This window comes from Oncorhynchus clarkii, chromosome 17, assembly GCF_045791955.1.
Source record: "Oncorhynchus clarkii lewisi isolate Uvic-CL-2024 chromosome 17, UVic_Ocla_1.0, whole genome shotgun sequence".
Classification (NCBI taxonomy): Eukaryota; Metazoa; Chordata; class Actinopteri; order Salmoniformes; family Salmonidae; genus Oncorhynchus; species Oncorhynchus clarkii.
This window is the reverse complement of record NC_092163.1, coordinates 24,875,229-24,947,317: the sequence shown is the minus strand read 5'-3', so window position 1 is coordinate 24,947,317 and position 72,089 is coordinate 24,875,229. Positions and strand designations below refer to the sequence as shown.

The 72,089-nt window shown below is 43.2% G+C and overlaps 1 protein-coding gene across 1 annotated transcript; it reads right to left on the bottom strand.

Annotated features, from left to right (window-relative positions):
* Positions 1 to 15,534: 15,534 nt before the first annotated feature.
* Positions 15,535 to 29,786, bottom strand: LOC139369373 (5-hydroxytryptamine receptor 3A-like). The gene is made up of 10 exons (XM_071108655.1): positions 29,690 to 29,786; positions 24,328 to 24,488; positions 24,195 to 24,239; positions 23,990 to 24,099; positions 20,913 to 21,082; positions 19,098 to 19,255; positions 18,771 to 18,981; positions 17,794 to 17,955; positions 17,467 to 17,555; positions 15,535 to 15,756 (listed from the first exon to the last, which is right to left on the bottom strand). The coding sequence occupies exons 1-10, from the start codon at positions 29,784 to 29,786 to the stop codon at positions 15,535 to 15,537; spliced, it is 1,425 nt and encodes a 474-aa protein (XP_070964756.1).
* Positions 29,787 to 72,089: the final 42,303 nt, after the last annotated feature.

The window sequence follows — 72,089 nt, the reverse complement described above, 5'->3', positions numbered from 1 at the left end:
TAATGAAAAGGATGGACCCAACAATGGCTGCGACCAAATCCTGCAGGACTGTCTTCGGTCTAATCCGCCCTACTCAGTCTAGAGCCATAGCCAATGACAAGTGGGCAGATAAACAGAATGCGTCATACTAATCTGTACAGACAGTGTCAAACAAAGGTCATGTCGCATGTGTCTCTCTATTTGCCAAATAAAGCGGACCTAATGGGAACCCAGGCCAATAGTCTTGCATCATTTTTAACTCAAGAACTCCCTTCAGCCACGCTGAGGACAGAACGAGCTAAAGAGTTAGCCGACATGTCCAACAGGTAGAATCGGGTAAAAGGAGACAGTGACGACCATGACACTGCTGCACAAATATCCTCTACCCCATTTCCTCTGAAAAGAGCCGTGGACTCTTAAGCCTTGAGGAATTGGTCGCCCTGCCGCCTCATAAGCCGTCTGAATGCGTTCGCAAAGCCAATGAGACAGGCGCTGTTTCAAAAGTGTTCTACCAAGTGTACTAGCGCCGTGAGCTGCACATAACATGCCAAGGCACGCACCAGGCACAAGCGATGAAGTCTCCCCTCTCTCTGCTCTGCATGGGAGGAGGGGGGGAAGAAAGCCCATAGCTCAACAGTCTGTGACCTGTATGAGCTCTTAACCTTCAGCATAAACGCCTGGTTAGGACGTGACACCGCTCTGCTAATACTGGGCTGCTAATACTACTGCAGCAGCCCATAGTCGCCATTGATGGCAAAGCAGTTGGGTCTCGTCGAAAGGTGGCACAAATCACTGACACGCTTGGCTGTAGTCAAGGCAAGCAACAGTGCCGTCTTCAGAGACAACATCTTGAGGGGGATTTGATTCAATAGCTCGAACGGCGTCCACATATTCTAAATCAGAACCGTCTAGAGTAGTGATGCTGGACGGATGGGCGGGTGTGGGCAGCGATCGGTTGAAGAGAATGCATTTAGTTCTACTTGCATTTAAAGAGCAGTTGGAGGCCACGGAAGGAGAGTTGCATGTCATTGAAGCTCGTCTGGAGGTCAGTTAAGTGTCCAAAGAAGGGCCAGAAGTATACAGAATGGTGTCGTCTGCACAGAGGTGGATCAGAGTCACCGGCAGCAAGAGGGACATCATTGATGTATACAGAAAAGAGTCAGCCCGAGAATTGAACCCTGTGGCACCCCTATAGACTGCCAGAGGTCCGTACAACAGGCCCTCCGATTTGACACACTGAACTCTGTCTGAGAAGTAGTTGGAGAACCAGGTGTGGCAGTCATTTGAGAAACCAAGGCTGTTGTCTGCCGATAAGAATGCAGTGACTGACAGAGTCAAAAGCCTTGGCCAGGTTGATGAATACGGCTGCACAGTATCTTTTATCGATGGCGGTTATGATATCGTTTAGGACCTTGAGCGTGGCTGAGGTGCACCTATGTCCAGCTCAGAAACCAGATTGCATAGCAGAGAAGGTACGGTGGGATTCAAAATGGTCGGTGATCTGTTTGTTGACTTGGCTTTCGAAGACCTTAGAAAGGCAGGGTAGGATAGATATAGGTCTGTAACAGTTTGGGTCTAGAGTGTCTTGGGACCGCGGCAGCTTTCCAATCTTTGGGGATCTCAGAGACTAGTAAAGCTAGTAAAGTAAAGAAAAACAAGGAAACCTACATTTAATTTTATATCTTAATTTAGAATAAATCAATTACTTTTAAATGATCTATTGTATCATAATGCATGACTAGTGGAGTTAATTTGCTTACACTCAATTGTTTTCTTATAGGGACTCAAGACAGTTACGGGTAATAAGTTGTGCTTCATATGGACATTACGTAGTATCAAATGCCTCCAGAGACAGGTGATGATGCGTCTTTGGGCAGTAACAAGCATGGGACAGGAATATTTTGGGCATCTTGGCTAATGGATGATTATTGTTGGAATTGTTATAATGTACCTGTCACGATCGTCGTAATGAGCGGATTAAGGTGCAGCGTGATTGAAGTTCCACATCTTTATTACGGTGAAACTTTAAACAAAAACCAATAACGAAACGTGAAAGTAGTGGTGCACATGCAAAATATTATCCCCAATTAGAGGCAATGATTACCAGCTGCCTCGAATTGGGAACACAATACAAAACACCAACAGAAATATTGAACTAGAACACCCCCTAGTCACGCACTGACCTACTACACCATCGGCTCCGGTGCGGGTCGTAGCCCCCAAAGTAACCCCTCATATGCATTTAAATGTTGGCATATCATATGAAATGAGTCTTTCTAAGTACCCACTTTGGACATTGGTTCCTGGTTATATGAATGGTGTAAGCATTTGGCTAGAGAGGGTTTTTGAACAAAACCATGTAATTAGCATTGTAAAACCACAATGAGGACATAGCAAGTTTTCATTAGTCATTGGCTACATCGTACAAAAAACATCAGAGTAATCTTAAATAGGCACATAATTAAAACACAACATAACATACATAAGCAATTCATCATTAAGTCCTTTAGAAAATGTCTGGAGGGTGAAAATCCAAAAACATTCTCTTTTACTTAGAGTATTATTATCACCTCCCCTGTCTGATATCTTAACTTTCTCTATGCCATGTGCGGGTTCCTTTTTCCTTCATCCTGTTATATATTCTTCAAAGTAGCCACCCTTTGCCTTGATGACAGCTTTGCACACTCTTGGCATTCTATCAACCAGCTTCACCTGGAATGCTTTTCCAACAGTCTTGAAGGAGTTCCCACATATGCTGAGCACTTGTTGGCTGCTTTTCCCTCACTCTGCGATCCAACTCATCCCAAACCATCTCAATTGGGTTGAGGTTGGGCGATTGTGGAGGCCAGGTCATCTGATGCAGCACTCCATCCCTCTCCTTGGTCAAATGATAATGTACAGATGTTATTTTATACATTGATTATGATGTTATTTTATACATTGATTATGTATTTATTTTCTTTTGTTTCCGTAAAGCCCGTCTAGGGACGGGTGTTGACAATTGGTGTGAGCTACAAACACTACATAGTGCAATGCATCAAACTAACCCTGTGAGATACAGCTCAAGAGGAATGACTGACACAGATTAGCTCTGTGCAGATTGAGAAAGTATCATGGCTCAGGAGAAGACCGACAGTTCGAAGTAACAAAAGTTTATTACAAAAACAGGGGGCAGGCAGAGGTCAGTAATCCAGAGCAGAGTCCGAAAGTTACAGAACGGCAGGCAGTCTCAGGGTCAGGCAGAGGTCAGTAATCCAGGGCATTGTCACAACGCTGGTATGCTTGACGAGACAAGACACAGGTATAAATACACTGGGGATAATGGGGAAGATGGGCGAGCGACAATTGGCCTGATCGGACAGCTCAGAGATTCTGCTCTTTTCTGTCCTTAAAAACAAATGGATTGGTGGAAGAGGCAAGGAAGGAGGGTGTGGTCAAGCAAGGCATCTCCCGAGTCTAAGGTTTTATAACTGTCATAGATTAGTTACACTATTTTCCTTTCCCGACATGAATGTATTGTGTTTAAAACCAACTTTATTAAAGTTACAGCTCATATCTGTATGGGGGGAGGGGGTTAAGGAATGCATCTACACACACACACACTCGTTTGTATTTTGTAATTATATTTATTTTTGTTTTTTGTTTTGATACTTATGGAAAATAAACTGAAATTCAAGTCAGTTTTGGATGATTGTTTATTTTTTAGGTCAGTTTCAACATTATGGACATAGGTGTGTCTGTGGTCCATTTGGCCTGTCCCACAGCTTCCTTCAATGATGGACTATGAGTTGCTCTGTTGATGAACTTCTGGCCAATGATTGACTGTCCATTGATGTGAGTTCAGATATGCTATGAACGTAGTGATTCCTGTTGTATTTGGTCTGTAAGCCATTTTAATGCCATGTTTTGGATTATCTGTAGCCGATGAATCTGCTGTGGTGAAGCTGTTAACCAGGCTGGTAGGGCGTATTCAAAGAGATTGGATGTAGCTGATGTAGACTTTCAATACTGTGAGGTGCGGCTCCGTATTTTCTTCCACACAGCGTTTAAGTGGTTTTGTCCCTATCTCTCTATGTTCGTTATATGGGTTGTCCAGTTCATATTCTTCTGGAAGGTGACTCCAAGGAATTGTTCTTTATCTACTTTTATTGTTTCACCGTAAAGTTTGATCTATGGGTTTCTTGTTTTTTTTGCTGGTGCTTCTTGTAATGAGGACACTGAGTATTTTGTGGGTTCAGTTTTACATGCCACATGTTAGACCATGTCTTGATCATTTCAACAGACTTCTGGAGTTTTTTTGCAGCAAGTTGAGGACATTTGGAGCTGGACCAGTAGCCAAGGTCATCATCAAACTGTGAGCCTTGGCCTATGGTGTGTGGGGGATAATACATGTCTGATAAGGATAGTAGAAAAAGTAGTGGGCTTAGAACTGCCCCATGTGGGACACCTGCTTCAAGGGTAAATGGTGGGGAATTTGCTGTGGAGAAAGCTAGTGATAATATTTCTGATGGAGAGTGGTAGACTGAGATTGGAGTCTGCAAGACGGTAGCACAACATTGTGCCACATCTTATCAAATGGTTTTTCTATATCAAAGAAAACCGCCAGGGTAAGTTATTTTTTCTTGAAGTTCCGAAGGATGTCCTCTGACAGTCTTAGAATGTTATTGGTGGTTGATCTTGTTTTCCTGAAGCCAGCTTGGTGGATTCCAAGGAGGCCCATTTCCTCAGTGTGGCTGCTCAGTCTTTGGGTGACTGCTCTCTCACAGCTTCCCGACATGACTGAAGAGGCTGATTTGGTCTATAACTTGTGACGTTGTATGGGTCTTTACCAGGTTTGTGAATCCTTGTGACAACTGCAGATTGCCAAGGTAGGGGAAAATAGCTGTCCATGAGTGGTGAAGAGGTTAGAAAGGAGGTGCAGGTATTCATCCGGTGCTTGTTTGATGAGTGTGCTGCCAAGGTAGTCTTCCCAAGGTGCTTTGTTTTTCATTTTTTTTCAGATGAGTCTTAATTTCTTCAATAATAACAGAGCGGGTGAAGGGGGATGGTCTACCGGTGTCAGATTTGGAGTATATACTGTTCTGTATTTCTCTGTCGACACTATTTTCCATTTGTCAAAGAGGGGATCATTGGGACAAGAGTGAACATTTTGTAGGTGGTTTCTAAATAATATTGTCTTCGATGAGGTGGTCTTGAGACTTTAGCACAGGTATAATATTATTGGTTTTGTCTCTGTATCAAGCTGGTGATAAAAGGCAGTCCACTGTTTGTGGAGGATGAGTTGATATCTGATATGATTCTGTAACCACTGTTTTCAAGTTTGTTGCTCTTGTTCTAATAAAACCTCTCCGAACCTTCCTCTTCTGCTTGATGAGACTGAGGATTTGTTCTGGTGGTCTGATGGTGGTAAGTGAAATAGGATGCTCCCGACCCTCTAGGCGAGCTGGTCCAAATCCTTGGGGTTCTGTGTCGTTACTGCAATATTTGTCTTGTCTGATGCATTTTCTGTATTTTTCCCAGTTTGCTTTCTTGTAGTTTTATATTTGTTTTTCAGGTGCTTGTTGAAGTTGGAGAGAAAAGGAGGCAAGGACAGGAAGGTGGTCACTTCCCACGTCATGACTGACGGAGAAGCTAAGGAGTTTGGCAGCCAAGTCCGGGGAGCAAATTACAAGATCAAGGATGTCTGCTGTGGAGGTGGAAGAATGGATGTGTGGGCTCATCGGTGTTGAGGATATCCCTTACTCTTCCCGAGTATTTTGTATTTTTACAGATAAAATCTCCCATTATGATGGTATGGCCATTGTTGTCTGCAAGGGCAGTGATCCATTTTTCAGAGGGTGTTGTTGTGGGTGGACAGTAAATAGGGGCTATCAGCATAGCTGTATGTGCGTTTAAAAGTATTTTTACTTCAGTGTATTTATTATTGTTAAGTTCTTTGGTGAGGTTAAAAACAGCTTCAAAGTACTCAATTTCATCCTTTAAAAAACCTCTTCAGTCTACCCCCTCCTTTTTCGAACATTCTGTTAAAAATCGCGCAACATTTCAGCGTCCTGCTACTCATGCCAGGAATATAGTATATGCATATGATTAGTATGTGTGGATAGAAAACACTCTGAAGTTTCTAAAACTGGTTAAATAATGTCTGTGACTATAACAGAACGTGAACAGCAAGCGAAATCCCCAGAAAAACCTGGTCACAAAAACCACAAAAGTATTAATCCGCCAGTCTCTGAGTTGTTTATGGCAAGCAAAAATATATAGCAGGGAGCTTGCAGTTCCTACAACTTCCACACGATGTAGCCAAAAACGTCATTTTCATTGACAAAAATCCTTTGTGTAATGACAAATAGATCCTTCATTCCGTCCAGCATACAGCAATCGATTTTGGAAGAGAGAAAAAGGACATCGTTTTCTTGAGTAGCTGCTATTGAATACAGATCGCCCAGTGATCAATTTGATCGCTTATTAACGTTTACAAATACCTAAAGTTGGGTTACAAAAGTAGGTTGAAGTGTTTTGTCAAAGAATATAGGCGACTTATATAATTTTTAAAAATGACGTTGCGTGTTGGAAGAGAGCTTTTTTCCTGAACCAGACAGGCTATACAAATGGATATTTTGGGCATACATGGACGGATTTAATCGGGAAAAAGACCCAATTGTGATGTTTATGGAACATATAGGAGTGCCAACAAAGAATATCATCAAAGGTAATGAATGTTTTATATTTTATTTCTGCGTTTTGTGTAGCGCCGGCTACGCTAATTATTTTGTTTACGTCCCCTTCAGGTATATTGGGGTGTTGCATGCTATCAGATAATAGCTTCTCATGCTTTCGCCGAAAAGCATTTTAAAAATCTGACTTGTTGGCTAGATTCACAACGAGTGTAGCTTTAATTCAATACCCTGCATGTGTGTTTTAATGAACGTTTGAGTTTTAACGAGTACATTTAGCATTTAGCGTAGCGCATTTGCATTTCCAGGTGTCTAGATGACACGTCTGCGTCTCAAGTAGGATCAAGAGGTTAAGAGCAGTGCCACACCCCCTCTGCATCCCTCTGGTCGATCCTTTCTTAGAATGTTAAAGCCAGGAATGCGGAATCTTGAATTAGTACTTAGAAATGTTTCATTGATAGAGGCAATGCTAGTTTGCTTTTCTAGATGAAGTTGCATTTATATCAATGATGACTAATTATGTATACATTTCAATCAGGACTGACTAATCAGAATACTATTATGTTACTGTATGTATGAATTTTCTTTTTAATCCTAGTACTGAATATAATGTGTGTAAATATAATCAAGAATTAGAACAATGACTGTCTGTTCCTTGGTAGAAATGAATGAACTGTATCGCCAGACTGGCTAGAATGCTTATCTACACTAGCTGACCTTGGCTCTAGACGAGGTGGGAAGGCTTGAACTATAGAGCCTTTCTACCAGTGTCAAGAAGAAACGGAACATTTAGAAAACGCTGACGTCATTTTCAGTTTATAACCTGTGGTAAAATGTGTAAGGAGCAGTACTCTCGTGAATAAAATCTGCTGTTTGACTTTAAGACTGGGCTCTGTCCATTTTAATAAAATAAGGGTCATACAAATACTTATGAATTGACAGAGTATTTAATTTTAATTGGGTGTTAAAACAGAGGAATTTAATTCCTGCAACAATTGGTCCTTCGAACCGGGATCTAAATATCCGTCCCTGCCATCTGCAGGTCGTACGCTGAATAAATTGTGCACGAGCGGGTCTGGTCCCATTATTTAAGACCTGGCCTCTGAATTGAGGGAAAGACTAGGCCGATGTACACCCCAGACCGACAGGGATGGTGACTAGATCCAACGAACAGTGCTTTTCCCAGTCGGCAGCAAGGTCAGTAGCCTTTATTCTCGAATTTGGGAGGGATTATTTGGGAAATGTTTGATTGAATGTTCTAAAGGAGTTTGGATTTAATCAAAGATAGGTGCTTGAATATTCTGAACAAATACAATGGGTTTCTACTTTGTGTTTTAACCAAAATCGATAGGAAGGAAACAGGTCTGAAATTGACCTGTGGTAAGGTGCACTACCATAAATAAATTAGAGCTTAATAAATCCTGGTTTTGCAAGCCGGAAGGTTATTAAGGAGAGATATAGTACGTATTGTTTGATAGGACGCTTGTTCTGTACAAATAGGATAGCCATTAATTCAAAAAACATACCTAAAGAAAGTTTTAACCTGAGTAGTCTATCTGTATATGGGAAGTAGTCTGACTATGAAGAAGTAGCATATATATTTAAACAGGTGAGGATAAATTAGGCTTGGTGAGAAGGCAGGGTAATTCTAGGCGAACAGAATAATTGAACCTGTACAATGCTGAAATAAATTAATATCTAAGGGGAGGAGAGGGAAACTTAGTCTAGAGTAGTGAGATATGAGATATTAATGTTGAAAGTCCCAAGGAGAATATCCTACGGGTGAAATGTAATGTCCGATCAAAAGTAATCTATAGATGAGGTTTCCAGGAAAGAGAAATACATACTGATTATCATTAAAGAAACACACATACAGTGCCTTGCGAAAGCATTTGGCCCCCTTGAACTTTGCGACCTTTTGCCACATTTCAGGCTTCAAACATAAAGATATAAAACTGTATTTTTTTGTGAAGAATCAACAACAAGTGGGACACAATCATGAAGTGGAACGACATTTATTGGATATTTCAAACTTTTTTAACAAATCAAAAACTGAAAAATTGGGCGTGCAAAATTATTCAGCCCCCTTAAGTTAATACTTTCTAGCGCCACCTTTTGCTGCGATTACAGCTGTAAGTTGCTTGGGGTATGTCTCTATCAGTTTTGCACATCGAGAGACTGACATTTTCTCCCGTTCCTCCTTGCAAAACAGCTCAAGCTCAGTGAGGTTGGATGGAGAGCATTTGTGAACAGCAGTTTTCAGTTCTTTCCACAGATTCTCGATTGGATTCAGGTCTGGACTTTGACTTGGCCATTCTAACACCTGGATATGTTTATTTTTGAACCATACCATTGTAGATTTTGCTTTATGTTTTGGATCATTGTCTTGTTGGAAGACAAATCTCCGTCCCAGTCTCAGGTCTTTTGCAGACTCCAACAGGTTTTCTTCCAGAATGGTCCTGTATTTGGCTCCATCCATCTTCCCATCAATTTTAACCATCTTCCCTGTCCCTGCTGAAGAAAAGCAGGCCCAAACCATGATGCTGCCACCACCATGTTTGACAGTGGGGATGGTGTGTTCAGGGTGTTGCTTTTATGCCAAACATAACGTTTTGCATTGTTGCCAAAAAGTTCAATTTTGGTTTCATCTGACCAGAGCACCTTCCATGTTTGGTGTGTCTCCCAGGTGGCTTGTGGCAAACTTTAAACAACACTTTTTATGGATATCTTTAAGAAATGGCTTTCTTCTTGCCACTCTTCCATAAAGGCCAGATTTGTGCAATATACGACTGATTGTTGTCCTATGGACAGAATCTCCCACCTCAGCTGTAGATCTCTGCAGTTCATCCAGAGTGATCATGGGCCTCTTGGCTGCATCTCTGATCAGTCTTCTCCTTGTATGAGCTGAAAGTTTAGAGGGACGGCCAGGTCTTGGTAGATTTGCAGTGGTCTGATACTCCTTCCATTTCAATATTATCGCTTGCACAGTGCTCCTTGGGATGTTTAAAGCTTGGGAAATCTTTTTGTATCCAAATCCGGCTTTAAACTTCTTTACAACAGTATCTCGGACCTGCCTGGTGTGTTCCTTGTTCTTCATGATGCTCTCTGCGCTTTTAACGGATCTCTGAGACTATCACAGTGCAGGTGCATTTATACGGAGACTGGATTACACACAGGTGGATTGTATTTATCATCATTAGTCATTTAGGTCAACATTTGATCATTCAGAGATCCTCACTGAACTTCTGGAGAGAGTTTGCTGCACTGAAAGTAAAGGGGCTGAATAATTTTGCACGCCCTATTTTTCAGTTTTTGATTTGTTAAAAAAGTTTGAAATATCCAATAAATGTCGTTCCACTTCATGATTGTGTCCCACTTGTTGATTCTTCACAAAAAAATAGTTTTATATCTTTATGTTTGAAGCCTGAAATGTGGCAAAAGGTTGCAAAGTTCAAGAGGGCCGAATACTTTCGCAAGGCACTGTAGTCAGACAGAAAAGCAACTAAAGTAACTAAGTAACGGTAAATAGCAGATTCATAGAAATACACTCACATAGAAGGTAAAATAAAATATAGAAAGGCATAGATAAGTGATTAAATACCATAGCTACTAGTAACGGTAAGGATTAAGGATGGGTAGAAATTCCTCAGAGGTGCCGGAACTAACGGGAGACGAGCGTTATATGAAACGGAGACAAGAGAAACATTGATTTCGGTCTAAAATGGAGAAAGAAATATGATTTTGATGGCCGTCTAAATGTAGAAAAGCTGGAATCACTTATAAAACAGATACATAAGGAATGTGGAAAAAATGTGAAAAAGCAGAATAAACAGGGGTTATACACAGCCAGAGTTTGGCTTTCAGAAGCAAATAAGAGTTGGATGTAGATAGTAGTAAGTCTAAAAAGAGCCAAGATACGTTGCCCTCCGCTCCCGCAGATGAAAAAGTTAACCAATTGGGTGGAGTTGAGGGTAACAAACTATATCCTTCTCGAATATACCAAGAATACAGAGGTAATCCAGTCGATGAAATAGTGGTTGAGAGAATACGGCTGCAGGAGCTACCTGCGAAATCACCACCCATATGTGAATCCTGCTGAAGCCGAGGGAGGTATAATAGAGGTAGAAAAAGGAATAAAGTCGAGAAGTGGATAAGGTGAGTCAAAAGAAAAATATAAAATGTTTTAATTGTAAGAAATTGGACATTTCGCCCGGGAGTGTAACACTCCCTGCAAACGTCACCACCTGCTACCAATCGCTTATGACCGAAAATAACTTCTGGACATCAGAACAGCGATTACTCCCCCGGAACTGGCAGAAGCTTTTCCTTTAACGAGTCCGACGAGAAGGATATTGTTAATGTAATTTCAATATGTTTTCATTAATTGAATTTGTAAGATTCTTATATGCATAAAATATCAATTAGATAATAGTATTTATTCTCGGAGCGCGCTGCCATGAAACCACAAAGTTTATATACAAAATATGACATCATAGGGGGAAGGACATTTTAAAACCTATCGACAAGGACAGAACAGTTCAAAAGTTTATTCCCACCCCCTCGCTCGCTCACTTCAGACACACAGTTAAATCAAGATTAAACTTCTGAAGTCTTCATCTATCACTATTCAGCAGACAGCTCCAGATAATGGAAAACCTAGGAAAACACCCCAGAGCTAAGTTGAGTCGGTTCAACCATAGGTTAACGATCCTTTCTGCTTACTTAAAACCCACAATCCAGCCCTCCCCAACCTAGCTGGAAAGGTATTTATTTTATTTAATTACCCCCCGTTTCATGCTCCACAATCCCTTCCTTATGAATTTATATTATTAATCAGATATAATAAAATAAGAAAGTGTTTAATTAGTTATAGTTCTATTTAAAATGTAGATATTGTTTAGTCATTATTCATAACAGATATACTGCTCTCCCAGGAACAGGCCCAAATCCCCGTCATTTGCGTGAAGAAAAGACTAAGCAAAAGAAGACGCAGATCGGGCTGCCTTCTGAGAATCCATAGGCGAGCGAGTAAACTCCCACGTCCTTCCGTTCTACTTGCTAACATGTAATCATTGGAAAATAAAATTGATGACCTACGATTATCCTACCAACGGGATATTAATATCTTATGTTTCACAGAGTTGTGGCTGAATGACGACATGGATAATATAGAGCTGGCGGGATTTTCCATGCACCGGCAGAATAGAGATGCTACGTCTGGTAAGACAATGGGTGGGGGTGTGTGTCTTGTCAATAACAGCTGGTGCGCGATGTCTAATATTAAAGAAGTCTTGAGGTATTGCTCGCCTGAGGTAGAGAACCTAATGATAAGCTGTAGACCACACTATCTACCAAGAGAGTTCTCATCTATATTATTCGTATCCGTCTATTTACCACCACAAACCGATGCTGGCACTAACACCACACTCAACCAACTCTGTAAGGCCATAAGCAAAACAGAAAATGGTCATCCAGTGTGACGACCTTCCCACTCTGTCTGCCGTATTCTCTCTTTGTTGTTCCCTTATTAGGATGCTGGTGGGCGGAGTTGGGAGGGTCGTCAGCTACATGGGAAACACCTGGGCCCAGGTGTTTCCCAGGATAAATACACCACTTCCCCATTCATGGAGGAGACTCTCTCCATGTAGACACTTTGATAGTTTTTTTTGTGTTTCTTGGTGGTTTTTGGCTGTTTGCGTTAGCACCTTTTCAAAACCCTGCATTATCACATTCATGCATGCAAAACACTCACAATACTGATTACTGATTACACACACCAGTGTATATTTTCCTTAGTTGCTTTAGTTAATAAATATATATTTTGTTACTCCTTATCTCCACATTGTCTCCCTTTTGTTACGGGCTTTGAGCCGGTTCGTGACAAGTGGGGGCTCGTCCGGAATATTTGAACTATTGGGTTGGGAGACCGTGGAGGTACGTGTTTGGTTTGCATATTTTTTGTTTGTTTGATAGGTCCAGTATTGGTTGCCTTTGTTGCTTGGGTTGTGTGCTGCGTTGGAGAGAGTATAATGGTTAGTTTTCTGTTGGGCCATCAGTCTGAGGTGAGTAATCGGCTGTGTACCTCGGTGGGAGATTTGGGTAGGGTAGTGGAACTTGCTACCTGGCGCTATAGCCTTTTTCCCCTGATAGGCTTAGCGACATGTTTCATTTTTTGGAATATGTTGGGCATGGTTAATGTTTGTTATTTTTGTGTGGTGTCTGTGGACTGAGCAGTTGTCTCGGGGGCACATCCGTGGCTTGGTGGAATTTGCCAGCATGCTGGGGAGTTTTTCCTTGCCAGTGGGCTACAGTGCGTCAATTCCCACCGCAAATCCGCACGAAGACTAGGGTTGAGTTATTGTAGGTTTTGGGGAAGCTCCGTATCTCATCTCTCTTCTGTGGTGCTCAGGGTGATTGTCAATTCTGGGGTTGTGGTCTGGTGTGCTCAGCAGAGGGGAAGAGCGAGATTTTTTTTTTGTAACTATGGCGTCTTATGTAGATGAATTCATTCGCTTTCCATCGGAGTAATTGTTAGATTTAGGTACTAAAGAACAGCTGTTGAAGATCGCTGAACACTACAAGGTTGAGATTAGTGATAAACGTCTAAAGAATTCTATTAGGTTGATATTGAAGGCCAATCTGATGGAGAGTGGTATTCTTGAAGTTACTACTGGGCCAGCCTCTGCTGAGAATTTGTCGTCTCCCCATAACGTTACAATGGCCATTCCATCGGTTAGTCCTAGTAGCCTTCTTTTTGAACAGCAGAAAGAACTGCTTCTGTTACAGCTGGAGCATGATCGTGAGAAGAGAGAGCATGATCGGCAAAATGATCGTGAGAAGTTAGAGCATGATCGTGAGAAGCTAGAGCATGATTGTGTAAAGTATGAAAAGGAATTGGCATTTAAACAAGATATGGAGCGTGCTAAAATCAAGTTGCAACAAGAACGTATAGAGTTGGTTAGAAACAATGGGAAAGTAATTCTGCTTTGAAACTTGTAAAACTCACTTTTGAGAAAACCATGTTTCAATGTTTTGGTACTACTATAGGAGAGCCCTTTGTCGACACCCATTCAGCATTGTTCACACCATCTTAAGCCTTAGCCCCACCCATCTCTTTAAGGGTTGATCCAACCATTCTACACTAACTTGCCAGCTACTTCCAGACAACAGCTCACTGAACATTACTTGCCCTATCACGCTATCTGTGGTTTTCGCGTTCAGAGCGCACACTGGAAACTCTGGCCAAATAAGTAGGGTTGTTCCAAAAACTCTGACCTTACAACTACAGTTAAGCACCCAAGCTAACTTCTAACATTGGCTAGCTACTTCCAGACACAATGAGAGAACAACCCCACTCTGACCATTTTACTCGCCCTAGCAGAGCTGGTTAGGCTTTTTTTTCATGTTATCTAGAGTGTTGGTGACTAACTGTGCTGCTGGCAACAATTGAATTATGCTTTGTTGCCGACGTTTATTGACACCGGACATATTCAATGGGTGTTGAAAAAAATGCATCAGTTTTTCTGCACACTAAGATTAGTCTTTTGATAAGAAATGTAGCTAGATAGCTAGTTAGGTAAACAATGAATCCCAACGCATGATGTAACGTAAGTTATCGAGCCAGCTAGCTAGCTAACAAAACACTAACTTTTTTTAAATTAGAGTGGAGTCTTTTTGTTAAGACATTTAGCTAGCTAGCTAAACAATGGACAATAATCACAACTTATGTTACTACCCTGCATGAATCTGTAGGTAGCTAACCAACCAGGTTATATGGCTAGTCAAGCAAATGTGTCTGAGATGCAAAGAATAAGATCATACACATAATGTTAGCTAGCTAACAGTACACTTGAAATGAAACCACTTTGTCAAATTTAGAAATGTGTAATATCTGAAAATCTTACCAGTATACATTGTGGTTGGACGTGTCTCCTGTCTGATACCATGCATGGTTGCCTTAGTTTGACAATGTAATCCAGACGGGTGTTTTCTCCATCTCCTTAGCTATCATACTCGAATTCCACTGATTTCAGAACGCGGTCCTCCAGAAAGTGGAGAGCATACACATAAACGTTAGGTAGCGAACCAGCGGGCTAACGTTAGCTAGCTAGCAGTACACTTTAACTTGACATTAGGTTTATGCAGTTTTACTTCTTTTTTTTTAAGTGTTCGAGTGTTATAAGTGTTATTCTATTACTGTCAATGATTGTGACACCACTATGTAGCTATAACTAACCGGGCTAAAAAGTTACTTTTCTTCTAATGTAATGCTTCCACGGGCACCAAACTACTCACCGGTTTCACTGAGAAATCGCAGGCGTCTCCAACCCTTTTTTCCTACGAATAAATACTACAATATTCTCTACTTTAAAGAGTTGGCAAAACAGTCTGACAAATCTCTAATTTATGTGGCAGTAGTGAGGCTGCAGTGGTTACAAAGAAAATCCACGTCATTGATTGAACTCGAGCTGTCCAAGTGGTGTTGGGACAGTGATGCGACATTTCAGAGCATATTGCCACCTACAGCTTGGAGAAGCAACTGGCAAGGCTCTCTCTTCCTTTCTCCATCTCACTGCACACATTCACACACTGGAAGGTCTTTCAGTTCTTTTTTTATTTGGTGTAAAGCATAGTCTACAATAAAATTATTTAGTTTCATTTAACATGACATATGAAATGAAAAGCACACAGTTGGATAACATAAGTACTCTCCATAGTGTTCGAATATGCTAAATATTAAAAAAATGTATTTTATGCACATGCCTTTCAAAACGCCCATCGACAGTGGCACTGCACGTGAGAAATGGGACGTAAACATAAAGTATACAAGCATGCTCTGATGTCTAGATATGGATATGCAATTTGTAATTTAATTCTAGGTCTAATTTAACCACTCCTTACACATAAGGCTAATGAAGAGCATGACAGAGATGAGGTAGATGGTGAAGAAGGCGGCGTTGAGGCGCCGTGCCACTCTGGTCCAATAGCCAGGTTTCCCCTCCCTCCTGCCACTGGCGAACAACGCTAATGTCCGCTCAACCGCCCGTAGGTCCCCCAGAATCAACAGCAGCAGGCGAGACTCTCCTTGCTCGCTACAGATGACCTGGAGATTATCAACATGAGATTATTATTAGTACTGTGAGATCATTAACATGAGAGAAAAAGGAACTCTACACGTGTAAAAAAAAAAAAATGTTGCCGAAGTATACTGAACAAAAATATAAACGCAACATGTAAAGTGTTGGCCTCGTTTCATAATCTGAAATAAAAGATCCAGAAATGTTCCATTATGCACAAAGATTGTATTTCTCTAAAATGTTGTGCACAAATTAATTTTACATCCCTGTTAGTGAACATTTCTCCTTTGCCAAGATAATCCATCCACCTGACAGGTGTGGCATATCAAGAAGCTGATGAAACAGCATGATTATTACACCACTGCACCTTGTGCTGGGGACAATAAAAGGCCACTCTAAAATTTCCAATTTTGTCACACAACACAATGCCACAGATGTCTAAAGTTTTGAGGGAACGTGCAAGAATGTCCACAAGACCTGTTGCCAGAGAATTTAATGTTAATTTCTCTACCATAAGCCGCCTCAACATCATTTTAGAGAATATGGCAGTACGTCCAACCGGCCTCATAACCGCAGACCACGTGCAACCACGCCAGCCGAGGACCTCAACCTGCAGGATCGTCTGAGACCAGCCACCAAGACAGCTGATGAAACTGTGGGTTCGCACAATAAAGAATTTCTGCACAAACTGTCAGAAACCGTCTCAGGGAAGCTTGTCGTACTCACCAGGGTCTTGACCTGATTGCAGTTCAGCGTCGTAACTGACATCAGTGGGCACATGTTCACCTTCAATGGCCACTGGCAAGCTGGAGAAGTGTGCTCTTCACGGATTAATCCCGGTTTCAACTGTACCAGGCAGATAGCAGAGTGTATGTTGTGTGGGCGAGTGGTTTGCTGATGTCAACGATGTAAACAGAGTGGGCCATGGTGCCAGTGGGTTATGGTATGGGCAACGAACACAAATGCATTTTATCGATGGCAATTTGAATGCACAGAGATACCGTGACGAGATCCTGAGGCCCATAGTCATGCCATTCATTGACCGCCATCACCTCATGTTTCAGCATGATAATACACTGCCCCATGTCACAATAATCTATCTATACACAATTCCTACACTGCCCCATGTCCCAGTTCTTCCATGGCCTGCAAACTCACCAGATATGTCACCCATTGAACATGTTTGGGATGCTCTGGATCGACGTGTACTACAACTTGTTCCATGTCCCGCCAATATCCAGCAACTTGGCACAACATTCCATAGGCCACAATCAACAGCCTGATCAACTATATGCGAAGGAGATGTGTCGCACTGCATGAAGAAAATGGTGGTCACACCAGATACTGACTGGTTTTCTGATCCACGCCCCTACTTTTTTTTTTTTTTTTTTAAGGTATCTGGGACCAACAGATTCATGTCTATTCCCAGTCATGTGAAATCCATAGATTAGGGCCTAATGAATTTATTTCAATGAACTGTAACAGACAAAATCTTTGAAATTGTTGCATATTGCATTTGCATTTTTGTTCAGTGTAGTTGGGAATCTGTAAGTGCTTGGCTACAGCAAAATATGTTGCACCCTGTTGATACTCAGGACCAATATTAAAGAACGTTGCTTTCGATGTTTGCATCCCAAATGGCACCCTCTTCCCTATAGGCCCTGGTCAAAAGCAATGCACCACATCCCTATAGGCTGCCATTTGAGAAGCAACCAAAATAAAGTAGGCAATCTAACCTCTTCTGCAACAGGCAATGGTTCACATGGAGCTTTTCTTCCAGACACATCACAGATACAGGCACAGCAACCACGCCTCCTCTCCTCCTCTGAAACCGATCAGCAGCTCTGTCACTGACATTATCATCTGTGTCCCAAATGGCACCCTATACTACTAGGCTTTTGTCAAAAGTAGTGCAATATATGGGGATATATAGGGTGTCATTTGGTGACACAGTCATGATGATTTTACTCATGATTTTACTCATCACCTGTTCTATTTCCCCCTCTATATGAAACTACCCTGCACACAAACAGTACAAAGTGTGGCACTTGTCAGTGGCGTACCTGAGTCGGGGGTGTGGTCTGGTTTGTTGTCACAGTCATATGCTGGGGCGCGGTCTATACCTGTCTCTTGGTGTACGGAATCTCTCTCCATCAGGTGAGTCACTAAGATGGTCTCCAACAGGCTTAGCAACATGAAGGCAAAGATCACTATACAGTAGGTCGCTGTGAGGGAGAACACACACACAAACAGACAATGGAAGATCACTACACAAGCCACATTCTGGGAGGTAACACATCCGTTGGACACCAATACTCTTTGTATGTATGTGTGCGCGACTGTGCATACTGTATATACATACAGTGGGGAGAACAAGTATTTGATACACTGCCGATTTTGCAGGTTTTCCTACTTACAAAGCATATAGAGGTCTGTCATTTCTTATCATAGGTACACTTCAACCGTGAGAGACGGAATCTAAAACAAAAATCCAGAAAATCACATTGTATGACTTTTAAGTAATTAATTTGCATTTTATTGCATGACGTAAGTATTTGATCACCTACCAACCAGTAAGAATTCCAGCTCTCACAGACCTGTTCTCCACTCATTACCTGTATAAAAGACACCTGTCCACACACTCAATCAAACAGACTCCAACGGCCAAGACCAGAGAGCTGTGTAAGGACATCATGGATAAAATTGTAGACCTGCACACGGCTGGGATGGGCTACAGGACAATAGGCAAGCAGCTTGGTGAGAAACCAACATCTGTTGGCGCAATTATTAGAAAATGGAAGAAGTTCAATCACCGTCGGTCTGGGGCTCCATGCAAGATCTCACCTCGTGGGGCATCAATGATCATGAAGGTGAGGGATCAGCCCAGAACTACACGGCAGGACCTGGTCAATGACCTGAAGAGAGCTGGGACCACCATTAGTAACACACTACGCCGTCATGGATTAAACCTGCCAAATCGGCAGTGTATCAAATACTTCTCCCCACTGTGTATATATAGATGTTTGTGTGCCTGTGTGACCTATGAGAGGGGTCCTGTTTGACATGGAGGGCAGTATGTCATTGAGGATGAGCAGCAAAACAGAGATGGCGAGCAGCACGGTGACCTTAAAGCCTAGTTTCTCCCCCCGCTGGTCTGAGATCAGGAAGGAGGCCAGGTCCAGACACAGAAAGAACAGGATGGGAAGCAGGAAATTGATGACGTGGAGGAGGGGCCTCCTCGCCATGGTGATCTAAGAAAAAGAGATGAGCCAGGAAGAAGGATAGGACAGTGAGGTCAAATGTGGCATAGTAATGTCGGGCCTGGTCATAGATCCAGCTATATATGGAGTGTGTGTGTGAGACGTACAGTGTATGAGATCTGGTCCCACTCGCGATCTAAGATTAGTTTGCCCCTGGAGACAGTCATGTCCAGGAACTCCCACTCTCCCTGCGTTTGCATGACTTCACGAGAAGCCTGGGTGACCCGGGACGAGTTAGAGAAAGGAATGAGCTGTATATCTGTCACTGAGGGAAGGAGAGGAGTGAGAGGAAGATGGGAACAGACAAAGGGAAGAGAAGAGCCACTCAAATGTGTGTTGTGCATGCACACAGGGGTGTGTGTATACATATGATGGTTTGATGAGAGCAGATGTACTAGTTGCACTCCAATTGCATTAAACCTCAGTTTGTTTAGGATATACACCCCGCCTTCTGCCTATCCCCTAAAGCACCCCTACACCTTACACACACGCATCACACTCACTAGGGTTGAGGACAGGCATCCAATCTCAGTATGGAGCGCAGTTCACAATGCATGTGCACAATGCATTGACCCCCCCCCCCCTTTTTGTTTTTACAGTGCTGCTACTCGCTGTTTATTATCTATGCATAGTCACTTTACCCCTACCTACATGTACAAATTACCTCAACTAACCTCAAGCCCCGCACATTGACTTGGTACCAGTACCCCCTGTATACAACCTTGTTATTGTTATTTTTTACTTAAGTTTATTAAGTAAATATTTTCATCACTCTTTCTTGAACTGCATTGTTGGTTAAGTCCTTGTAAGTAAGCACTTCACTTGAAGGTCTACACCTGTGACAAATAAAATGTGATTTGATTTTATGTAGACCTATTATCTCATGGTAACTTTCTTTGACAGGTAGGCCTGCACTTGCGATAGCATAGCCTAGGCTACAGTAATATAAAGACGATGTGTGTCTAATTTACCCATCCCAATCTGGCTTTCGGGGTTTACCTTATTTGTATTTTTTCAAATATTTAAGTTTTAAAACAGCCTGTCACTGCAATATCAACTCCATTCAAATTGCATCCAAAATAGATAATCCTGTTCTAGATTGATATACAGTATAGCCCTTATATATATATATATATATATATATGGTGTCCTAGCCTACCTTTCAGGTAATACATTCAATGCAGTATTTTCCTTATTTCGCTAATTAATGATGGGTTATGTATAATCTTCTAACTAAATAGCCTCTGTCTATTGCGCAATACGCACGCACCACACAAGTTGATGTGTCAACATTTAAGACCACGGTCAACATTGGCTGACAAAACCAAAGACTTTCAACATACACACGTTAACACAACATTAATAAAGAGATTAAAAGATAATGTCCACATGTTGTATATATATATATATGGTGTCCTAGCCTACCTTTCAGGTAATACATTCAATGCAGTATTTTCCTTATTTCGCTAATTAATGATGGGTTATGTATAATCTTCTAACTAAATAGCCTCTGTCTATTGCGCAATACGCACGCACCTGTACTCCACTAGCCTCTTTTCTTAAATGCTCCTTAGCTCTTGAAGTCCCATGCAGGAAAAGCGAGACTAGATTAGTTTATTATTTTAACATTTCTTATACCAATATTCGAAGAGGGATGCAAGCTCTTGTTTACTGAAAGTTAAATACGGGTAGTTTGATAGAAGAGCAAGGGCTCAAAATGTTTTTAATGTATGGCTCAGGTAGCATCAGGCTTGAATGACTGATCAAAGCTCGAATCAAATCCGCACAGGCCTATTTATATGCTTTTGAATGTCACTTCCGGTTTTGGCGGGAAAGACTTGGTTACCCGGGAGAAAAGGGATTTATTCTCGGGATGGAACATTTTGTAAAATACCAGGATAAAATTCAAACCTAACACTCACCGATGTGTATGGCAGAGCTGAATGTGATGTTACATCTCTGTGTGTCAAAGGGGAACTTGTGGACGTCCATCTTACAGGTGCTGACCACCTTCATTTCGTCCTCTATTAAGACGATCCCATCATGGGACACATACAGGTATGGGCTGTGAGGGCCATCATCCTTCTCTATCCTGAGACAACAAACACACACACGTACAGTACCAGTCAAAAGTATGGACACACCTACTCATTAAAACATTTTCCTACATTGTAGAATAATAGTGAAGACATCCCAACTATGAAATAACACACATGAAATCATGTAGTAACCACAATTGTTAACCTGTTTTGGAGACTGTTTTTTGTTCAGAATTTCAGATGACTGACGTGCCCAAAGTAAACTGCCTGTTACTCAGGCCCAGAAGCTAGGATATGCATATACTGGGTTGCATTGGATAGACAACACTCGGAAGTTTCTAAAACTGTTAAAATAATGAACTTATGGCAAGCAAAAATCCATCTGAGAATTATTATTTTTTAGGTCACAGGCCATTTCAGTGCTAGCCTACAGGAAATACAAATAGATAGGACCCAGATTGCAGTTCCTATGGCTCCCACTAGATGTCAAGTCTTTAGAAAGGGTTTCAGGCTTGCTTTTTGAAAAATTAGCAAGTAGTTGGAAGAACTACAAGGTGTCTCATTAGAAAAGTAGCCTTGTTAGGTGCGCACTCTTTGTTATTTATCTTCCCTATTGAATATACTATTCTGTCTGAAATATGACAGCAGCAAGCCTATCATCTCAGCCAGGAGGCTATATTATTGAACATACAAACTACTGTAATAAAGATGCCAATGTAGGCTAAAACAATTTTCAAACATTTGCCAAAAAGCACTGTTCTAAGAGCGCACCTGATGTGAGCGGTTCATATGACAGATGAAAATCTCAGTTAGAAACTTAGAGGGTAAATCTAAAGATGCAACAAACAGAATGGGTTGATTACAGGATTGTGCTTTTAGCTTGTGGACAATGAAGGAAAATTGATATTAAAACCAATAGAACAGGGAGAAAAGCTGCTTTCAATGGCAAAGGAGGTCAAAAAGTATTTACTAAATACATTCCTCTATGTTTCTGGTAGGATTTTGGCGTGGCTACTTTGAAACGTCCAGTTTTCCCAGAGTTAAGTGTTTTAAACAAGCAAACTGCCAGATAATATATTTCACTCATCAAAGAACCAAAACCTTCAATTAATTCATTTTAAACTTTTGTCATAGATGCAAAATAGGCTCAAAGCCCGTACTGTGGCCTCAATACACTTGGCACATACAAACATATGATATGGGATTATCCAGAGGTTTATGAGTTCTGGAGGAAAGTGTTGTATATTCTCTCTGACATGAGTGATCAAACTGTACCCCTTGAACCAATTAGATTGTTGCTTAATGATGATACCGGTATGCAGCTGAATAGGAAACAGTGTAGATTTTGGCTGGGTTGACTGCTGCCAAAGAACTTGTTGTTCAGCGCTGGTTGCCACCACATGAACTTCATATAAGGAAATGGCTAGCATACTTTCAGGACGTAATTATGTTGGAGTTATGCACTGTCCATATGAATAAAGTCATTCCTAGCACTCTGGAAACATGGAAAGTAGCAGCCTCAGAAATCTCTAAACTGTTGAATGTGATGTAAAATGCTTACTTGATGGTGTTGTATTGGCAAATTATTTTGCCTTGTGTGTTTACTTTGAATTCGAAAAACTTTTTTGTGGGGGTGGACAGGGTGGGGACGCCATGGGTACAGTTGAAGTTTACATATACCTAAGCCAAATACGTTTAATCCTAGTAAAAATTCCCTGTTTTAGGGCAGTTAGGATCACCACTTTATTTTAAGAATGTGAAATGTCAGAATAATAGTGGAGTGATTTCTTTCTTCGTTCACATTCCCAGTGGGTCAGAAGTTTACATGCACTCAATTAGTATTTGGCAGCATTGCCTTTAAATTGTTTAACTTGGACAAAACGTTTCGGGTAGCCTTCCACAAGCTTCCCACAATAAGTTGGGTGAATTTTGGCCCATTCCTCCTGATAGAGCTGGTGTAACCGAGTCAGGTTTGTAGTCCTCCTTGCTCGCACACGCTTTTTCAGTTCTGCCCACAAATGTTCTATAGGATTGAGGTCAGTGCTTTGTGATGGCCACTCCAGTACCTTGACTTTGTTGTCCTTAAGCCATTTTGCCACAACTTTGGAAGTATGCTTGGGGTCATTGTCCATTTGAAAGACCCATTTGCAACCAAGCATTAACTTCCTGACTGATGTCTTGAGATGTTGCTTCAACATATTCACAAAATGTTCCTACCACATGATGCCATCTATTTTGTGAAGTGCACCAGTCCCTCCCACAACATGATGCTGCCACCCCTGTGCTTCGCGGTTGGGATGGTGTTCTTCGGCTTGCAAGCCTCCCCCTTTTTCCTCCAAACATAACGATGGTAATTATGGTCAAACAGTTATATTTTTGTTTCATCAGACCAGAGGACATTTCTCCAAAGGTACGATCTTTGTCCCCATGTGCAGTTGGTTTTCCCATGATTACAAAGTAGGCCTTGAAATACATCCACACCTCCAATTGACTCAAATGATGACATCATTTTCTGGAATTTTCCAAGCTGTTTAAAGACACAGTCAACTTAGTGTATGTAAACTTCTGACACACTGGAATTGAGATACAGTGAAATAATCTGTCTGTAAACAATTGTTGGAAAAATTACTTGTCATGCTCAAAGTAGTTGTCCTAACCGACTTGCCAAAACTTGTTTGTTAACAAGAAATGTGTGGGTGGTTGAAACACTTAGGTTGGAGTCATTAAAACTCGTTTATGTAAACTTCCGACTTCAACTGTATGTTTGGAATGGGTGGGAGGATGTTTATTAGAAAAAAAGGTGCAATTAAATTTTTATGATTGTAGTGCCCTTATGGACCAATAAAAACCTTTTTTTTTAAACTGCCTCCAGCTGAAATGGGTGGTGGGTAATGTGTTGATAGCCTACTGTATTGACCACTTTAATGGAGAGTATGCGTGTGAGTGCTTTTGTTACTCACATCTCATAGATTAAGAGGTCTGGTATCCACAACATCTCTTTGGGAACGGAGACCCTGGATATTCCACAGAACTGACTAGGATCCCACCAGATCCGCTCATTATTCCAGGTCTGGAGGGAGGAGAGGACATGAGAAGCAGTTGCATGGATCAGTAGGAAAATGAGTGGAACATAATAGTGGGGGGGGGGGGGGGGGAAGAACTCACCAGTTGTATCCAGATGAAGGGAACAAAGGTCTGGGACTTCTCAATCTAGAAACACACACACACCATGTGAATATCACCAGATAACACGCACATTCGTACCTCCCCCTCCACACACACAAACACACACACTGACCACGGCGAGGATAGCGTACAGGTAGACATCCAGGTGCACCATGGTTGGGTGTGTGTGGTCGAGCACGGGCCGCGTGGAGGTGAACACATCATTTCCTCTGGTCAGGTTCAGGTGGTCCAGAACATCCTGATAACTACACACCCTCTCAGGTGACACCGTACCTAGAGGGACAGACACATACTTCATTACACACTCTCAGGTGAGACTGTACCTATAGGAGCAGAGACACACTTACATGTTCAGGTATTAAGATTGAACATAAGTACAACCGCCCGAGAACATGCTCATGATCAAGGTTTGATTGAACGCTAACAATTAATTGATGATAATAATTTCCTTTACTTTCTTTACTCTTTTTCTAATAGCCACCTGTCTGTCAGATTTGTTGGTTAATACATGATTCCATAGTTTTGATATCTTCACTGTGGGACACTGAAGTCCATGGAGAACAAGAGCACCTCCTCCCAGCTGCCCACTGCACTGAGGCTAAGTAACACGGTCACCACCGATAAATCCATGATTATCGAAAACTTCAACAAGCATTTCTCAACAGCTGGCCATGCCTTCCGCCTGGCTACTCCAACCTCAGCCATCAGCTCTGCCCGCCCCCCCCCCCCCCCCCCCCCCCCCCCCCTGCAGCTACTCGCCCAAGCCTCTCCAGGTTCTCCTTTACCCAAATCCAGATAGCAGATGTTCTGAAAGAGCTGCAAAACCTGGACCCGTACAAATCAGCTGGGCTTGACAATCTGGACCCTCTATTTCTGAAACTATCCGCCGCCATTGTCGCAACCCCTATTACCAGCCTGTTCAACCTCTCTTTCATATCGTCTGAGATCCCCAAGGATTGGAAAGCTGCCGCAGTCATTCAAAGGGGGAGACACCCTGGACCCAAACTGTTACAGACCTATATCCATCCTGCCCATCTAAGGTCTTCGAAAGCCAAGTCAACAAACAGGTCACTGACCATCTCGAATCCCACTGTACCTTCTCCGCTGTGCAATCTGGTTTCCGAGCCAGTCACGAATGCACCTCAGCCACGCTCAAGGTACTAAACGATATCATAACCGCCATCGATAAAAGACAGTACTGTGCAGCCGTCTTCATCGACCTTGCCAAGGCTTTCGACTCTGTCAATCACCATATTCTTATCGGCAGACTCAGTAGCCTCGGTTTTTCGGATGACTGCCTTGCCTGGTTCACCAATTACTTTGCAGACAGAGTTCAGTGTGTCAAATCGGAGGGCATGCTGTCCGGTCATCTGGCAGTCTCTATGGGGGTACCACAGGGTTCAATCCTCGGGCCGACTCTTTTCTCTGTATATATCAATGATGTTGCTCTTGCTGCGGGCAATTCCCTGATCCACCTCTACGCAGACGACACCATTCTATATACTTCCGGCCCGTCCTTGGACACTGTGCTATCTAACCTCCAAACGAGCTTCAATGCCATACAACACTCCTTCCGTGGCCTCCAACTGCTCTTAAACGCTAGTAAAACCAAATGCATGCTTTTCAACCGTTCGCTGCCTGCACCCGCACGCCTGACCAGCATCACCACCCTGGATGGTTCCGACCTTGAATATGTGGACATCTATAAGTACCTAGGTGTCTGGCTAGACTGCAAACTCTCCTTCCAGACTCATATCAAACATCTCCAATCGAAAATCAAATCAAGAATCGGCTTTCTATTTCGCAACAAAGCCTCCTTCACTCACGCCTCCAAACTTACCCTAGTAAAACTGACTATCCTACCGATCCTCGACTTCGGCGATGTCATCTACAAAATTGCTTCCAACACTCTACTCAGCAAACTGGATGCAGTTTATCACAGTGCCATCCGTTTTGTCACTAAAGCACCTTATACCACCCACCACTGCAACTTGTATGCTCTAGTCGGCTAGCCCTCGCTACATATTCGTCGCCAGACCCACTGGCTCCAGGTCATCTACAAGTCCATGCTAGGTAAAGCTCTGCCTTATCTCAGTTCACTGGTCACGATGGCAACACCCATCCGTAGCACGCGCTCCAGCAGGTGTATCTCACTGATCATCCCTAAAGCCAACACCTCATTCGGCCGCCTTTCGTTCCAGTTCTCTGCTGCCTGTGACTGGAACGAATTACAAAAATCGCTGAAGTTGGAGACTTTTATCTCCCTCACCAACTTCAAACATCTGCTATCTGAGCAGTTAACCGATCGCTGCAGCTGTACATAGTCTATCGGTAAATAGCCCACCCATTTTAAACTACCTCATCCCCATACTGTTTTTATTTATTTACTTTTCTGCTCTTTTGCACACCAATATCTCTACCTGTACATGACCATCTGATCATTTATCACTCGTGTTATTAACCTGCAAAATTGTAATTATTCGCCTACCTCCTCATGCCTTTTGCACACAATGTATATAGACTCCCCTTTTTTTCTACTGTGTTATTGACTTGTTAATTGTTTACTTACTCCATGTGTAACTTTGTTGTCTGTTCACACTGCTATGCTTTATCTTGGCCAGGTCACAGTTGCAAATGAGAACTTGTTCTCAACTAGCCTACCTGGTTAAATAAAGGTGAAATAAAAAAATAAATAAAAAATTATTCTACAATGTAGAAAATAGTAAACATAAAGAAAAGCCTTTGAATGAGTAGGTGTGTCCAAACTCTTGACTAGTACTCTATGTGACTTGCTCTACCATAATCAGTCACTTTGACCCAAAAATACATGTTCATACAGTGCTGGAAAGAGAATATTAGCTTTCTAATGAGACCAACATGATCTCTCTACTCCAAATGAGTTATGTTCCATTACATGCTAAGTGTCACCGACCATGTCTTTGCGAAAAACGCAGTCAAGGTTTGCAGTTACTTTCAAGACATTTTGCTTAATACAATGCATGAAATCCATTGACAGGAGTGTCCAGATAGTTCTTCTTTCTCTCACGCTCACCCAGTGTCTGTCTGCATCGTTGTCGTGCACACATTTGTACACATACAAACAGAATGGATTGGCTAAATTCACTTGTTTTATCATGTGCACGTGCGTCCACACATGTATACGCATATACACATGTATGACAGAGAAACAGTCTCACACTGCACATGTTCATGCCATGATGTGTGCACGTGTCACAAACGCGTGCACATATTATGGTTGTGGCCCTTAGTTTTCAAACTATGTTTGGATAAATGTCACAAAGTGTACAGGCTACGCTCAAACCATTTTTTTTCCATCATACAGTATGTAGATGTGCCCAAGCAACCCTCTCACACACCCAGGACCTGCATTTTTGTGACAGTCACACTGAGTAAACGATGTCTGAAAAGAGCTAAAACCGAGGAGGGGGTGAGAGCAAGATGTGGTCTCTCTAAGCAGCAACTAAAATGAGAAATGTTAAAGAAAATATGACCTCACACACATCACCAGAGAGTAAGGACTGATAGTCTCTTTGGATCCGATTCATGTGGGCTTTGGTTAGAGCAGCGGTCCCCAAACTTTTTTGCACCACGGACCGGTCTCATTTAAACAATGTTTTCCCCGGACTGGCCATCAGGGAGGGAGGGAGGGAGGGGAGGGGGGGGGGGAGGGGGGTCACGACACGATCTGAATATTTTAGGTCTGTAAGTTTAGTATAGCCTCTTTTTCATAAATTGTTTAAGTAGGTCTAACATGATGATATTATAAAAACAAAGTGCATATTTTTCTCTAATGACCATATAAAAACATTGCAACTCACCATGTAGCTGAATCAGTGGGAGCCCTGAGCTTGTTTCCCAGTGTTGTGCCGAAAAGCTCCCCCGCCAGAATTCTTCCCCCCTTCGCGTGAACTCGCACACTCAATTATTCATTGCTGCGACTTGCTTGCTAGTTGAGATTTCTGATCAATAGGGCACCTCCACCATCTCTATCAACCTCCCTTAACCACAAAACACAATAATGATAGTAATAATTGAAATATATATTTTAATATTCCAAGATGATATATACACACATACGTACTGTACATATTCCCCGGACACAAGACGGAGATGCTCTTCATCCAAGGGAATGCCTGCCCATTCTCAGATGTTAGGTCATCTGAGACCACATGTCATTTACATTCCAGCCCTAACCTAAATGTTCTGTTTTTTTCTCCACACCATCCAGCAATGCCCCCCAAGATGCCAAGTCAGAGCCTTGTCAGCTCCAGATTTGATTGCTTCAACTCATACCCTGTTGGAATCCTTGCATTCTCAGATTCCCCTCTGTTATTAATCTCTGTCTTGTAAGCACTAAAGTGTTTAAAAATACTGTACTTTTATTAACATATACAGTGAGGGGAAAAAAGTATTAGTTCCCCTACTGATTTTGTACGTTTGCCCACTGACAAAGAAATGATCAGTCTATAATTTTAATGGTAGGTTTATCTGAACAGTGAGAGAGAGAATAACAAAAAAAATCCAGAAAAACTAAATTGGGAAATAAATATTTGATCCCTCTGCAAAACATTACTTAATACTTGGTGGCAATCACAGAGGTCAGATATTTCTTGTAGTTGGCCAACAGGTTTGCACATATCTCAGGAGGGAATTTGTCCCACTCCTCTTTGCAGATCTTCTCCAAGTCATTAAGGATTCGAGACTGGCGTTTGGCAACTCGAACCTTCAGCTCCCTCTACAGATTTTCTATGGGATTAAGGTCTGGAGACTGGCTAGGCCACTCCAGGACCTTAATGTGCTTCTTCTTGAGCTACCCCTTTTTTACCTTGGCCGTGTGTTATGGGTCATTGTCATGCTGGAATACCCATCCACGACCCATTTTCAATGCCCTGGCTGAGGGAAGGAGGTTCTCAACCAAGATTTGATGGTACTTGGCCCCATCCATCTTCCCTTTGACGCGGTGAAGTTGTCCTGTCCCCTTAGCAGAAAAACACCCCCAAAGCATAATATTTCCACCTCCATGTTTGACGGTGGGGATAGTGTTCTTGGGGTCATAGGCAGCATTCCTCCTCCAAACACGGCGAGTTGATGCATAAGAGCTCCATTTTGGTCTCATCTTACCACAACATTTTCCCCCAGTTGTCCTCTGAATCATTCAGATGGGCACGTATATGTGCTTTCTTGAGCAGGGGGACCTTGCGGGCGTTGCAGGATTTCAATCCTTCACGGCGTAGTGTGTTACCAATTGTTTTCTTGGTGACTGGTCCCAGCTGCCTTGAGATCATTGACAGGATCCTCCCGTGTAGTTCTGGGCTGATTCCTCACCGTTCTCATGATCATTGCAACTCCACGAGGTGAGATCTTGCATGGAGCCCCAGGCCAAGGGAGATTAACAGTTATTTTGTGTTTCTTCCATTTGCGAATAATCGCACCAAGTGTTGTCACCTTCTCACCAAGCTGCTTGGCAATGGTCTTGTAGCCCATTCCAGCCTTGTGTAGGTCTACAATCTGGTCCCTGACATCCTTGGAGAGCTCTTTCATCTTGGCCATGGTGGGGAGTTTGGAATCTGATTGATTGCTTCTGTGGACAGGTGTCTTTTATACAGGTAACAAGCTGAGATTAGGAGCACTCCCTTTAAGAGTGGGAGCCAGAAACCTTTGATTGAGGGGGTCAAATACTTATTTCCCTCATTAAAATCAATTTATAACGTGTTTTAATGGATTTTTTTGTTGTTATTCTGCAGGCAAGAAAATGGCCTTGCCGAAATCATGCGCATGCGCGTTCACAGGATGGGGGACGGGGGAGAATTCTGGCAAGGGGGAGCTTTTCGGCACAACACTGTCCCATCTAGGGGTGATGGAAGAAAGTGACACCCGAAGTGTGTTCCTTATGTCCAGTCTACTGGACATTTTCAGTGCTTTTGTGGCTATCTCAAGATATTCAGCCTCGATTTTAATCCAGAAGGTCGGCAGAGAGGAAGTTACCGCAAACATACTTTTAAGGCTACCGTCATTTGATCTTCTTCCTGCACGGACATGGATGATTCACCTGGGGCATTCACAAATGGGTCGCGGATCCATTCCTTTGCACTTCGTGGGTCTTTGGCAGTTAGGAAGTAGCGCTCAAACTCCGTTGACAGCGAAGCTAGGTGATCGCGCACCAGCTGGTAGAAAGACAGCCCAGTCTTAGTCTCTCCCAAAATCCCCGCTAATGTTTGGAACATGTCAAATATGCCCCTGTTCACTCACCGACCCCACAGTTCCAGTTTGGCTTTGAATGCAGCCACTTTACCTGCCAATTTAAAGACAGTTGTCATTCTCCCCTGAAGTGACAGATTGGCTAGTACAATCACGGTCTGCGAGTTCATCACGCAAACCGTGATGAACTCGCATTACTCAAGTTCAAAATCTATAAACTGTTGTAGGCGTGACAGAGTGGTGAGAAAAGGACAAACAGACTGATCTTGGTGCAATGTAATTACTGCACAAATAGCCTATATAATTGTGTATAATTATTGTATTTTACTGATTCAAAAACAAAAATATTTATCCTTTCCGTGCAGCCCGGTAGCGAATGTGTCCGGTGTTTGCCGCTCGTCCACTGGCTTGAGCTGTTGAACGTTTGATAGAAATGTAAGTATCAAGATTTAGGAAAACACAACATGGTGACACTTCCGTGTTGTCTCTGTTCTTGGCTACCTGTCAAACTTTCACTTTTTACTCTTAACCATTTAATCAAACTCTGTTTACCAAGATCTTAGTTTTGTCCTCACATACCTTTTTAAATTCAACTTTGTCACCCCGGATGCTTTATCTGGACCTGGATTTGCAGGACCTCCACTGAACAAAAAAGCTCAATTACATTATGCCTTGTCATTGCAGCTTGGATTCAAACTCATCCATTATACAAGGGCAATTTAAGTGTAGGAAAGCATGATACAGCGTAACGCAAAACGACAAGGTTCCAGTTTAACATCGTTTACTAAACTGTATATTTTTTTAAAGGGGTGGATCAGCTTAATATTGCGGGAAGAATGTTGCTTCCATCAATGTAATGGTCTGCATCATTTCCAATCCCCCATATATTTTTGGGGTAAATATATATATCCATACACGCATATAGACATACATACTTTTTTAAAGAATATACCTTTATTATTATTCCCCGCTGTTACGAATCCCTTTTGGCCCGACAGTCTAGGGGAGATGGTAATGAGACCCGTAACATAACTCATGCAAATTATAATGGTGACAAAGTACTATGGAGGTGCTCAAACAAAAAGAGAGGTTAAGACACAAAGAGAGAGTGAAACACAGAGATCTACATACATGGCATTTACAGAGAGATTGAGCTCTAGAGCAAACAACTGATGGGGTTTTTAAACCAAGGGAAAGGAACTGTGATAGGGTAGGAAACAGGAGGAGGTGTGTCTTCTGATTGATGATTGATTGTTGACTGATTGGGGAGTGATGATTTTCACCTGTGAGGGGAGAAGGAGAGAAAACAACACAGGATACATACACACACACACACACAGGATACCTGTATCCGTAACACCCGCAAACCCTACCATCGATCCCTCAATTGCAGTAAACTAATAAACACTTCGGCTTTTACCTTCAATTTATACATCTTATACACATTTTACAATAGATATTTTTGGTTTGCTTTTAGTCCTTCCTCTATTTCTGATGTCCATCCAGTTTGATTTCTATTTGTAACTGTGCTATTTTACAGACCCCGTATGGTTTCTTGGTATTAGTCCCACCCTTCAGCTCCATTCAATCTCTCAACACCTGCCATATATTTTTCAACTGTGCTGTGATGCTTCACAAAAGAATTGAACCTTTCTATTCTCATAGCTTCTACAAATTAAAAATAAACATTTTTGCTAAAATAATTATTATGTTATTGATTGACTATGGCTTTTCAAATCACCCAGTATTGCTATCTGCAGCGTTAGTTCTAGGCAAATGTTGCAATTCTTCAGCCATTCCTGGACAATACCAAAATAAATTATCTAATGACTCTGCCTACTCACAGCAGAATCTGCAGAGCTGGGAAGATTGTATCCCCCATATATATAACATTCTATTAGTTGCAAGAATTTTGTATAGTAATTTAAATTGAAAAATGTGAAGTTTTGAATCTGGAGTTGTTTTGCGTATCAATTCATAAACCATGTGCCATTGAATGGGTACATCGCAAATCTCTTCCCAACTATTTTGCAATTTATATGGCACAGCTGTCAGTTTTTTGGTCCTTAAATGAAATTGGTATATGTTTTTATTTATCACACTTTTCTTTAACCATTTGTGTTCTTTAATACAGGGCCAACATACAAGTTCCTTACTTTTTTCCCCTTCTACTTGCCTCTTCCATTTTTGTGGTAATGCTGCAATTAATTGGTTGTAATTTTGGGTAGAGCAGACATTTCCATATGTCTGTGTTAGCTGCATATGTGACAACTCCACCAGTCCTATTTATAATATCATTCCCAAAAAGTATACCGTTTTTAAAATTTCTTCTAAAAATACCATTTATTTTATCAATTAGTATATTTGAATTTAACCAAAATATTTTAATCTTTTCAGGTGATTCAACTGAAATTGCAACCAACTTTCTAAGGCTTGTTTAAAAAAGAAAGATATTTTTGAGATTCATTCCTTTTCAAACAACCGAACGTGGGCGGGTGTAATCTGAATAAAGGGGAAAAGGCCCTTCTTGAACATAGGATGAGACATTCGTACCAATTTACTAGAGAACCAGTTTGGATTTAAGTATAACTTTTCTATGACTGATGCCTTTAGTGAGTAGTCTAATGCTTTAATATTTAATCATTTCTGCCCTCCGAATTCATATTCTTTATATCATTTTTTCGTTATATAAGTTTTTAATTTTATCTGCCATTCCAAATAAAATTGAATATTTTATGTTCATATAATTTAAAAAGCAGGTCACTAGGTGTAGGCAAAACCATAAGCAAATAGCTAAACTGTGATATGACTAAAGAGTTAATCAAGATGCTTTTTCCACAAATAGACAGGTATTTTCCTTTCCATGGTAGCAAGATCTTATCTATTTTTGCTAACTTTCTATAAAAATGTATTGGAGTGAGATCATTTCTTTCGGGATTTGTATACCAAGTATGTCCACATCTGTCAGACCATTTTATTGGTAAACTACATGGTAATGTAAAATTTGATTTTTTTTTTGTGATCCAATACTTATCATAATTAGGTTTTAATCCGGAGAGAATAGCAAAAGTATCTAGATCCTCTATGAGGCCATGGAGAGACTCTAATTTTGGTTTTAAAAGAAAACATTAATCATCAGCGTACAATGACAGCTTAGTTTTTAAGCCACGGAGTTCTAATCCCTTAATATTATTATTTGATCTAATCTTAACAGCTAACATTTCGATAGCAATAATAAATAGATATGCCGATAGTGGACAACCTTGTTTTACTCCTCTAGATAGTTTAAAACTTGATGTAGCCATTATTTACTATTTTACACCTATGGTTACTAGACATAACCTATTTTATAATAGATTCCCCAAAATTGAAATATTCTAGGCATTTATATATAAACTCCAGTCATACTTTATCAAAAGCCTTTTCAGAATCAGCTATGAAAACCAGGCCTGGTGTCCCCGATATTTCATAGTATTCTATCGTTTCCAGTACTTGTCTTATATAATCTCCAATGTATCGTCCATGTAAAAAACCTGTCTGATTAGGATGAATAACATCTGACAATACTTTTTTTATTCTATGCGCCAAGTATTTTGCTAGAATTTTTGCATCACAACACTGAAGTGTAAGAGGTCTCCAATTTTTTAAATGGATCTTTATATATACACCACTTGGGTCCTGTTTCAGTAATAATGATATCAGACCTTCTTGTTGCATGTCTGATAATCTACCATATAGGAGTGGTTAAAACATGCTAATATGCCTGAAACGAAAACATATTCTTAAAGTACTTTACTGTCTCTTTCAAAATATAATTTGGTGAACCATGTGTGACTCCATCCTTTAACAAGTTTTAATAACAATTTTTGGTAGCATTTCTATATTGAAGATTTAAAAAGAATTTGGTGCATTTTTCCCCATATTCCATCCAGTTCGCTTTATTTAATAATATATTACACTGGATCTTTCTTGAATAAGTTCCTCCATTTCTTTTTGTTTTTCCTCTAACTTATTCTGTGCCTCTATGGTTCCGCTTTTATTGCAATCTAACTGCACTGTTAGTCCTTCAATTTCCTTTGTTAATATGGACTCTTGATCTAAATTGCTTTTGTTTTATAGATGAGTACTGAATTGCATAGCCTCTAAAGGCACACTTAAAAGTGTCCCATACAATATTGGGATCTGCTGTACCTATGTTATGTCTGAAAAAGTCTGTTATAAATTATTCTGTCCTAGTTCTAAACAATTTATCATCTAGTAGGCTTTGATTAAATTTCCAATATCCTCGCCCACGTGGAAATTCTGTAAGAGTAATATATATGCCAATTATGTGATGACCCGACCGCATTCTGTCCCCTATCAACACTTTTTGATTAAGCCTCCGCCATGTATATCTCACTAGGTCAGGGTATTTAAGTCTCCATATAAACACTAATTCCAATATATTCATGACATTCTTAAATGCCTGAGGGTGATAGTTTGTAGTGTGATTTCCTTTCCGGTCCATAGAGGTATTTAAGACCGTATTAAAATCTCCCACCATAATAATAGAGTCTAGTGTTGCTTGTAGAGTTGATAAATTCTTATATATATTTTCAAAGAAGCTTGGATCATCATTATTCGGACCGTATAGGTTAATAAGCCACATCTGTTTATTGTCCAATAACATATTTAAAATAACCCATCTATACCTTGATAATCTGTTTGGACAATTTGCAGATTTGGATCAAAATTACTGTTAATTAAAACCATCACCCCTTTTGAATTTCTTTGCCCATGGGAGAAGTATATTTCGCCCCCCCCCCCCCCCCCCCCCCCAGTTCTTTTTCCACAAAACTTAATCTAAAATTGTTGAATGGGTTTCCTGTAAACAATGGATATCATATTCCTTCTCTTTTAGCCAGGTAAATATTGATAGTCTTTTCTTATTATCTGCTCGGCCATTTACAATTGTAACTGGCTATACTTATTTCACCACTTATCATAATGAGACAACTTTCATTTCTATTTTACTAAACTGTATTAGCACACTACATGTTTGCTATTGCACGCAGGCCAGGTTCATCAACAACAAGACTGCTGCGCAGGCGCACTAATAACATAGTAATAGCCCCATAATAACAGAAATATAGGGATAATTAAAGACAAAATAAAACATCAACAAATGTCCAAGTATTATTCAAGTCCCCCATTACAAATGGGTTGTGTGACAGTTTTAATATGTATTACTCAAGCTGCCACTTTACATTACTGAGTGCCTGTAGGAGCACAAGACTGGATGCTCCCTTTTTAGTCAGACATTCAGCAAGCTGTTCCTTTGTGGTCGACCCCCGCTGGATTCTCTGGGCTTGAATAAGTTCCTTGATGCTGCTAATCTCGACAAAGTCTTTTCTCTGTGACAGACTTGGTTGACTTCACAGCATCAACTAATGAGTAGTTGTCAGTGACACAAACGACAGGTAGAATGTGCCGTTTTGTCTCACCAGTGGTAAGCTCTCTAAACAGCAAGAAAGATAGCATTGCAAGTGTTTCTCCAGTAAGTGTGCTTTGGACAACCTTTCTGATCCTTTTTGACTGCCAACAGATAGCATGATTAGTTGTCCACCTTGTGTGCCTCCATCTGTAAGGTTCCCTTGGGAAGCATCACTGAAGACAACTAGTTTCGGAGAGTCATCTTTTCCAACATGCTGAAACTTTAGTGACTTGTTGTGATTTCAGTTTACGAACAACTTTGTTTGCCTCATGAATGGTTTGTACAGTGGCGTGTTTTGTGTTGGATGCCAAGTTGCAGCCATCAAACATTACATCAGGTCTACTGTCTAGCAACCCATAGAATTTGACCTCAATTGATCAGCTTCAATTACACAGATAGGGGAATTCCTTTGTACAGCTCTTGCAGATTCTTGATATAGCTCTCCTGTTGCATCAACTGTTATAAACTCTATACCAACATAACAAAAATGATCATGCTCCTCACGGCCGACCTGGAAAACAACTTTGAGGTGTGGAATCACAGTTGTAGCAAAGGTCTGTGAGCCACCCCAGATGAAGTCATCAACATGACTCCCGTCACATTGCAGTCTTGATCAAGCCAATAAAAGACTGCAGCATCCACTTGTGACATGTTTCCACCTGTACTCAGCATTGTTGCCTTGACTTTGTTGTACCAGTAGAGTGATGCATCTGCCAGGCCATACACCTTTTTTTTTAGTTTCCAGTGTTCCTTCATTCTTAGCTTCAGGCGGAGGGTCAGATGTGAATGTCCCTTGACAGCTCTGTTCCCTGCAAAAATGCAGATTTGATGTCTATGGAATGAAGGTAAAAAAAATTCTGGCAGATCATCAGTAATCTGAGAGACTCTGAGGCGCATGTAGGGGAGTCTTTTGGGAGTTCTTTAGCAGCCAGCTCTTCAAAACCTCTAGCCACTAGACATGTTTTTGGCACTATTCCAGTTAAGGATTATTCAAGGGTTCACATCCACCTTGTTGACACATTTTTGGCCAATGTCTTTGACTTCCTCAAACACTCAATTTTTCCTCCAATTACTGAGCTCATCTAGGTCATCTCAAATGACACGTTCCTTGTTTCAAGTACATCATCATTTTGAATGTCATTCTGTTTTTCTCGATTTTTCATTGGTTCAATTCTGAGATTATCTACAAGTGACAGGTCAGATGACCCTGCTGTACCAGAAAGTGTAGCTGGTTTAGAGTACTAGAAGTTGTGCCAGTTCTGGTCTTTTCCTTTGTGTTCATGTCCTCTGTGACTGTCAGAATCTCATTTTTACATGGACTCAGTGTGATGTTTTTCTCTAAAATGTTTACACAATAGTGGCCTGAGGTCGTAAATTCAAGGGTCACTGATTGCTTAAATATCACTGCCTTGTCATTTTTTATGTCTAGTACAGCCCCTTCCTTCTTGAGGGAAGTTTTGCTTAACAGTAAGGGGATATTTGTAGGGACCACCTCTGTTTCAATGTGACACTTACTCTGACCAATTTTTGCTGGTATCTTAACTCTCTTGGTAGAATGGACGATTCTCCCATCTCCAAATTTGAAAGCTCTGTTGCTTGGTGTGTCAATCATATTTTGTACTTCTTTCATATTTAGTTAGCTATCAAGCCATTTTGCACCACACGCTGTATCATTCATATCAGATCCTAAGGATTCAACTATAAAGATCTCAGTATCAGAAGCAGATTTGTTTGAAAACAGTGTAATGTTACACTGCTCTATCTCTGTGTTTACATTTTCCTCTGTTTAACTTGTTCATTTTTATGAGGACAGTCTTTAACCCAATGGTAAGTGCTTTGACAAATATCACATTTTGATCTCCTTCCATATTTGTCTAGTGGATTTGTGCCGGGCAATGGCGCCCTCTTCTGGTTGTCTTGAGTACGTGACTTGTTGGCACATTTTCTATGCTGCATCACTCACTTGCATTCCATCTGTTATTCCCACAACAGACATCTTTTCACCAAAACGTTTTTTTTAGTGCCGACTTCATTGACGCAAAAGTCAGCACAGTACAAGCAGTCAAAGCCAGCTGTTTCTCCCTACCACCCAGACAGGCAGTATCTAGCAACTTGAAAGCTAACACTGCATCCGGGAGAACCATGTCGTACTTGCGGGTCCTATTGTACCGCTGTTCGAAATCGATTATGTAGTCTGTCATTGCAACCGAAAAATCTCTAGTAATACTGTCCAAGTTTGAATATACCTCGTAGGCACTGTCTTTCTCTTCTTTAAGAAACACAGAATCCAGTGCTCTAATGAAAGTTCCCATACTGTCATCCTTGTTCAAATCCTCAACAGATATTTCCAGTGCTGAAATATAAGAATACTTCAAACAAGAATGTAACGTGTTAATCTCCCTGCAAAGTCCCACAGCCTGACAACTTTCTTGAAAGAAATGTTGTCAGCATGCTCAACTGGTGTCGCTCATTCAGCTGGTTTTCCCTACTAAGCCAGGAGATCAGAGTCAGTCTCAACAGGTTTTCCCCACTAAGCAAGATCAGAGTCAGAGCCCTTAGCCTTATCAGGTCTCTCCTCCACCTATTACGGGGTTTGAGCCGTCAAAGCCAACCACCATTAGCTCTGACACATTTGAAAACCCTAGTCATTGGCGACTCCATTACCCGCAATATTAGGCTTAAAAAGAATCATCCAGCTATTATACAGTTGAACTCGGAAGTTTACATCCACTTAGGTTGGAGTCATTAAAAATGACTTGTTTTTTAACCACTCCACAAATTTATTGTTAACAAATTATAGTTTTGGTAAGTCGGTTAGGACATCTACTTTGTGCATGACACAAGTAATTCTTCCAACAATTGTTTGCAGACAGATGTATCACAATTCCATTTCGTCAGAAGTTTACATACACTGAGTTGACTGTTCCTTTAAACAGCTTGTAAAATTCCAAAAAAGAATGTCATGGCTTTAGAAGCTTCTGGTAGGCTAATTGACATAATTTGAGTCAATTGGAGGTGTACCTGTGGCTCTATTTCAAGGCCAACCTTCAAATTCAGTGCCTCTCTGCTTGACATCATGGGAAAATAAAAATAAATCAGCCAAGACCTCAGAAAAATAACTGTAGACCTCAATGAGTCTGGTTCATCCTTGGGAGCAACTTCCCAATGCCTGAAGGTACCACGTTCATCCGTACAAAGAATAGAACGCAAGTATAAACACCATGGGACCACGCAGCCGTCATACCACTCAGGAAGGAGATGCGTTCTGTCTCCTAGAGATGAATGTACTTTGGTGCGAGAAGTGCAAATCAATATGATTTGATGTAAAAAGAGATTTATAAATACATTTGATTAGAGGACTTTTCAAATGTCGGTAGCACCCAAATGTCTGCCCTCTTAAATCCAGGGATCCGTCCTAGGAGTGACATCGGCGAAGTTGTCGACGATTCTCTGAATGTCCGATGACCGCCACACCATGTTAATTGTAGAGCTTTATCAGTCAAAATTATTAAACTAGAAAACACTATTTTCTCAGCTCTTTTTTTCTATTCATGATACAGCCTACTACTTATTCTTTCTTAAATACCTCATGAACACTGTTGCATCCCCAATAATAAACGGAAAACAAAGTTGTATTAATCTTAAAGAAAAGGTGCACGTGTAGGAACTTGAATGTTTCTCTGCAGATTTGCTCACTATCAAGGAAATATGATGTCCTCTGATGTTTTGTTTCTCTTTGGTTTGCTCCTTTTCGACATGACTGAATCCTTGCAGAGGTTCATGGAACCAGCAATCTTGCCAATGAGCACTAGATGTTTTTCAGTCTTCGTCATAATCTATTCCAACCAATACAACTACACACAACCTCCACTCATTGAAATGCATGCGTGAACACACACACACCCACAAACACACACACACACACACACACACACACACACACACACAGGACCCATAAATGATTAGCTACATCCCCCACTTCTTGCTCTATCCCTCTCTCCCATGCCACATATTCACTCTTACACATACACACACTTGGCTTTAATACGTTAGCTAGCTAGTCAGTCTACTTGTGCCTCATCACACACACATAATACGTCATTGAAAATAAGAATTTGTTTTTTACTGACTTGCCTAGTTAAATAAAGGTCAAATAAAATGACAGATTACTCACTCACAGCCAACAAAACTTGACTAATAGTTGAATGGCAAACACTTACCATTGGTGAGATAATACATCTGGTCAGGTCTCTTGACCATCTCCTTGGGGGTAAAAAGCAAACACCTCTTCCCTTCATTGGACTTGCAAGTGCACCTGAACTCACAAGCCTTTTCAATTTCCTGCCTAGGATCACTGACATACTGTATTCTCCCTCGAATGACTGAAGCGCCGTAATTGACGGATCCACCATTAACAGCTGGTGTTCCTCGGTTGCCTCCTCGAGGGGCTCGTCAGTGTCTGTGGAGTCGCTGATGGAAATGCTCTCTGGCTCAGGTGCCAATAACTTGACGCTACTGATCGTCTGAACCAGCTTCCAGCACAAATGTACTATTTAAAAATCTAGCGATTTCCCTCTCCCGGGAATCCATCGATGCAGTAAAAAGCTAAACTAGCCAAGGTGTAGGCAGTAGTGACAGTGTGAAGGGATTTTGACAGATCTGAAGAGTGGAGAGAGTGTAGCCTGAGGTAAACTTTTTTATTTTCCCGTGGATGATGCGCTAAAGTAGCTTTGATTGAGCAAACAGGAAAATCATACGGTTAAATAGCCTATTGCAGTTTGATTCAAAGTATATAGCTAGCTAGTTTGCAATTTATAAATGATTTCGGAATTGAGGGGGGATTTGATAGTGCCGCTACAAGTTAGCTTCCACCGAACTGATGTAAAAGTGCTCCGTTGCTATGTTTCATCAGATTAATAACTATATCTATACTCTGAATTTGGCAATAAAACATTCAGATTATGAAAGCAAATACATTGGGGGTTTTATCTGCTATTAACAAAACAAACAGCAAAAAATCTACATTTTGGCACACAAATTAGCCATATCAACTCTGACTGATTACAATACAGCGTGTCACATATATAATGTATTATTCATAAAGAGTTTAATTTAATGATAAGATATTCACTTGAACACTTATTTTGGAAAAGGCTACAGAACTGAAGGTCATTGAATACAACAACCATGTCTCTGTGGCTAACAAATACAGTCATGGGTGGTAACTACAATTCACTCTAAAGGCAAGGCACACTGGGAAATATGCAAATAAGGTAGAATAAATTCTCATGTAGAATTGTATGTTCACTCAACCTAAAATTCAACTTGAGAATGTGTGTTGGTTCAGCTATATGCCCAAATGTTGAGCAAACTCACAATCCTATTGCAGCTGGTCGCATATTTGTTTTACTACAGTGTATGTGAGAGTGCTCCCGAGGCTTCAAAAAGGATAACAACCACTCACCTGAAAGAAAGAGTAGATGGAGTAGAGTAACCCAGAGCATGACACCAGCCATATGTGTGAGTGTGGAACAGTGATACAGAGAGTGTTCGTGCTGTGTGTGCAGAGAGGTGCCAGAAATGATAGTCATCCATTATCACCTGCAACGACACCACAGGGAGAGAGGGGAGGGGCTTTGAGACACTTGACCGGGGCACACTGATTTGGTTGTGTGGGCCAGCAATACTTTTGATTGATTTTAAAATGATTAGAGTGACTTTTGATTGGTTTAGGGTGGTCTGACTGAGAGATGGGTTTAGACCCTGCAGAGAGAAAGAGTCTGTATCCCAAATGGGCTGCAGCTGCCTGTAAACATGGATCCAAAAGCAGTGCACTATACAGGGAATGGGTGCCATTTGGGATAGAGCCCTTAACCATTGAGGGAAGGAGACGCAGAACTGTTCAGAGATCAGTGTCGGGTAAGATAAACATCATCCTGCTCAAACAGAGGAGGAAAGGAGGGAAATATCATTCTAGGAACACTTACAGTAATATATACCAACTACCCCCGGCAACAGCCCCTTCTAAACCAGCTGTACAAGATGGGTTTGTGTTGAGTCAACAACCGGACAACATAACTGTGTGTATGTAGAGATGGGAAGTATTTCTGTTTACACGTATTTTGATTACTTTTGAGTTTTGTAATTTGTATTTCACTGACCTGAACTACAATCCAATGTACTGTATTTTGTAACAAGATACATGAAGTGCTTTGAGAGGCTAGTCAAGGATCATATCACAGCCAACTTACCGGGCACCCTAGAACCACTTCAGTTTTCATACCACCCCAACAGATCCACACTGCACACTGCCCTATTCCATCTGGACAAAAATAAGAATGCTGTTCATTGACAATAGCTCAGCATTCAACACTATAGTACCCTCCAAGCTCATCATCAAGCTGGAGGCCCTGGGTCTCAACCCCGCCCTGTGCAATTGGTTCCTGGACTTTGACGGGCCGCCCCCAGGTGGTGAAGGTGGGAAACAACATCTCCACTTCGCTGCCTCTCAACACTGGGGACCCACAAGGGTGTGTGCTCAGCCCTCTCCTGTACTCCCTGTTCGCCCACGACTGTGTGGCCATGCACACCTCCAACACAATCATCAAGTTTGCAAATGACACAACAGTAGTGGGCCTGATCACCAACAATGACGAGACAGCCTACAGGGAGCAGGTGAGGGCAATCGGATTGTGGTGTCAGGAAAACAACATCTCACTCAATGTCAACAAAACAAAAGGAGATGATCGTGGACTTCAGGAAACAGCAGAGGGAGCACCCCCCTATCCACATCGAAGGGACAGCAGTGGAGAAGGTGGAACGTTTTTTAAGTTCAGATCACAGACAGTGTGGTGAAGAAGGTGCAACAGCGCCTCTTCAACTTCAGGAGGTTGAAGAAATTTGGCTTGTCACCCAAACCCTGACAAACTTTTACAGATGCCCAAGCCTGGTACGGCAACTGCACTGCCCTCAACCGCAAGGCTCTCCAGAGGGTGTTCCGGTCTGCACAACACATCACCAGGGGCAAACTACCTGCCCTCCTTATCACCCAGAAGACACGGTCAGTACAGGTGCATCAAAGCTGGAACCGAGAGACTGAAAAAAAACAGCTTCTATCTGAAGGCCATCAGACTGCTAAACAGCAATCACTAACTCAGAGAGGCTGCTGCCTACATTGAGACCCAATCACTGGACACTTTAATAAATGGATCACTAGTTACTTTAAATAATGTTTACATATCTTACATTGCTCATATCACATGTGTATATACTGCATTTTATACCATCTACTGCAGCTTGCCTATGCCGCCTCGGCCATCGCTCATCCATATACTTATATGTACATATTCTCGTTCACCCCTTTAGATTTGTGTGTATTAGGTAGTTGTTGGATTACTTGTTAGATATTACTGCACTGTCAGAACTAGAAGCACAAGCATTTTGTTACACTCACATTAATATCTGCTAACCATGTGTACGTGACCAATAAAATTTGATTTGATTTGTAATTTGTATTTTTTTTTGCCCCCTATTAACCCACATTTGCAAAATAACTCAAATGTAAATTAACTCTGGGTCCCCACCAGTCTCAGAAGGAAGGGGTGAGTATAAAAACCTATACTATGCAGGATCAGCTCCGGGATCTACAATTGGGGATGATCTCACTCCTCAGTCAAAACAAACAGCAGAGTAGCAAGAGTCACCGGAGCACAGCCGGCCTTATCCCACAACAGAGAGTGGTAAGAGACAGGAATAGGCCACACTCAGTCAACAACTTCAACTGTTGCAGACAGATGTGGACAGTAGGTGTGCGTGGGTAAAATCACTGGGGAACCCAAGACAAAAAAAAATGCCGTAATTGCATTGTTTGCTCTATAACCTGTTAGTACATTTTCCTTGAGACCGTGATATTTAGGCCTAAGGCAGAGACAATAAGAAGACAGTGGCAGAATAAGCTTCATCACGAAATCGGAAAGCAACCGCTGTCCAATGAAGTCCACAAACAGTTACACAACCTACTGCATGGTCAAGCAAGTAAATGTTTCCAACATTTTCAGACAACTATTGATTTAAAACCACAGAGTTAACACACGTCGCAAAGAAAACAGGAGCTGACTCCTATTCCAGCACCATTTCAACATCATCAAATCACTTATTGCTTAGTCTAATACAGTGACAACTAAAAGATGCCAAAAACAATTTAGGCCAATCAATGTAAGCTAAATATGTGGCTGTCCTACATGTTGACTCGCCCTACTTGTAGAGAAACTCCAATGCCATCCTCCCTTTCTTTCATGTTGATGAAACGGTCTATGACTTTGTCATACAGTACATGCTTTTATCTCTTAAATCAAGAGAAGCCAAATGCTCGCTGGCTTCCCTTGCGCTCAATGCTACGGGAGGCAAAACAATGTTATACTCTTTATGACCAGACAGCATCAGATAGAGGGGCGCTGTTTCGCTTTCTCCGGTGAGATACAATCAGCCTCTTATGAAAACAGAGGGACGAAAGATAAATTATTTGATGTATTTTTTTCTTGGGTAAATTTTTGGGGGAAGCCTGGCTTCCCTTCACATCCATGAATACACAGTGTGTGGATACCATCAGGAAATGCCAAAGAGGCACAGTAACTGAGCAGACTGTGGCCCCCACTGTAGAAAACAGCTCCACCTTGAAGGCCTTTCCCAGTTTGACTTCTTCAGCTCCGCTGCCCCAGGGGCTTGTCGGGCCAGCTACTGTCGTTCTAGTTAAAATCAATGGGTAGTTTTTTTTACATTTACATTTTAGTCATTTGTCATAGCCATAGTAATCATGGTCTTGTGAGATAGTGGCTCCTAAGTTACTATATTTTTTATGACTGGTTCCAAGCACACTTGGGGCACTTGCCTGGAAGCCTGTAGAGGGTTTAGCTATATGGGGACTCAGTGACAGTAGTTGCCCTTCTTGTGGCTATGTGGTCATTGAGTTAGAATTCCCTGAGGACGTAGCTGGGGTCCAGAGACCAAATGCCAGGACGGGGTTCCCATAACATCAGTGCCTGAGCCAGCTGTGTGAAGAGGCCACGGCAACGTACTGACCATCCACCCTATGTTTTCCATGGCCTACATCAGAAACCGGGACTGTATGATGATCCAGCTTGGTGAAGTCAAGTGGGTGGGGCCAGAGGCTTCAACTATTTCAACTGACTCTGATGTATACATTCCCTGCAGTGTGGGGCCACAGAAGAAGACACGTTGCCCGGGGGGTTGTTCGTTCACTGAAGTGACGTCGTGCTGTCTATCAGAGTATGTAATGCTACCAAGAAGGAAATAGTACTGGCAAAAAGACAGTTTTGGCCAAGGTATTAACCATTGAACCTCGGACCTCCTCCACGCCTCCATCCTTAGTGTCTCAGCCTGCCGTGAACCCCATGATTTTAGATTTGGGGATTCCCCTATCACTAGCCAAGGATGTGATCCATAGCATCTGGCTTTTCAGACTCTCAAGCCTTTGAGAGAGATCTCAAAGGCTTGCACTAGTGAACATTGAGGATGTGAGAAGGAACCTGAAGGAGCTGTTGGTGACTGGAATCATTTTTGTCACAAAGTCTCGGTCTCTCCTATTGTGGTGGCCAGAAAGACATGGAGCCATAAGGATGTGTGTGAACTACAGAACCTTGAACAAACGGACTATCCTGATCAATACACCATTCCAAGGATTGACTATGCTGGATCTGAGAAGAGGCGTCCGGTTCATTGGTTGGAATTTTTGGCTCTGGCAGGGGTGGACTGGACATCCACAATTTTGGCAAATGTCAGATGGGCTGTCCAACTTGGGTTTTTTTACTCAAAATTATCTGGCTAAATAGATGCCTTGAGGTAAAAAAAAAAAAAAAAAAAATGGACTGGTGTGGGGGCCTCAAGGGAGGTGTGTTAGAAATGCCAGGACCAATTTCTGGGGCCAGTTTTGTTACATGTACTAACAACAATCCCCTCACCTACACATTGACCACAGCCAAACTCAATTCCACTGGGCACATGTGGTTGGCCAGCCTTGCCAACTACAGTCTCCAGTACCACCCGGGCAAGATCAACATTGACGCTGATGCCCTTTCAAAGTGAACCAATTCACTACCAAGCCCTGAAGACAAGTTGTCAGTACCGGCCAAGGAAGTCACCACAGTGTGTCAGAAGTTGCATGAGGAAGACCTGCCAGCATGTGTGGCAAACTTACTTGGGGTACCGCCAAACTCCAGGTGCCCAGGAAGGAAGCAGACCTCATTCAAGCACAACAGTGACCCTGGATTTCAGACGGCACTCCTCCACCAAGCACCCAACAGCTCAGTACAGAGGAACTCCCTTAATCTCCCCCTGTACTGAAAGGGGAAGTAGTGTACTGGGTGCTGCATGAAAAATACCTTACCCTGATCCTGCCCCCAATGCCTGATGAAATGGGGCATATGCACATTGATAGAACAACTCTGGTGAAAGATGGGTTCTACTGAACAGAATACGCCCAGATCTTCCACAAGAGACCAGAAGGCTGCCACTGTGGCCAAAGTCCTCTGTGAGTTGTTTGTGGATCCTTAGGAATTTCTGTCCGGGGTTCACTCTAGCCAAGGCTGAGACTTCAAGAGCAGACTCATCAATGAACATGCTGGGAATTGTCACGACTTCCGCCGAAGTTGGCTCTCCTGCCTGTTCGGGCGGTGCTCGGCGGTCGTCGTCACCGTCCTACTAGCCACCATCGATCCCTTTTTCGTTTGTCTGTTGGTTTTGTCTTATTAGTTTCACCTGTGTGTATTTTAGTTTAATTGACGTCCCTATATGTAGTAGGTTGTCCCGCCCTTGTTTTGTGCGGGATTGTTTTGGGTTCATGTATTTTCGTTAGTACGTGGTGTGTTATTTTGCTCCGATATATTTAATCCTGTGTTGGATTATTTCACCCTGTGTTTTTGGGTTGACCGTGTTTGGTTTTCGGAGAATAAACTATCGACTCACTATACCTGCTCTCTGCGCCTGATTCCACCCACCTTGCTTATACGTGACAGAATCCCGCACCACTAATGGAATCAGCAGGAGCAGCCGCGTCTCCTCTCCCATCGATGGAGGAGAGAGTCCTCCACCACACCAGCGTGCTTCATCGGATTGGTTCTGCAATGGACCAAATGATGGAGAGGATGGATCGATGGGAGAGGAGTGGTCTTCCCACATCATCACTAGCACCCCCAACACCAGCACCTCCTGTTCCTGCGACCACATCTGGCTCCGGGGCTCTACGGTTGACACTCCCACGGGAGTATGACGGAACGGCGGCTGGGTGCCAGGGTTTCCTCCTTCAACTGGAACTATACCTGGCTACCGTGCGTCCTGCTCCCTCTGGAGAGGAGAGCGTGAGCGCCCTCGTCTCCTGCTTGACTGGGCGAGCCCTCGAGTGGGCCAACGCAGTATGGAATGGTCCGGACTCGGCGAGGGATAATTACCCAGAGTTCACCCGCCGATTCCGAGCTGTTTTTGACCATCCACCAGAGGGTCGGGCGGCGGGTGAACGGCTGTTCCACCTGCGGCAGGAGACGAGGAGCGCACAGGACTTTGCTCTGGAGTTCAGGACCTTGGCCGCAGGAGCAGGATGGAACGACAGGGCCTTGGTCGATCATTTCAGATGCAGTCTCAGGGAGGACGTCCGCAGGGAGCTGGCATGTCGGGACACCACCTGCACACTGGATGAGCTCATTGACTTGGCTATCCGTCTCGACAATCTGCTGGCTGCCCGCTGGCGTTCGGATCAGGCCCTGTCGTTCCCACTTCCCAGCCCTCCTGCCCCTATCCCTATGGAATTAGGGGGGGCAGCTTCGAGGGAGACCGGAGGAGGAGTGTCCTCCTGTACCAGTTGTGGTCGACGAGGGCACACGTCAGACCGGTGCTGGAGGAACTCGTCTGGGAGTCGGGAGGGCAGGCGGAGCACTGCTCGATCACCCCAGGTGAGTAAGCACCAGACTCACCCAGAGCCTCCTGTCGGTCATGTGTATGTTTTGACTTCTTTCCCTGGGTTTTTTCCCTCTCTACAGCATAAGGCGCTAGTCGATTCAGGCGCAGCTGGGAATTTCATGGATCGTGGGCTTGCGTTAAGGCTAGGGATTCCCCTGGTGTCGGTAGACCAACCTTTCCCCGTGCACTCCTTAGATAGCCGACCATTAGGGTCAGGAGTGATTAGGGAGGCTACGGTGCCACTGGACATGGTAACGCAGGGGGATCATAAGGAGCAGATTAGTCTGTTCCTTATAGACTCACCTGCGTTTCCAGTGGTGTTGGGGGTTCCCTGGTTAGCTCAACACAACCCGGTGATTTCCTGGCGACAGGGGGCTCTTAAGGGGTGGTCAGAGGAGTGTTCAGGCAGGTGTAGAGGAGTTGCCGTTGGTGCGACTACGGTGGAGAGTCCAGACCAAGTTTCCACCGTGCGCATTCCCTCTGAATATGCCGATTTGGCTATCGCCTTCAGTAAAAGGAAGGCGACCCAATTACCACCTCATCGTCGAGAGGACTGCGTGATAAACCTTCTGGAGAACGCTGCACTTCCTAGGAGTCACGTGTATCCATTGTCCCAGGAGGAGACGGTAGCGATGGAAACATACGTTGCTGAATCGCTGAGACAGGGGTACATTCGGCCCTCCGCATCACCCGTCTCCTCAAGCTTCTTTTTTGTGAAGAAGAAGGATGGAGGTCTGCGTCCGTGCATTGATTATAGAGGTCTAAATTCCATCACAGTGGGGTTTAGTTACCCACTACCTCTCATCGCTACGGCGGTGGAATCATTTCACGGGGCGCGCTTCTTCACAAAACTGGACCTGAGGAGCGCGTATAATCTGGTGCGTATCCGGGGAGGAGATGAGTGGAAAACTGCATTTAGTACTACATCTGGTCATTATGAGTACCGCGTCATGCCATACGGGTTGAAGAATGCTCCAGCCGTCTTCCAATCCTTCGTAGACAAAATTCTCAGAGACCTGCTCGGGCAGGGAGTGGTAGTGTACATCGATGACATCTTGATCTATTCTGCCACACGCGCGGCGCATGTGTCTCTGGTGCGTAAGGTACTTGGGCGACTGCTGGAGCATGACCTGTATTGCAAGGCGGAGAAATGTGAGTTTTTCAAACAGTCCGTTTCCTTCCTGGGATATCGTATTTCCACCTCTGGGGTGGTGATGGAGGATGACCGCGTTACAGCCGTGCGTAATTGGCCGACTCCGACCACGGTGAAAGAGGTGCAGCGGTTTTTAGGGTTTGCCAATTACTACCGGAGGTTTATCCGGGGTTTTGGTCAGGTGGCTGCTCCCATCACCTCGCTGCTGAAGGGAGGACCGGTGCGCTTGCGCTGGTCAGCAGAGGCGGGCAGAGCATTCACTCGTTTGAAGGAGCTGTTCACCAATGCGCCCGTGTTGGCGCATCCGGACCCCTCTTTAGCGTTCATAGTGGAGGTGGATGCGTCCGAGGCTGGGGTCGGAGCCGTGCTGTCCCAACGCTCGGGCGTGCCACCCAAGCTTCGCCCTTGTGCTTTCTTTTCGAGCAAGCTCAGCTCAGCGGAGCGAAACTATGATGTGGGGGACCGGGAGTTGTTAGCTGTAGTCAAGGCTCTGAAGGTGTGGAGACATTGGCTTGAGGGGGCTAAACACCCCTTTCTCATCTGGACTGACCATCGTAATCTCGAGTATATCCGGGCAGCGAAGAGACTAAATCCACGTCAGGCTAGATGGGCCATGTTTTTTACCAGGTTCCGGTTTACCCTCTCATACCGGCCAGGCTCCCAAAACACCAAGGCCGACGCGCTGTCCCGCCTCTATGATACCGAGGAGCGGCCCGTTGAGCCAACTCCCATCATTTCACCGTCATGTCTCGTGGCACCGGTGGTATGGGAGGTGGACGCGGAGATAGAGGAGGCCTCACGGTCAGAGCCGGCCCCCCCCAACTGTCCAGTGGGAACTCAGTACGTACCGAGGGGGGTCCGGGACAAGCTGATTCGGTGGGCTCATACTCTCCCCTCCTCGGGTCATCCTGGCATCGAGAGGACAGTGCGGAGTTTGAGAGTGAGATACTGGTGGCCCACGCTAGCTAAAGACGTGAGATTTTATGTCTCCTCCTGCTCAGTGTGTGCTCAGAGCAAGGCTCCTCGGCACCTACCTAGAGGGAAATTACAACCCCTCCCCGTTCCACAACGGCCGTGGACACACTTATCGGTGGACTTTCTTACCGACCTTCCCCCGTCCCAGGGAAGTACTACGATCCTGGTCGTTGTGGATCGGTTTTCTAAGTCCTGTCGTCTCATCCCGTTGCCCGGTCTCCCTACGGCCCTGCAGACTGCTGAGGCCTTGTTTACCCATGTCTTCCGGCACTATGGGGTGCCTGAGGACATCGTTTCTGATCGGGGTCCCCAATTCACGTCCAGAGTATGGAGGGCGTTTATGGAGAGACTGGGGGTCTCGGTCAGCTTAACCTCAGGTTTTCACCCCGAGAGTAATGGGCAGGTGGAGCGCGTAAACCAAGAGGTGGGCAGGTTTCTGCGGTCCTATTGCCGGGACCGGCCTGGTGAGTGGGCAAGGTATGTTCCCTGGGCGGAACTAGCTCAGAACTCCCTACGCCACTCCTCAACTAACTTGTCTCCTTTTGAGTGTGTGTTAGGTTACCAGCCGGTCCTGGCCCCATGGCATCAGAGCCAGACCGAGGCTCCTGCGGTGGAGGAATGGGTACAGCGCTCCAAGGACACATGGAAAGCCGTTCAGGACTCACTACGGGTAGCGGGTGAACGGCAGAAGAGGAGCGCTGACCGGCACCGCAGTGAGGCCCCCGTGTTTGCACCGGGGGACAGGGTCTGGCTCTCGACCCGGAACCTGTCCCTCCGCCTGCCCTGTCGGAAGCTGGGGCCGCAGTGTGTGGGGCCGTTCAAAGTCCTGAGGAGAATAAACGAGGTGTGTTACAGGTTACAACTTCCAAGGTATTACCGTATTAACCCCTCGTTTCATGTGTCTCTCCTCAGGCCGGTGGTGGCTGGTCCCCTGCAAGAAGGTGAGGTGCCTGAGGTCCCTCCGCCCCCCCTGGACATCGAGGGGTCCCCGGCGTACACAGTTCGGGGCATTCTGGATTCGAGACGCCGGGTGGGGGGCCTACAGTACCTCGTGGACTGGGAGGGGTACGGTCCGGAGGAGAGATGCTGGGTTCCGGTGAGGGACATTTTGGACCCTTCTCTCCTGAGAGATTTCCACCGCCTCCACCCGGATCGCCCAGCACCTCGTCCTCCGGGTCGTCCTCGAGGACGGTGGCGGCGCGCTGCGGGGGCCGCGCGTCAGGGGGGGGGTACTGTCACGACTTCCGCCGAAGTTGGCTCTCCTGCCTGTTCGGGCGGTGCTCGGCGGTCGTCGTCACCGTCCTACTAGCCACCATCGATCCCTTTTTCGTTTGTCTGTTGGTTTTGTCTTATTAGTTTCACCTGTGTGTATTTTAGTTTAATTGACGTCCCTATATGTAGTAGGTTGTCCCGCCCTTGTTTTGTGCGGGATTGTTTTGGGTTCATTTTCGTTAGTACGTGGTGTTATTTTGCTCCGATATATTTAATCCTGTGTTGGATTATTTCACCCTGTGTTTTTGGGTTGACCGTGTTTGGTTTTCGGAGAATAAACTATCGACTCACTATACCTGCTCTCTGCGCCTGATTCCACCCACCTTGCTTATACGTGACAGGAATCAAGAAGTTCCGAACTACGCCGACGAATCCCAAGACCGTAGCACCCCCAAGATGATCCTCAGCCAGAGTGCTTCAACAGAACACTCCTCAACATGTTGGGAAAACTGGACTCCTCTAGCAATGCTAAGAGGAGTCAGAAGGTCAAGTCCATGCGTACAACTGAATGAAAAATTATGCCACTGGATTTCCACCATACTTCTTGATGTTTGGGAGGGAGGCCTGATTGCCCATAGACAACCTCAGAAATAAACGGCTGTATGACCACCGGGGATGCAGGACCTCCAGGTGGACGACAGAGTGCTGATCATAAACTGGGGAGGACCAATCTCTCCAAGAGATGAAAACCTGAACCACATGTTGTGGTCACCAATATTCCTGATCTACCCATCTACAACTAGAGAGAGGCACTGGTGAAGTGAAATCAATTCACAGGAATCATCTGCTGTCCATAGGAAAAATGGTGAGGGATGGTCAGTGAGGACCAGGCCTCGAATTTCCCACCCCCTTATGTGGCCTTAATGCTGTGGCCAAAGTGGCTGTTGTGCTCTTGGACTGAATGTAAAAATTTATAATTTTCCCGGCTGGCTGCACTCAGATATCTCAATTCTTATTGGCCAATGTCCTTCCTTCATATATACAGTCATTGGGTCCTTGCAATTGCAGCTCCGAAAACAGTCAAGACCGTCCTTGAATTTCAATAAGACTTGCAAAAGCTACACTAGAAACAAGAAGGTAACCTTATATTTTCATAGATAAAAAACAACAATGACTCACAGTATTGACCCAGTGTTTATGATGCTCTGTAATGACTTAATTTGTGATTGGCTAACCTAGCTACCGTTAGATTGCTACAGAGGCGCCAATTGTTGTAAGCTATCGTTACGTTATGGTGCTTTCATTGTTGTTATAGCTATAGTTAGCTTTCTCAAATGTAATCAACAAAATGATTACCAGAGTGAATGACGTTCACTTGATAGTTACCAGCTGCTCTCAAGTACTTAAATGGGGAAAACAATTTGGAACCTAGCTGAAAAGGCTCTATAGAGTGTTGGAACCTTAGCCACTGCAATATATGTATATACTATTATGGCTATGATGTAACTTTTTTCCAGGTTTGAAGGAGACAATGTATACATACACCTTATATTTTCAAAAAAGTTGTTTTATTAATATTACATTGATTGTTTGTCACATACTGCCAGAGGAACACTCTAGTAATCAAAACTCGTTGCAGTTGTGCGTGCTAATGTACTAGGCTGATTGCTCCCGTATGTATTCTTTAGTTAAGAGTTAACTAAAGTTTATTGCAACATACCAGCCACCTACTCATCTTTTTTCTTTGGATTACCTTCCCACTGTCTTCTTCTCATTCTGTCTTTCCTTAACATATGTAAGACTCAATGCTATTTATCATTTGGTTAGTTTTGGGAAAACATTGATTTGTATCATGTTTTCATATACTTCTTCAGAATGCACTCCCAGGAATCCCAGTTCCACAATAAATGTTGGATTATGTCCAAATACCTCCTTTTTGTTTGCGCGTTTAGCCCAGTAATCCAAATTCATGAGGCGCGAGCAGACAAAGTCAAAGTTCAGTTACAGTCCGTAGAAACACGTCAAACGATGTATAGAATCAATCTTTAGGATGTTTTTATCATTAATGTTCCAACTGGAGAATTTTTTCGTCTTTAGAATTGCAATGGAACGCAAGCTAACTCTCACGTGAACGCGCGTGGTCAGCTCATGCCACTCTGGCAGACCTCAGACTCTTTCAGCTCCCATTCCCCCCTCCTTCACAGTAGAAGCATCAAACAAGGTTCTAAAGACTGACACCTAGTGGAAGTGCAATATAGACCCCATAGACACTGTATATTCAATAGGCAATGACTTAAACTACAAACCTCAGATTTCCCACTTCCTGGTTGGATTTTTTCTCAGGTTTTTGCCTGCCATATGAGTTCTGTTATACTCACAGACATCATTCAGAGTGTTTTCTATGCATATTCTAGCTTTTATGGCTGAGTAGCAGCTTTTCATCCAAATGCTGCCCCCTACCCTAGAGAAGTTTTAATCATGTCACATGACCCAGATTTTTTATTTACCCCCTTTTCTCCTCAATGTCATGGTATTCAATTGGTAGTTAGTCTTTTCTCATCGCTGCAACTCCCGTACGGACTTGTGAGAGGTGAAGATTGAGAGCCGTGCATCCTCCGAAACAAAACCCAACCAAGCCTCACTGCTTCTTGACACAATGCCCACTTAACCCAGAAGCACCAATGTGTCGGAGGAAACACCTGGTGACCAGCGTGCACTGCGCTGTCAGCGTGCACTGCGCCCGGCCCGCCACAGGAGTCGCTAGTGCATGATGGGACAAGGACATACCTGCCGGCCAAACCTTCCCCTAACCCGGACGATGCTGGGCCAATTGTGCACTGCACCATGGGTCTCTCGGTTGCGGCCGGCTACGACCGCAACTGAACCCAGAATCTCTAGCGGCACAGCGATGCAGTACCTTAGAACACTGCGCCACTCGGGAGGCCTACATGGCCTGGATTTTAACCTTTTATTTAAAGCTTTTCCATGGAACTGTCCCCTTTTCTTTTTATATCAGATGGTCCAGCACCATCCTCAGACAATTGCTTTAATTTTTGGTCTTGTGACATGCTTAACCAAAACACAGGGCCATACTTATAAATGCTTCCAAAAAAATAATGTAAACCATGTATAGCTTCCAAATGTTAAAGGATGTCATGCATGACATGGGCTGTCAGTCCTTGCATCTAGAGCATGGTGTACATTTAAGGTGTTACAGCCATCACAAAGGGGAATTCGAGAATGGATTTAATGTCAAAATGTATCAAACGATTGCAGCTTCAGGATAGAAAGAAAAATATTGCAAACACAAAGTAAAGGTATTGTTAATCTTGTGTGGGAATATAAAATAAATCATATCTATTGACTCTTAAATTCAACAAAAAGTGATGTGAAAACAAAACACCTGCAGGAAAGATTGCTGATGAGTATGTCTGTTGCTCTGCTCCAAGGGTCCAACAGACGGAGACAATTCATTTATGTAACTGCAACAATGAGATGAGTGGCAATGTCAAGTCATCAAACCAACTATGATGCAACAGAATCTTCTGAATTATGATGCCTTGCCGTTTAGAACTCTGAGCGACAATGGACCAACTTTTTTACTGCACAGTCAGAGGTTTAGTTTATTAGGATTACCATGAACTACTGCACATGCAGCACTCTTCCTGGGGTCCACATAAAACACAAAAATACATGACCAAGTACAGAAGAGTAGTAGACAATAACATAAGATATTGCATTCAATTCAAAATACAAAATTAAAATAAGAGTTACATATAGGAAAGACACCAAGAGAAAACAAAAACACTTGACATTTGACACTATTCATATATACAGCACAGTTAAGTGTGTTAATTGGAAAGAGGAGAGACACTTTGATACAATATGTTTTTTAAAGCTGAACTTGTTTTTTGCCTGTGTAAACTCTTACGGCAGAGCATTCCACCATGACATGGCTCTATGCATTACATCTGTTTTTGGTTTGGGTACCGTGAAGAAACCCACAGGGGCATGTCTGGTGGGATATGTGTGTATGCAAATATATTATACAAGTGGTTAGAACTAGAACTAAAAAGACTAGAAGAGAAGTAGTCTCCTCAACCATGAAAGACTGTCATGCATGTTGTTGATGTAAGTTGTGTGTGTTAAGGGCAATGTGTGCTGCTTGTTTGGAGTTTTTCAGAGTAAATAACTCACGGACACTAGAGAAGCTTAACCAAGTTTAATTCTTCCCAAAGGGTCGTTAACAGCTGTAATTCAGACACACACAAAAACAGTTCACACAAGCACTGATATTTAACCCTTTCTACTAGGCTTAGTCTCCTCCTCCACAACCTTAATGATATCTCTTCTTTCTCACTTCATTTGACCTGACCTCCACCCCAACTCAAGGCTTTCATGGTTATTGATACCAGATTGTCTCTCTTCTCCTCCCAGAGGATCCCTGATGGCTAACAATAACATATCCTGACACAATGTAAACGTTATACATTACCCCCTCTCCCATCAGTGACATTGTTAGTTTCTAAGATCTCCACCCGTCTCCCCTTATCAATGCCTGCCACATGTAATCACTTCTCTGCATTCCAAGCTTAGTTGCACCCACTATATACCTTCCTCCTATAACCCTTAAAACCTCTTAAGGAGGCTGTGAATTTTTTCAGCTTTTTGTTAAAAATCGCGCAAAATTTCAACGTCCTGCTACTCATGCCAGGAATACAGTATATGCATATGATTAGTATGTGTGGATAGAACACACTGATGTTTCTAAAACTGGTTAAATCATGTCTGTGACTATAACATAACGTGTGTAGCAGGCAAAATCCCAAGGAAAACTGTTCACAAAAAATCCCTCCGCCAGTCTCTGTATTGTCTATGGCAAAGTTCCTACAGCTTCCACACGATGTCGCCAGGCTTGGCAATTTGGTTGAAGTTAATCCTTGGTGAAATGAGGAATAGGCACTTCCTGTCATCGAGTACACCGGGGGAAGTTATGGAAGGGAGAATATGGACCATGATTTCAAGACTTGCTGCTATTGAATACAGATCGCCCTGTGATCAATTTGATCGATTATTAACGTTTACAAATACCTAAAGTTGGATTACAAAAGTAGTTTGAAGTGTTTTGTCAAAGTTTATAGGCAACTCTTTTAATTTTAAAAAAATGACGTTGCGTTTTGGAAAGCAGTTTTTTCCTGGATCAGACGGGCTTCATAAATGGACATTTTGGGTATACATGGACGGATTTAATTTAAAAAAAGACCCAATTGTGATGTTTATGGGACATATAGGCGTGCCAACAAAGAAGCTCGTCAAAGGTAATGAATGTTTTATATTTTATTTCTGCGTTTTGTGTAGCGCCGGTTACGCTAATTATTTTGTTTACGTCCCCTTTAGGTATTTCGGGGGGTTGCATGCTATCAGATAATAGCTTCTCATGCTTTCGCCGAAAAGCATTTTAAAAATCTGGCATGTTGGCTAGATTCACAACGAGTGTAGCTTTAATTGAATACCCTGCATGTGTATTTTAATGAAAGTTTGAGTTGTATCGAGTACTATTAGTTGTCACTCTGAAATTTCCGCTGATGTTGATCCCTGTACAGGGACAGCAGCCATAATTAACTTCTGTTGTAGACCCTCAACCTTAGCACTCCATCAGTGACACGAATAAGTAACATTTTATATTCTCAGAACCCAACACCTGACAGTAATCAAGATGGGACAAGATCAAAATCTGAACAACTAGTACAGTTGATCTTTGTGTCAAAACACAGAACATCTTTTTCATAAGACATACTGTACCTCTCCGCATCTCCACGACTTGACCATAATAACTGGCCATCCAATGTTCCCTTAGATAAATGAATAAGTACGTTTTGAGTCCTTAACTATTTTGAACCCTGGACTTAATACAATGCAATGACTGGCAGGCACATTTCTTTTTAAAGACATGGTAATTCTACAGAATTTCGAAACCTACTGTAACCCCCCTAACAACAAGCCTGATGTGGCAAGTAATAAACGGCCATTGTGTTTTTAAAAGTGGGACAACTCTCACCCTATTGACATAAATATCTGCACAAATTCCCATTTACCCTTAAGTTGCTTTATCGGTTTGCTTCTACCCTTGAGTATAGATAAAAATGATGTAGGTCTACACCAAATTGCTGCTGTAATGTTTTCGTCACAGGAATACCTTTGCATAGCTACAGCACTCATGGATAATAGTTTTAAGAGAAACTATTTTGATTGCACAAATTTAATTAGACAAATGTTTTTAGAGTATATCGTGTTGTAGGCTCCATAAAACAATGGATAGAATTAACAGGTTATTTTTATTCAGCATTTTGCCTCTACATGTTAATATACATGACCTTGAACAGCAATCTTCTGTCCACTATACAGATAATGGAACACATATGCTCCCTTGTATGATGTATTTGAGAGGCCTAAAACATGGCCCCTGACAAATATTAATAGGCTATCACAATATATTTTATTTATCTGTTATTTTACCAGGTAAGTTGACTGAGAACACATTCTCATTTGCAGCAACAACCTGGGGAATAGTTACAGGGGAGTGGAGGGGGATGAATGAGGTGACCGTGATGGTTTGATGGCCAGATTGGGTATTTAGCCAGGACACCAGGGTTAACACCCCTACTCTTATGATAAGTGCCATGGGATCTTTAATGACCGCAGAGAGTCAGGACACCCGTTTAACGTCCCATCCGAAAGACGGCACCCTACAAAGTGCAGTGGGATATTTTTGAGACCGGAGGAAAGAGTGCCTCCTACTGGCCCTCCACCACTTCCAGCAGCATCTGGTCTCCCATCCAGGGACTGACCAGAACCAAACCTGCTTAGCTTCAGAAGCAAGCCAGCAGTGGTATGCAGGGTGGTATGCTGCTGGATAAATATATTTAAAGTGGAAGAAATATCAAACAGTTTAGAAGAATATATTTCGCTAGATAAGCAATTTAAGCCACCAAAGACCTAGGCAGGGCTGGATTTTGAATGACATGGTGAAGAAAAAACAAATCCCGCCAGGACTCAAACCGCAGTTCCTTCGACTTTTCCAAAAACCATTTGGCTAACAAGGTTGGTAGGAGTGGCACAAAGGTCGCTACACTTACCCCAAAGATGTAGGCCTATAGAATATCCGAAACCTACAGCATGAATGACACACACTTATTTTGCTTTCCTTCATGTTTTCCTGTCCACATCTTGCCTTTTTTATTCCAATCTTCTGACAGAAAATCTTTCTCCTATTTCCCGTTTTCGTCCTGTTTTCTTTCTTTGTGGACGTTATTTACATGCCTCATCAGATGAGCCTTCTGAGTGAATCCTTTACCACATACTGAGCAGACATGTTGTTTCTCTCCTGTGTGAATCCGAATAGAAGCTTTCCCCACAATCACCACAGCTAAATGGTTTCACTCCTGTGTGAGTCAGCATGTGTGTCTTTAGGGCTGCCTTCTGATTGAAGCTTTTTCCACAGTCACCACGGCTAAATGGTTTCACTCCATTGTGAGTCAATATATGCTTCCTTAGGTGCCCCTTATGATTGAAACATCTCCCACAGTCACCACAGCTAAATGGTTTCTCTCCGGTGTGAGTCAGCATATGCCTCCTTAGGTCCCCCTTGTAACTAAAGCTTTTCCCACAGTCACTACAGCTAAATGGTTTCTCTCCTGTGTGGGTTCGAATATGTTCGGTTAGATGTCCCTTCTGAATGAAGCTTTTCCCGCAGTCTCCACAACTAAATGGTTTTTCTCCTGTGTGAGTCCGTACATGGTTGGTTAGGTGCTGCTTGCATTTGAAGCATTTGAAGTTCCCACAGTCACCACAGCTAAATTGTTTCTCTCTTGTCTCTCCTGTATGAGTAATCATGTGCCTGGACAGAACCCCTTTGTATTTGAAGGTCTTTCCACAAATGTTTGCTGAAAATAAATGCAGTTGACAGTGAGAGGACATTTATTTTTTTGCTGAGTTTATTTCCATTGTTAGAGGGGTCAGTTGACCATCTTGTCAATATAATAGCTAATCTTTGGTGAAAGTGATGCTTTACCGCTTTACCTTTATTTAACTAGACAAGTCAGTTAAAAACAAATTCTTATTTACAATGACGGCCTAGGAACAGTGGGTTAACTGCCTTGTTCAGGGGCAGAACGGCAGATTTTTACCTTGTCAGCTCGGGGATTCGATCTAGCAACCTTTCAGTTACTGGCCCGACAATCTAACCACTAGGCTACCTGCCACCCCATATACTTTCTCATATTGTTGTGAATGGGCTTCAAGATAACTAAATTCATTAAAATTAGCTGAAGTTATTTTAGATCAAATTATATTTTTATGGATGCATTTACTTCTACCAAATGCCTTTTCATATGACCAAAATCTAGACGTTAAGATATTTCAACATGTCCAGGCGATAACCCGAGCTTGGGTCCCAAGTTTCTAAGTCATACCCAACCATCTTTGGTATAGTGTGATCATAATCATTATTTTAGCGATCCGATAGTAGACGTCCTAAAATATCCCCCAAGCCTGCAGACGAGACCTAAACAGCGCACTTGCACTTGATGGTTTTAGGCCAGGCTTTGACAAATACACAGTACCAGTCAAAAGTTTGGACACACCTACACATTCAATGGTTTTTCTTTATTTTTACTATTTTCTGTAATCAAGGCAAAGGGTGGCTACTATGAAGAATCTCATATAAAATATAGTTTGATTTGTTGGTTAGTACATGATTCCATAGTTTGTCTTCACTAGTATTCTACAATGTAGAAAATAGAAAAACCTGGAAATTAGTAGGTGTGTTCAAACTTTTGATTCGTACTGTATATATAGTATTTGAGTTGAAAGTCTATCCACAAATGTAAAAAAATAAATTAAAAAATGATGTGATCAAATCGCTCCAGAAGGTATGGCTGCCGTTTTACAGGCTGCTAACCAATTCGGCGTCTTTTCACATTGTTTGTAAATTATTTTGTACATTGTTTCTGATACCGTCTTATGACCGAAAGGAGCTTCTGGTCATAGAAAACAATGTTTAAAAAAACCCACAAAATATCACACTTGGCCAGGAGCTCGTAAAACGGCAACCATCCCCTCCGGCACCATTCTCACATTTGAGATCGTGTCTCAATGTCATCAAGGTATGAAATAATTGTTATTTTCAAATACAATCTCTTTTTGGGCTTAGTTGGTCAATGTGCAGTGTAAAAAAATGACCGACATGGACGGGACATAAATTACAGATGTGGTGATTTGTGCTTGTGCACATAATTAGACCTACATAGCGGACAGTCTAAACTCCACTCCAAGGATGAAGGAAGTTTCAGATGACTCCACCAACAGAGGGGAGCAGAGACCAGACATTGTGGAATCTAACTGACTACATGATTAGCCCAAGGTCAATACTTCAAAATTGTATAATTATGAAACGCCTGCCTACCTTGTACTTATGTTTGTCCTCTGTAGTTGTGTGCCTTTCTTTGCTTAAATACATACTTTTTCAATAAAGGTTAATCAAATACAACCACTAACTGTTGATTTAATTGGCACATGCGCTTTAGCGCCGAGTTTCCATCTTAGAGCAACAGGAATGAGCAAACAGTCCGTGGTTGCATTTGATTAAGCTGGTATTTTGGCAGGTTAACTAGCAACAAACTCCACAACCAAAAGTATGTGCTCATCGAACATCTCATTCCAAAATTATGGGCATTAATATGGAGTTGGCCCCACTTTGCTGCTATAACAGTCTCCACTCTTCTAGGAAGGCTTTCCACTAGATATCTGGACTTGCCTCCATTCAGCAACAAGAGCATTAGCGAGGTGAGGAACTGATGTTGGGCGATTAAGCCTGGCTCGCAGTCGGTGTTCCAATTCATCCCAAAGGTGTTCGATGGGGTTGAGGTCAGGGCTCTGTGCAGTCGAGTTCTTCTGTATGGACCTCGCCATGCTAAAACAGGAAAAGGCCTTCCCGGGAATGGTTGCCACAAAGCACAGAATGCCATTGTATGCTAAAGCGTTAAGATTTCACTGGAACTAAGGGGCCTAGCCCGAACCATGAAAAACAGCCCCAGAGCATTATTCCTCCTCCACCAAACTTTACAGTTGGCACTATGAGGGAAATAGTGCTGTAACTGGTATTACACTACTGTTTAGAGGTGGGCCGATATCAAGTTTTCATAACAATCGGAAATTTGTATTTTTGGACACCGATTTGGCCTATTTTTTTTTTACACCTTTATTTAACTAGGCAAGTCAGTTAAGAACACATTCTTATTTTATATGACTACCTAGGAACGGTGGGTTAACTGCCTTGTTCAGGGGCAGAAAGACAGATTTTTACCTTGTCAGCTCGGGGATTCAACCTTACAGTTAACTAGTCTAACCACCTGCCTCTCATTGCACTCCACGAGGAGCCTGCCTGTTACACATACTGTAGCACACGCTCCAGCAGGTATATCTCTCTAGTCACCCCCAAAACCAATTCTTTCTTTGGCCGCCTCTCCTTCCAGTTCTCTGCTGCCAATGACTGGAACGAACTACAAAAATCTCTGAAACTGGAAACACTTATCTCCCTCACTAGCTTTAAGCACCAACTGTCAGAGCAGCTCACAGATTACTGCACCTGTACATAGCCCACCTATAATTTAGCCCAAACAACTACCTCTTTCCCTACTGTATTTAATTTATTTATTTATTTTGCTCCTTTGCACCCCATTATTTTTATTTCTACTTTGCACATTTCTTCCATTGCAAATCTACAATTCCAGTGTTTTACTTGCTATATTGTATTTACTTTGCCACCATGGCCTTTTTGCCTTTACCTCCCTTATCTCACCTCATTTGCTCACATCGTATATAGACTTGTTTATACTGTATTATTGACTCCATGTGTAACTCTGTGTCGTTGTATGTGTCGAACTGCTTTGCTTTATCTTGGCCAGGTCGCAATTGTAAATGAGAACTTGTTCTCAACTTGCCTACCTGGTTAAATAAAGGTGAAATACATTTTTTTTTTTTAAACACGAATGCAGTAAGCCAAGGTAAGTTGCTAGCTAGCATTAAACTTCTCTTATAAAAAACAATCAATCAGAATCACTAGTTAACTACACATGGTTGATGATATTACTAGATATTATCTAGCGTGTCTTGCGTTGCATACAAGTATCTAGAGTGTCCTGCGGTGCGTATTCGCGAAAAAGGACTGTCCTTGCTCCAATGTGTACCGAACCATAAACATCAATGCCTTTCTTAAAATCAATACACAGAAGTATATATTTTTAAACCTGCATATTTAGCTAAAAGAAATCCAAGTTAGCAGGCAATATTAACCAGGTGAAATTGTGTCACTTCTCTTGTGTTCATTGCACGCAGAGTCAGGGTATATGCAACAGTTAGAGCTGCCTAATTTGCCAGACTTTACGTAATTATGACATAACATTGAAGGTTGTGCAATGTAACATGAATATTTAGACTTATGGATGCCGCCCGTTGGATAAAATACAGAATTGGGTTTCACTGAAAGAATAAACCTCTTGTTTTCGAGATGATAGTTTCCGGATTCGACCATATTAATGACCTATGGCTCTTATTTCTGTGTGTTACTATGTTAGACTTAATTATATGATTTGATAGGCTTGAAGTCATGCTCTATCAACTCCCGAGATTAGGCTGGTGTAACCGATGTGAAATGGCTAGCTAGTTAGCGGGGTGCCAGCTAATAGTGTTTCAAACGTCACTCGCTCTGAGACTTGGAGTAGTTGTTCCCCTTGCTCTGCAAGGGCCGCGGCTTTTGTGGAGCGATGGGTAAGGTTGCTTCGAGGGTGGCTGTTGTTCCTTGGTTCGAGCCCAGGTAGGAGCGAGGAGAGGGGCGGAAGCTATACTGTCACACTGGCAATACTAAAGTGCCTATAAGAACATCCAATAGTCAAAGGTTAATGAAATACAAATGGTATAGAGAGAAATAGTCCTAAAACTTCTTACCTGGGAATATTGAAGACTCATGTTGCAAGGAACGTAAATGTTAGCTTTCTTACATGGCACATTTGCACTTTTACTTTGTTCTCCAACACTTTGTTTTTGCATTATTTATTTGAGGCTAAATTGATTTTGATGTATTATATCAAGTTAAAAGAAGTGTTCATTCAGTATTGTTGTAATTGTCAATATTACAAATCAATTAAAAAAATTGTCCGATTAATCGGTATCTGCTTTTTTTGGTCCTCCAATAATCGGTCGCCCTCTACTACTGTTAGATGATCCGTCAATATTCAATGATGGGTCTATCTGCAAGTCAGATTAGTATGGCTCATGTTCTTTCTATCTGCTGAGAAATCAGTATAATATGTCTTCTAACCGTGGTTCAGTCTGTCCTCAGCATAGCTGACGGGAGGACTTGAACTAAGTGGAAAAACTGCAGGAACGATGGACCGGTTTCCTTCAGGTCCGCTTTTTCCTGTTAGTGACTATGACTCCTGACTGAGAGATCAGTAAAGTAGAGGTCATGTATTCTAACCTGCCCAAAAGTCTATGACTATGTTCGGGCAGAAGGATGAGGGAAATAGTTCCTGTAACTACTGTATATTACAGTGCTATTAGACCAATCATTGAATATTGACAGAATATTGAAGCATCATCTATCTGCTGGTTCAGATTAGTATGGCTCATATTCTGTTTATCTGCCCACTAGCCATTGACTGTCTCTGGACTGAGTGGGGCGGATTGTACTGAGGATACAGTATATTGTGACACAGCGTAATGTGGGACTTGGTCGCAGCCATTGCTGGGCCCAACCTTTTCATTAAGTGGAAAGTGTTAGGCTCGGCAGGGAGTACATTTTGGAGCCTTGCGCTCCACAATATAGAATTATTGTAACTCCAGTTCTACGAGTGGAGCGGAGCCCAGTAGGACTGAAGGCCCTGCCGACCCCCAGTCTCGCTGAAGATCATTTCTCGGGAGGCTGATTGAGGGGAAGAATCCCCTTTATATAGGGACACCTGTGCTCCCATTGGCTGCACGTGTGTGCATAATTCTCTCCTCAGGCTATTCGCTGCCTAGGCAGCGGGGTAAACCATTAGGAGCAGAGCTCCCCTATGGGGCTCCGCTCTACTCATAGAACGATAGTTACCGGAATGTAAGTGGAGTGGAGCTCTGCTCCTAGTGGTTTACCCCGCTGCCTAGGCAGCGAATAGCATGAGAGAAGATTATGCACAACCTGCAGCCAATAGGAGTACAGGTGTCCCTATATAAGGGGACGCTTCCCCTCAATCAGCCTCCCAAAAAACGTATCTTCAGCGAGACTGGGGGTCGGAGGGCCTTAAGTCCTACGGGGCTCTGCTACACTCAAAGCTGGAGTTACAACTCCGGTAACTATCATTCTACATCGTGGAGCTCCGCCCCATAGGGGAGCTCTGCTCCTAGTGGTTTAAGGCGGAGCGAAACGCTGCCAAAATGTACTCCCTGCCGAGCCAAAAACAATTTCCACTTAAGAAAAGGTCAGCTCAGCAATGGCTGCGACCAAATCCCACAGTACTGTAACTTACAATGTACTGTGTCTTTGATCTAATCCGCTCACTCAGTTTAAAGGCAAAGCCAATGACTAGTGAGCAGATCATAGAATGAGTCATACTAACTGTACCACAGATAAACTCAACTCTTGATATTCAGATTGGTCTAATAGTACTGTAATATCAATTACAGAACTATATCCCTAATCCCTCTGTCCAACACAGTCATAGACTGGTGGGCAAGATATAACACATGACTCAACTGTGCCATTCAGCCAGGAGTAATTCGACAAGTAGACAATGGACCTGATCGGACAGCTCAGAGCCTCTGCTCTTTTCTGTCCATAAGAAACAATTGGATTGGTGGAAGAGGCAGGGCAGGCCAGGAGCAAGGGAGGAGGGTGTGGTCAGCAAGGCATCCCCCAAGGCTGAATGCCCTAAGGTTATTATCAGAACGGTTGTAGATGAGTTTCGCCTTTTTGCTTTTCCCGACATGAGTTTGTGGTGTTTTGTTTAAAAATAAAGTAGAAAAAAAAGAAAAAAAGAACGTCATTAAAATGATAAATTATAGCTCACAGCTGTGCATGGGGAGAGGGGTGGAGGTGCTAAGGAGTGCATTCACATGCACACTTTTTTTGTATTTTTTCTTCCTCTCTTCTAAGTCAGCTTCAGCATTATGGACATGGGTGTATCTGTGGTCCATTTGGCCTGTCCCACTGCTTCCTTGAGTGGCTCTGTTGATGAACTTCTGGCCAATGATTGACTGTCTATTGTTGATTGATGTCAGTCCAGATATGCTGTTAACATAGTGGTTGCTGATGGCTTACAGACTACCAAGATACATCTTTATTGCCATGTTTTGGACTATCTGTAGCCGATTCATCTGCTGCGGTGAAGCTGTTATCCAGGCTGGCAGGGCGTATTCAAAGAGGGATCGGATGTAGCTGATGTAGACTTTCAGCACTGTCTGCGGTGAGGCTCCATATTTTCTTCCGCACAACCTTTTTAGTCCCTCTCTCTCTATGTTTGCTATATGGGTTGTCCAGCGCATGTTCTTCTGGAAGGTGACTCCAAGGAATTTAGCTTCTTTTTCTACTTTTATTGTTTCACCGTAGAGTTTGAGATCTATGGGTTTCCTGTTTTTTTTCTGGTGCTTCTTGTGGGTTCAATTTTACTCGCCACATGTTAGACCACGACTCGATCATTTCAATAGACTTCTGGAGTTTTTTTGCAGCAAGTTGAGGACATTTGGAGCTGGACCAGTAGCAGAGGTCATCGGCAAACTGTGAGACTTGACCTACGGTGGGTGGAGGGTAGTAGATATCTGATATGTAGAGTAGAAAAAGTAGCGGGCTTAGAACTGCCCCCTGTGGGACACCTGCCTCCGGGGTGAAGGGTGAGGATATTGCTGTGGAGACCTTCACTTTAATTGTACGGTTGTGGAGAAAGCTGGTGATGTTTCTGATGGAGAGCGGTAGTTTGAGATTGGAGTCTGCGAGCCGGTAACACAGTCCATTGTGCCACATCTTGTCAAATGCTTTCTCTATGTCAAAGAAAACCGCTAGGAGTAAGTTATTTTTGCTTGAAGTTCCGAAGGATGTCCTCTGACAGTCTTAGAATGTTATCGGTGGTTGATCTTGCTTTCCTGAAGCCAGCTTGGTGGATTCCAAGGAGGCCCATTTCCTCTGTGTGGCCGCTCAGTCTTTGGGTGAGTACTCTCTCAAACAGCTTCCCGACATGACTGAGGAGGCTGATTGGTCTGTAACTTGTGACGTTGTATGGGTCTTTGCGACAACTGCAGATTTCCAAGGTAGGGGAAAGTAGCCTTCCGTGAGACATGCTGTGAAGAGGTTGGAAAGAAGGTCAGGTGCTTGTTTGATGAGTGTGCTGTCAATGTTGTCTTCCCCTGGTGCTTTGTTTTTTGTTTTTTTGCTGGTGTCGGATTTGAGGTGTACACCGTTTACTGCATTTCTCTGTCGACGATGGTTTTCCAGTCTTTGTCAAAGAGAGGATCGTCGGGACAAGAATGAACATTTTGTAGGTGGTTTCTGAATAATGTTGCTTTTGAGACTTTTGCACAGGTATGATGTTATTGGTTTTGTCTCCATTGATTTTGACTTTTTGCCAGAAGGTCCGGGGGTTGGTGTCTGTATCTAGCTGGTGATAGAAGGCAGTCCACTGTTTCTGTTTGTGGAGGGTGAGTTGGTGTCTGATGTGATTCTGCAACCGATTAATACTCTTCCCGATGTGTTTGGCTTTAAAATCTCCCATTATGATGGTGTGGCAGATGTTGTCTGCAAGGGTGGCGATCAATTTTTCGGAGAGTGTTGTTGCGGCTGGACAGTATATGGTGGCTACCAGAAGAGTTGTTTGTGCATTTTGGCGTATTTTCGCTGCAGTGTACTCATTGTTGTTGAGTTCTTCTTTGGTGAGGTTGAAAACGGCTTCAGAGTACTCTATTCCTTCTTTTAAAAGCAGTGCCACACCCCCTCTGCATCCCTCTAGTCGATCCTTCCTTAGAATGTTAAAGCCAGTGTTACGAATCCCTTTTGGCCCGACAGTCTAGGGGGGGATGGTAATGAGACGCGTAACATAACTCATGCAAATTATAATTGTGACAAAGTAAAAGTGTGAACGTAATAACCAGGACAACTGAAATCTACCGTCAAACTCAAGGTTTATTTGAAAACACACGGTAATGGGGGGAGCAGGAAAAGGGGCTGAGCTGGACCCAAGGAAAGAAACAATAAGTATTCAAAACACCCCTAAGCTAGACTAGCCTATTTTAACAACAGCTAACAAACTAACCAAAAATACAGTGGGTGGTCCGCCCAGTTCTAACTAGTGTATTTAACAAAGTCTACCTACGGGTAGTGTATGCCCATGGGCGACTTGTCTTGGTTTCCCACCAGCAATCAAACACAAACACCATAGCCAAAAACAATACTCACAGGTGATGACAAAGTGCTATGGAGGTGCTCAAACAAAAGAGGTTAATACACAAAGAGAGTGAAACAGAGAGATCTACATGCATGGCATTTACAGAGAGATTGAGCTCTAGAGCAAACAACTGATGGGGTTTTTAAACCAAGGGAAAGGAACTGTGATAGGGTAGGAAACAGGAGGAGGTGTGTCTTCTGATTGATGATTGATTGTTGACTGATTGGGGAGTGATGATTTTCACCTGTGAGGGGAGACAGAGAGAAAAGAAACACACACACACAGGATACTTGTATCCGTAACAGCCAGGAATACGGAATCTTGCATTAGTACTTAGGAAGGTTTCGTTGATAGAGGCAATGCTGGTTTGCTTTTCTAGAAGAAGTTGTTTCAGCTCCTGCTTGTTTCTCCTTAACCCTCTGATGTTGATATGTAGAACATTTATTGGAGTAGCCATTTGGTTTGGAGTGTAGTTAACTTGGAATCGCCTTCTACAGCCTTAAGAGGAGGGGCCATCTCTGTGTTTCCTTATGCTGTCCATAACTCTCTTTACCATTTCTTCATCTCCGCATATTCCTTTCAGATCCTCCTGCAGGCGAGTGGTGCTGGTGAGAGGCTGGGAGCCGGAGAGGCTTGGTTTTGTGGGATGGTTGGTAGTGGCTGTGCTGGTGGTGGGAGTAGTCCTGGTGGGCTTGCTGGTGGTGAGGGCTAGATAGGTGGGGCATTGTCTGGAGACCGATGAGTGGGCGCCGCCACAGTTGGCACAGCTGGCATCATTTTTCTCTTTGGGGCACTCTTTATGGTGGTGGTTTTCAGCACATCGCAGACATTTGACCTGGTTTTTGCAGTCGGTGGATACGTGGTTGAATTCTTGACATTTGTAAGCACTGTTTGATAATGGCGGGGGGTGGCCGTGCTTTTTCCACCCTGAAGTGGAAGTAGTTCATGTAGAATCCCTCTAGCAGTAGGCCAGGCGCGTCGTCCGGGTTGCTGAGGTGAATACGGATGAAAGTGGTCGGTTGCTGTGTGGCTCGGCTGACGATCCTGTATACTTTAGTGGTTGTAATGCGCTGCCTCTCCAGCTCCTGCTGGATTTCGTCGCTGGTGGTTTCCATTTGGATGCCCTTGATGATAATCTGTTTAGTGGGTTTGTTGTCTTGGGTGGTTTGGTTTCCTCTCTGTGCCAACCTACACTTTATCATTGTCCCATTAAAGGCTCCTGTGGGCCAGGAGGGAGTTCAGGGAGTGAATATCCTTGACAAATACAAGGATTCCACCTCTTCTCATCTGGATGAGCTTTTGCAGCTGGATATTAGGTTTATTGCGTAGGATTTCTTTGTAGATGTCTTTGTTTGAAGGAGGTGGGAGGGCATCACTGTTTAAGAAGTCAATTACCACAGGAGACAGTTTCTGCTTGTCGCTTGTGCTTTCCCTTCTGCCCTGTTTTTGTGGGTGGCTACTGTGCAGCTTCCCATATCTTCCCATATTCTGAGTGAAAATATCAGAATAGGTATCTTGAGGTGGGGATTGAGGTAGAGCTTGTGGAGGGTTAGTTGCTGTGGTATCACCGTGTACACGCGCCGTGCCCATTTCCATGAGGGTATCTTGTAGTTGGAGAGCAAAGGGGGCAAGAGGGGTTGATTGGGTATGTTTGCTGAGTTCGCTGGCAAGATATTGGAGCTGGACTAGTACTTCGTGGAGCGCTATAGGGTCCGTTTTGTCCTTGGTAGGTGGTATTTCTTCTCCGGTGGTGATGCTTGGTGGAGAAATTGAGATGGTGTCCTTGTTCGATTCAGTACACTCCTTGGGTGGCCTGGTAGCATTCATTGGTTTGCTAGGTTCTTCAGGGGTGGGTTCGGGAGAGTTAATACTCTCTTTTTGCACTCTCATTTCTTGCTGTGTAGAAGTGGCATAACAGTCCAGTAACAATGTATTTTTCTTGCCTGCTTGGGACTTGACGTACTTGGATAGGCGGGGATCCTTTTTGGCTTGATGGGGTTTTTCCTCCACGGATGGTGTCCTAGTCATGCATGCCTGATTTCCCATCAAAAGCTTTGGTCCATATCAATTTTTTCTGTTCGTTTGTGATTGGGGGTGCAGTAGCCATTGTTGGTTTTGTAGTGAGGCTTATAGGTTCAGCTTTTTAATTATTATTTTGGAGTACAAAAACGTTCTAATAATGGGATAGTGCCAGTGGTTAATTATAAGATATTCCCTTGAGCTAAAATGGCGGCCAGACACAGAACAAATGAACTACGTGACAGGACTAGGTTACCAGTGATACAATTAGTGTTAGAAAAACTGGAACGCCTTAAAGCAAACACACCTTTTTACCTTGAAGAGCACGGGGTTGTCTAGGCAGAGTTGAGACAGCCCGAAACGAGTTGGCAGTCGCTAGCTCTTACAGCACGAAGGAAACCCGACAGCGTGTTGATACCGGAATGAGAGAAGTCGATTTCTGCCTAAGAAAGGCAGGAATTACCCTTAAAAGGGCTTGCTCTTTTAGAACGCGTAGAATTCTCCCTCTCCTCCTGTCTCAGATGGCGCCTCCTTTTCCGAGTCCCTTGCTGCCTTTACCTCTTCCAGACATCGCGTGTTCGCTATCGGAGTTCAAGTGAATGAATGACGTAATTCGCAGTGCGTGGTGTTCTTATTATCTGCGTTTGGTGGACCTGGAGTCATGCTGCAGTCCTTCTAATAAAGGAGAAAACGGACCTGATGGAAACCCTGTCCATTAGTCCTGTTTTCCCGCCTTAATTCTAGCCTTCACGTCAGCAAAGCTGCGTACAGGCTGAACCAGTTTAAAAGACATTCTCACTGTTTTCTCAGTGTAACCCGCCACACTCAATCCATAGGCAGAGCCAATGATTCGTGGGCAGACGAAAGAATATAGGCCAACTATTCTGCCTCAGCAGATAGATGATGCCCAGTCTAGACATTCCCTGTTGTATTGAGTGTGTCAAACAAAGGTCATGTTACACGTGTCTCTCTCACTCTTCTGTCAAAAAAGAGCGGACCTAATGGGAACACGGCCCATTAGTCCTGCAACCTTTCTTAACTCAAGTTCTGCCCTCAACTATGCTGTCCAACAGGTAGAATAGGATAAAAGGAGACGGTGACGACCAATGTTGTCTGCTATTAAAACCCCTATCTACTTCACTCCTCAGTGTGTAGTGTTGGGTTTTTATGAGGTATAGCATGACGGCTCATTACGAGCGTCCATCTTGCTTTCCTCTTGTCATTCACACTCACAACGTCCCTCTGTGTGTGCTCAGAACCGCAATGGGCTGCGCTGCACACAGTGGTGAGAGGAAGAGAGAGAGGGAGAGAGAGAAGGAATCTGAGCGGTCTCGGTTTTGTTATGGAAAAGAGGTTCTCGTGACAAAGCATTGATGGGGGATGAACAGTGGGCGCCCTCACATGAAGTGCAGCGCTCTCATCCCCTCGCCCCGTCATGGCCGTCGCCTCTTCTGACTGCCTCTCGGCTGCCAGGGCGACGAAATAAACGGGGTCTCTCTCGTCGGTTTCACCGCCGCCTTCTCTGGTACTGCCGGAGGGGCTGGGCCCACTCTCGGTACTCCAGGTGCAGCCGTTCGACGGGCTCTCCGTCTGGCCGTAGACCCTGGTCTACTGGAGACGGTGGCGCGATGGGGATCTTTCGTAGCTGTTCTAGACCTTCCTGCCAAAGGCAGGTGTCTAGCCAGCTGCTTTCTCTCCTCCTCAAGCTTCCCAAAATGTGCCGTCACAGATGGCAGCTCCAAAGAGACCGCTGTCAGAGATGGGGGGCTATACGCCTTCACCGGCGCTATGGCTGTCAAAGGCGTTTCCCATGCACCCTCCACATATTTGGCGAGGGCATGGTCGGTGCCAAAAGTACTGCTGCCTGTCCTGGTCTGGAATAGTGGCCGCCCACCATCAAATCCACTTCCGAAATGGAGGGAATGAGGAGCAGTGTAATCTCCAGCCTGCTCGCAGCCCGCTCAATGAGCCCTGTACAATCAGAGCGCCCACTGCGTAGGAGGGGGCTGCTGAAAATTCAGAGCCCATCTCCTCCTCACCTAAGGATGAGAAAATCCCCTCACTCTCCCTAGGGAGGGGGGTCTTTTCAGCGTCGGTCGGTAGACTGGATTCTTTCGGCGAAAAATCCAGACACTTCTCAACATCCTCATCCTCTCTAGAGGCGCCATCATCATATGACGCCTCAGAATCTGAGGCTATCATAGACATTGCGTCTTCTAGAGGGAAATCCTCACTGAAAAATGCCCATTGCTGTTTCCTCTCCTTTAAAGAAAGGAGTGAACAGCTAGCGCATTCCGGAGGATCTGTGAGGCCGCCCCTAGCGTGCTTTGAACCTAAGCACACAAAACACAGTTTGTGCGGGTCCAAAGCCGCCATAGAGGTGCAGCGAT

Bases quoted from the DNA above. Each gene is read 5' to 3' on its own strand.
- LOC139369373 (XM_071108655.1), bottom strand. From the start codon at position 29,786: ATGGCCAAGATGAAAGAGCTCTCCAAGGATGTCAGGGACCAGATTGTA. The intron at 24,240-24,327 runs GTCAGTGTGTGT...GTGTGTTTCTAG, and splicing joins TGTACGCTATCCTCGCCGTG to ATTGAGAAGTCCCAGACCTT. The intron at 15,757-17,466 runs GTTAGATTGCCT...GATAATCTCCAG, and splicing joins CATTGCCTGTTGCAGAAGAG to GTCATCTGTAGCGAGCAAGG.